Here is a 72,089-nt window from a genome sequence, read left to right as displayed (position 1 = left end):
AGTCCCTTGTTGATTACAAAAACATTCCCAGGAAAAATACCCAAAAAACAATTCGGAAGCTGGCTCCCAAGAAAAATCCACGATATACAAGGTCAAATCCAGATCCCAACCCTCCAGCTGTTTTTGAAAACCCTAACATAATCTCGAAAATCCTTAGGAAGCAAGAAAGACCGGAAAATTTTGCTGATTTGAGCCCTGAAACAGCTTACCCTAGCTGTATTCCGACTCTTGTCAAGGTTTTGTTCCGTTCAACCCCTATTTCCCCTAGTTCAACACCTACATCTCGTAGTACTTCTTCCACACCTTCATTCACTGCACATACTAACACTACTGTTGTTCCCAGCGTTCCACTTACTCCTGTGATCCCCGTTACTCCAGTTGTTCCATTTATCCCCATTGTTCCACTTATACCTGCCAATATGGCTAATAGATATGCACCCCTGCAATTACCTGCTAATGTTGGGGCTTTACCTCAAGAGTACCAATCTAAAATTACCTATTTTGATAGCACCGGTCCTTTCACAACCATTCAGCATACCAAAAAGATGCAAGATTATTTTGAAAACTACGAAATAGATGATGATAGCGTGAGAATGAGAATTTGTGTTCAGACTTTAACAGGTGATGTAAGAACTTGGTTCAGATCACTTGCTGCAAATTCCATAACCACCCCATATGAGCTTTACCAGTCCTTTACCAACAGATGGGAGAAAAAGAAAGACCCCTTGCACATACTAGTTGAATATGATACGATTAAACGAGGTCCTCAAGAGACTGTTTTGGAGTACTGTGCAAGATTCAATAATGTATATAACACAATACCACAGAACTTAAGGCCTCCACCTGACCTTGCCTTGTACAAATTTCCCGATGGATTCGACCCGGATATGGCATACCAGTTAAAGGAAAGAGCTCCTCAGACCCTTGCGGACATGCAAAATGTTGCTGTTAGCGTAGAAGCCAATTTAATTGCCAAAAGAAACAGAGCTAGAATGGAAAGAAGAACCACCTTTAAGGAAGAACCCTCAGCTTTTGATCAAAAGCTTGATGCTATCATCAGTGGCCTGCAAAGGCTGGGAGAAAGAGTAGAAAATGTTGAGAGAAAAGCATCATGGGAAGGATAGCAGTCCAATACCATAAGGAACCCAAATTTTAGGAAAACGCAGAACACAAATGCTGGTAGGTCTAACCAAGACCATGATATAAGACCCCCTTTCCAAGATAATTATGTTGAAGGATCTACTTCTAGTGAACCCATAGAGGACACTCACATGAACTTAATGGATCTAAAGGGTGAGCACCAAACTGTCCTGTCCCAAGAAGACCAAAATGAACTCGATTACAATCAGTTTCAAACTAAGTCTGGCGAGTCTTTTGATTTTAAACAAGGTTATGATACTGCTGTGTATGAAGTACACAAACAATATAAGCTGAGAACTAGGACCATTTACATTTCCGAACCTAGCAAAACAAAGGATGGCCAACAACCCAACAAGATTAAAAGCAAGGCTGTCATAACAGAACTAGCTGATATACCTGTTCCAAACCCGCATCAAGTGACTGTAGAAGACATAACAGAAATACAGCCTTCCAAAGATCAGCCTTTGCCACCTTCTTCCTCGAAAGAAAGCTCGAACAGGGTTCCAAAAATTTTCCTGAAGTTGAAAAACCGCAAGCAAAAACTTCCCATAGCAGTGATAAACAAGAGCGAAACGCAGATAATTCAAATGAAACAGAAAAAACTGCCAGTATCAACACCAAGACTCCAATGGAAAAGCCATTTAATTTAGAGACAAAAATAGCTAAGTTGAAAATATCCATTCCCCTCTCAGAACTTGCCAAACACGATGTATATAGGTAGCAAATTCAAAGATCACTTCAAATGCCAGAGGTCAAGGATGATGTAAATGTTTTAGATGACACCCCAGAGCTGCTGTTTGGCCCAGAAGTTAATGGAAAATCAACACATGGACCTGTCCCACCCTTTTATGTCAGTTTGCATATACATGACAAATTTTTGCACAATGTTATGTTTGACTCAGGGGCATCGCACAATCTTATGCCCAAAGCAGTTATGGAAAAACTGAATCTTGATGTTACAAGACCTTACAAAAATTTATATTCATTTGACTCAAGTCAAGTGAGATGTCTAGGCCTCATCAAAGACTTGTGTGTCTCCTTAGTCCAATATCCCAACAAGACCATCCTCATGGATGTAGTGGTTGCTGACATTCCACCAAAGTACGGTATGCTCCTGTCAAGATCATGGGGAGCAAAGCTCCAAGGATCCCTTCAATTAGACCTTTCCTATGCCACCATTTCCGTCTTTGGGCAACCAAAGAGACTGTATAGAGAAACGCTCATGAAATATGTGGTAAGTAGTGAGAGCAAGCCTGAAAATTTTCCCATTTACTCAATCCACTCTGATATGGATTCCTTTATTTTGTTTAATGATGATACAAATTCTCCAATTGGTAATGAGCCCTTTACTCTAGAGCAACAAGCACACATCAACGAAGAATCAGTTGCACACACTTATGAAACTGTCACAATAGCTAATGCAACCAGAATACCAAAAGAACTTTCCCAAACAGAAGTTTCGAATCTGCCCAATCCTAAGCTGACTGACACTTTCGGCATCAACCACAAGCAAGAAATCACATGGTATTTAGAGTTTGATGGCTCTGTCAACAAGTTAGGAGTAGGGGCAGGTGTCTGGATTCACAATACATATAACAACCATGCAGAAGGTCATGCCTACAAATTGAATTTTAAATGCACAAATAACATGGCAGAATATGAGGCTCTGTTGCTAGGCCTTAAACTCCTCAAAGCTCTAGGAGCTACAAAAGTGTCTATTTTAGGAGACTCTGATTTAATCATACAACAGATGAAAGGCAATTTTGTAACCAATGACAACAAAATGAGAGCCTATAGGACCGCTGCTACTAATATACTCCAGGCATTCACTGAATTCAAACTTGACAAGATTTCCAGAAATTACAACATTCATGCACACAGCCTAGCCACTTTCGCAAGTACATGTAAGCTTCCTTTTGACCCGAACCATCACTTCATGGCTGAAATAAAACATAGGCCCGCTGTCCCAAATAACATTAAAGATTGGCAAGTATTCGAAAATGATGCCGAGATTAATAATTTTCTCACCCTTGAGCATGAATTTTCAAATATTAACATCGACATGGATGCTATGAACGACTCCCAACACCAAACAACTGAAAATCAGCAAGATGTAACAGTTGCAACAACCAAGAAAATCCTGAAACCAACTATTTTTGACAAAGAAAACATAGAACAGTTGAAACAAATACACTTGGAAGAAGTAGCCAAAACAGAGGCAGACATCATTGACTTAAAGGATAACTTTCTGCCTGCTGGCCTAACCCCACTAGAAGACATGTTTGATGCTAATGACGTGCCCAGAAAGCCAAAACTGCAGCCCATAAACACTGAGATAGAGGAACACAACATTGGGACAGCAGAGAAGCCAAAAATGATCAAACTGTCCAAAAATTTACCACCTGATCAAAAGCCCAAGTACATTGACTTATTCAAAGAGTTCCAAGATGTATTTGCTTGGAGCTATGAGGATTTGAAATCCTATGACACCTCGGTGATCCAACACACCATTCCTTTAAAACCAAACCACAAACCCTTCAAGTAGAAACTTAGAAGAATTAACCCTATGCTTCTTCCCCCGATTGAGAAGGAAGTAAAGAGGATGTTTGAAGCAGGCATCATAGCACCTATCAGATTTTCTGAATGGGTGTCCAATCTTGTTCCTACAAGAAAAAAGACAGGAGAAATCAGACTTTGTGTAGATCTCATAAATTTAAACCAAGTCTCCCTAAAAGACCATTACCCTTTGCCCAAAATGGACCACATCCTACAAAGGGTAGTGGGATCATCTAGAATCTCTTTGCTAGATGGTTTTTCAGGTTTCAACCAAATACTTGTTTACCCGGACGACCAAGACAAAACTGCCTTTACTACACCCTGGGGAACATTTAAATATGTAAAGATGCCATTTGGTCTTAAAAACGCTGGTGCAACCTTTCAAAGAGCTATGGATATTGCTTTTGCCAAAGAAATACATGACTTCCTAGTTGTCTACCTTGATGACTTAACCCCATTTTCCAAATCTGATGAAGAACACCTCAAGCATCTCAGGCAAATTTTCATGACATGTAGGAAATATGGCATTTCCTTGAACCCCAAGAAGTCTCTGTTTGGCCTTGAAGAAGGAAAATTACTTGGCCACATCATATCAAAGGATGGGATCAGAATTGATCCCGAAAGAATACAAGCTATCCTCCAAATCCCATTTCCAAGAAACATTAAAGAGCTACAAGCATTCCTTGGGAAAATCAACTTCTTGAGAAGATTTATTCCAAATCTAGCTGAGCTGATAAGATTGTTAAGCAACATGTTAAAGAAGGATGCCAAGGTAAAATGGTTTCTTGAAACCAAGCAAGCATTTGAGAGTATCAAATCGGCCTTAACACAAACCCCTGTCCTAACTAGCCCACAGTTTGACAAAGATTTTATCATATTTTCGTTTGCATCTGATCACACTATAGCCGCTGTCCTGCTGCAAAAGGATGAACGGGGAGCTGAAAAACCAATCGCTTTTTTCAGCCGAGCCTTAAGAGACGCCCCTTTGAAGTACCTAATAATGGAAAAGCAGGCCTACGCACTTGTCAAGGCCATCAAGGATTTCAGAGTGTATATCTTATATTCACATGTGATTCCCTATGTCCCACATGCTGCTGTAAAGGACATATTGACTCAAGAGGGATTAGAAGGCAAAAGAGGCAAGTGGATTGCAAATATCCTCGAATATGACATAGAAATAAAACCAACCAAGCTGATAAAGGGACAAGGTTTAGCTAAACTGATGTCCGAAACAAACTTTCAAGCCTTAGACATAAACCAGCTGGACAATGAACCGGAGTTGGCGACTCCACAGATCAGTGAAATATTTTTACAATCCCCATGGTATGCTGATATATGCTTTGTATTGTTAAACCTGTGTGCTCCCCCAGGATTGTCCAGAACCAAGAAAAGATTTTTGAAAATGAAGGCTTTAAAGTTTTGTGTTATAGATGGTGCATTATTTTGGAGAAATCATGAAGGTATATTGCTTAATTGTTTAACCATGAATGAAACTAACAATGTCATGAAAGAATTCCATGCAGGTGACTGTGGAGGACATCTATACTGGAAGTCCACTGCTGATAAAATTTTAAGGGTTGGTTTCTATTGGCCCTCTCTTTTTGCAGATGTAAAGAAGTTTGCCATGTCATGTCACAAATGCCAAATTTTTGAGGGCAAGAGAAAGCTGTTACCCCTGCCCCTTAAACCCATCTCAACCGAACAACCTTTTCAACAATGGGTTCTTGACTTCATTGGAGAAATCCATCCCTCTTCCTCAGGCCAGCACAAATGGATCCTAACAGCCACTGACTATTTCACTAAGTGGGTTGAATCCATTCCCTGTAGACAAGCCAATGACACCATCATTATCCAATTCCTTGAGTACAATATCCTTTCCAGATTTGGCTGCCCTGAGAAAATCATCACTGACAATGCCGCTGCCTTTAAGTCCAAAAAAATGATCAATTTCTGCCATAGATTTCATATTACCTTGGGCCACTCCACAGCCTATTACCCTCAAGGTAATGGCTTGGCCGAATCATCTAACAAAAGCCTCATCAACATCATAAAGAAAGTGCTGGAAGAAAACAAGAAGAACTGGCACAAAAAGCTGGTAAATGCCCTATGGGCAGACAGACTTTCAAGCAAAAGATCAATTGGGATGAGCCCTTATGAGCTGGTATATGGCATGGAGGCTAGATTTCCTTCATCCCTGGGCATTCCTACTATCAAACTGTTACAAGAGATTCAGGCTGAACCAAATGACATCCAAAGAAGAATCAATCAGACCATCCATCTGCAACAAACCAGAGAACAAGTTTATGACAGAGCTCAAATTTTGCAAGAAAAGCTCAAAAAGATGTTTGATAAGAGAGCTAAGGCTGAGGATTTCAATGTTGGTGACAAAGTTCTAAGATGGGACTCAAGAAGAGAAGACAAGGGTAAACATGCCAAGTTTGATTTTTTATGGAGAGGTCCATTGGTTATTTCTGCTGTTCGGGGAAATAACACTTATTTTCTCAGATCTATAGAGGACGACACTGCCGAAGAAGGCCCTGTCAATGGCCGTATGCTGAAACATTACCATGACCCCTTTTAAGGGACACAATGCAGTTTTGTATATATCTTTGTACAGTCTTATTTGTATATATCAGCACTCTGTTTTTATTTTGTATAAGCAGGCCGATTGTTTAAGAAGTAGCAGTAAATTTGGGAAGGCACAACCAAAACAAGTGTTCCAGTTTTAAAGGCTCTGTCTCTGCACCAATTTCAGCGAAACAGCAAAAGGAAAACTGTCACATTACAAGCAATTCATGGTAGAAAAGAACTATTTGCAGTCATTGTGCATAATTATCAAGCACGCAGAAGAAAGCAGGTGATGCTGCACAGTTCACAGTAATTCAGTTGAGGAGGAGGTTGTTCATAGTTCAAAGTTTATATTTTTAGCAGCCAGAACAAATGTTTCCAGTCTACAGCAACAAACAGAAGATCAAGGCAATCTGACCTGCTGTTCTTGGCTTTTCACAAGGAAAAGCCATCCCCAAGTGGAGCCACTGTTAGCCTCCTGTTGCAACAGGGTTTCATCTTTCATGATTGACATTTTTACATGCCAAATATGTCATACTTTGCAGGCTGCAGTGTTCCATATTTCCACAAGATGCCATGAAATGTGCTAGTCCAAATGGCACTGCTGTATTCCAATTTTGATGAGTTGTTCCAGTTTTGAAGAGTTTTCATTTAAGGGAGGTCCAAACAGTCTAATCTTGGCCTTCCTAGGTTTCAATTTCCTGTTTTAGAATATAGAGAAATGTATCTGTCCAAACAGTTTAATCTTGGCAGATTTGTAGATAGGTAAAGAATCAAAGGGACCCAACTGTTTAATCTGGGCCCTGGCAGAAATAAGTGTAGAGCTAGATAGGAAACATTCAAAAGAAAAATTGTAAATCTGGGTCTACAAGTCTAAGTGCACCCAAACCAAAAAGAAGAAAAAATGTTAGGTGAGTAGGCCGGGTAGGTAGCTGTGAGGTTGCAGAATGATGATTTATGATCAATTTTGTGTTACAAAGTGCTTCATCTTTACAGATCACAGTGCAGGCAGTTTTCATTCAAAGGAGCTCAAAGGTGGACATCACTAACTCCCCCTTCTTCTAATTCCCTAAGTCACTTACTAATTTCCCAAAGAGGTCAAGATCTGCTTGATTCCTCTTAGTTTCATCATCATCCATATCAGTTGCCTTGGTGAAGATCTGCTTCACTCAAGGATTTTATTTCTTTTCAAATTATTTTCCCCAAAATTAGCCTAAGGTCCCTGACCTTAGCGCCTGTTTATCATCTCCATATTAACTACTCACTCTAGTATATAACTCCCTATTAGTTTTCCCCTTCCCCTACTAAAACTATGTATATAAAACTCCCCTATGTAAATATCACCTCCCTGGCAATATAGCCATATTTTTTCCAAGTCCGGGAAAAAATGGTCCACTTGGGACTGTTTTTAGCCCATCCGAGTCATAGCAGGAGTTAGATGACACCTGGTCATGCTAACAACCTCTCCCCTAGCCCTAAAAACCCTCAAAAACCCTCTTTTCCGCCCCCTTACCTTAAGTTTTGGGCATAAATCGTTAAACCCGCGCACATCAAACCCATGTTTTACCCCTTATCCCTAAGCCCCAACTGTAAATACATTAACCCGCCCATTTTAGACACCATAATCCACTTTCCCTAAGTCTAAAACCCCCGCCGCGCATTATTAAAATCGGAATATCCCTTGTATATTCCCCTCCCTAACTTCCCGCCGCCTCGCCCTTCCCGCCAACCGTCCGATCGTCCTGCGCCCAGATCAATGGTTGACGGGCCGTCCCATCTCCAAACCGCCCGAAGGTTAGCGTCCGGGAGATGGGCGGTATTCCCACCGTACCTCCCACCACGCGTCACCTCCTGGGCTGTGGCGGAGCCCCCTCTGACAAAACCACTCATGCCCAAAGGCGGTGCACCCCAAAACCGGAAACTGCCCCCTGCTCGGTGACGTCACCTGCTTGCGTCACCCCCTGCCCAGTCACCATGACACATCATCCGCCTGCGTGGCCTCCTACCACTGTACTGCCAAGTCACCTGCCACGTGTCCTGCCACATCATCAGAGCCGCTGTACTGCCACGTCACCTCTGTACGTGATGACGTCATCATGCTGAAGTCATCCCACCACGTCATCATGCTAACGTCATCCCACCACGTCATCATGTTGACGTCATCGCTGAAGTCACCCGCCGTACGAGGTCCCATCGCTGACGTCACGCTAATGTCATGCTGACGTCATCATCACTTTTTTGGCGCGAAGGGCGAAAATCGCACTCCGGAGCCCCAGAATCAGTTTCCAAGGCAGTTTTTGATGAGCGATTTGTGCCTCATCGCTGGATAAATTAGGCCTGAATGGGGAATCTTTAGGGAATATTTTCATTATGCAGCCCCCAGCAGGCCCGAAAGGCGCCAAATGACCCATTTTTCTTCGCGAAGCTTGCCGAGAGGAGCAGAAAACAGTTTTGAAGAAAACAGAGGCTAAACAGCGGCCATTAAATGTTGATTTAACACACAGCACGTCAGAGCAGCATCGGTTTATTGCCAAAGAGTATCAGAGGAAGAAGAAGAGCCAAAGAGTATCAGCCGAAGATTTTTTTAGGGGCTCGAAGCACCTGTACATTAATGAGTCCCTCAGAAAAGTAAAGTCAGGAGGCGTAAGCCCATCCTTGCCCTCAAATCACAATTAAGGCATTCAAGGCCACCAGACAGCAGAGATACAGAAACCTATACACATTTATTTCAGAAAACATTGCACCAAGCCACCGAGGACAACATCATTTACTCAGTTTTGATACGGCGGCCCTCAGTGCAGCCAAAGATATTTTCATGCATTTATTTCAGATAGGATTAGGTCAAATTAATCATTCTTTAGGACCTGTTTAGGTCAAGATGTAATAAAAGCAGCTGTAGAGCATTTTTTTTCCTATATATACCACCCTCTACATTGTTACAAGGGTTGGTCAATTGAGAATTTTCACTAGAGACTCGCATTGTATACCTGAGTGTTTCTATAATCAAAGATTGCTGAAAGCTTGGAGAGCAAATTGTCTGTTGTAAATGAATGTTTTGAAGATCTGAAGATGGAATTCTTGTGCTGCAGTCTGAAGCAATAAGTGCATCTTACCTCTGTTTATTGTTTACCACTATCTAAATAGCAGAAAGAAAGAATAGCTTAGAATTTGTTTAAATACACTCTATGCTCAATTTCTGCTATTTCTCTATGTTTTCCTCTAAATGAATAGGTTATGAATATGAATTCCTCCTGGCTCATATTTACCCCGATTCACCTGTGTTGGCCAATTATCTAGGGATTCTTCGCTACCCCTAGGTAGAGCTCTGTTACCTCCATCTGTTAAGCTGATTGAGAGATTCTTAACTACCTCTCATTACTTAGCATTCTTTCCATCATTAATACCTGAAACATTGTTTCATGTGCAGCTATCTTGCTCCATTTTCCTTATTGTGCCTGCAGAAGTGCACCAGCAGTTCCCCTCCTCGACTCCACGCCCAACGGTTTGAAACTTTCAGACTATGCCTTGCCTCTCTATCTGAAAACATCAATTTTCCCACCAAAAACAAAACAAAACCCTCTGAACTCAAAACCTAGCCTAAAATCCTTTTCAACAAAGCTAAATCTGAAAGAGAGAGCCCTCTCTGATTGCAGGTTGGCTAGAACCTGCAGTCCAAAGTTGGTATGTGGTTACCTCGGCCGTATCCTTTTCCAGAGCTTAAGGACAACCTGAGTGATAACAAGTTGGACCATTTCTGATGGCGACCGTTCTGCAACTTCCCTTGTGTTTGTATGAACTGTAGAGGCCAGTGGTCTGTGTGGATGATTGTTTCGTTCCCCAGAATGTTATGCTTCCATTAATGACATGCCTGCACAATGGAATACATTTCCTTGTCGTAAGTGGGGTACTCTCAGATTGTATCTGAAAGTATCTCACTGTGGTAAGCTAGTGGATGCCCATGTTGAGTAAGAATTGTCCCAATAGCATAGTCGGAGGCGTTGTTGCAGGTTTGGTAATGTGAGCACTGGTGTAGAATAGAGGTGATTCTTCAACTCAGAGAACACTCACTGATGGGTTTCTAACCAAAATAACTTTGCTTTCGCTCTGCCCTTGGTGACTTGACTTAAAGGCCAAGCAATATGAGAGAACCCCAACATGAACCTGCGGTAGAAATTGGAAAGACCCAAAAAGCTATGGAACTCTGTTAGAGTGGTTGGGGCTAGCCAATCTTGAATGAATTGTATCTTAGATGGGTCCACATGTACGCCCTCCTCATCAATGATGTATCCTAGATATTGAACGTGCGTGAGGCCAAAGGTGCATTTCTCCAAGTTAGCACACAACTTGTGTTGTCAAAGGGTTTGAAGGACTTGTCGAATATGGTGGAGGTGCTCTTCCCAACTTTGGCTGAAGATCAAGATGCCATCTAGATACACCACCATGAATGCATTGGTGAAGGGCCGCAAGATGTCATCCATCAGTATCATGAAGGTTGTAGGGGCATTCGTCAATCCGAACGACATGACCAACCATTCGAAAATGCCCTCCTTGTGTTTGAAGGCAATCTTCCACACATTACGGGGTTCGATAGGCACCTAGTGATAACCTGACTTCAAGTCAATCTTGCTGAAATATTTGGCCCCCTTGAGCTGGTCCAGAAGGTCATCAATCCACGGGATTAGGTACCTATTCCGGACAGTGATCTTGTTTAGTGCCCGATAGTCAATACAGAGCCTCTAGGTGCCATCCTTCTTCTGTACCCATAAAATTGAGCTCCCACAGGGTGATGAGCTTGGCCTGATGTGCCCTTTCTGCAATAGTTCTTGAATTTGCCTCTTGATCTCATCGTTCTCCAGAACAGAGCGTCGATAGATCAGTCCATTGGGCAGCGGCACGCCTGAGGTTAGATCGATGGAGTGCTTGACCTAACAGTGCAGAGGTACCCCTGTGGGTGAGGCGAAAATGTCCCTGTACTCCTCCACGACCTTGTCCATCTATTGTTGTTGTGCAGAGGAGCCCTGCCTGGAAGCCGTGGCCACAACCTTCTTCTTGCCTTGGGGGCGAATCATAAGGAAAACAAATTTCCTGGTTTGGGAAATGATCTTACTGCATTGATTTGTAGTGATCAAAGAGATGGTGGTAGGCGGGGCTACCTCTAGTATCATGTACAACTTATTAGCCAAAGTAATACTCACAAAGCAAGGTCTAGATTCATATACAACATGTCACTTCCACAAGTATGGTTGTCCTAACAATATATCAAAAACTTCAAGAGGAGCAACGTCACACAATACCTCATCCGCGAAGGGCTTGATGCTATAGGGAAGGCATCATTGTTGGCTGATGTGAAGATCTTGTCCTTGGTGAAGCCACCCAATGTGTACGACTGTGGATGTGTTGTAGTCTTTAGGCTCAAATGCTTCACGACTTCTACTGAAATGAGGTTCTTTTGGCTCCCGTTGTCGACAATGAATTGTAGTGGAGAACCCTTCACCCACATCTATGAGTGGAAGAGGCGCTCCCCCTCCTCTGGATCTTCAAGCTTAATTTTCTGGATCTTTGTGGTGGCCACAGTGGCACTGGGCTCTACACCAATGATCTGCTTCCCTTTATCAGTCCCCTTATCATGTTCTGATTCAGAGTCGGAACCTACGTCTGATTTGGAACCCTTCAGCTCAACCACCAGTGACTGCTTGGCCTGAAACTCACTTGTATTGTGAGTGGAGGTCTTATGGAATTCACACCATTTTCCCGTGTCCTTCTCGTCTTTGTGGTGTTGTTCTTTGCTTGCAGCTTCGGTAGGTTGTCATGGGTAGCCTACCTTGGCTTGGTTCCTTGTTCTATGGTTTGGGGGCGCCTTTTCCTTGCTTTGGATTCATAGCTCCAAAGTCTCGCTTCTTCTATTTAAACTTCTACTCAATCTTTACAGCGTACCGATACACCGTGCCAAGCTAGGAAATGTCCAAGAACTCCATCTCGTACTAGATTTACTTGTGTAGACAGCCGCGGTACTTGAGTACCAAATGCCACTCAGTATCCTTGGTAACCAGCTTCGTGCAAAGGTTATGGAAAGTTTTTGTGAACTCCAACACATCTTGGTCCCTTCCTTGCCGTAGCATGGTCCACTTTATGTATTTATCTTCATAGCTCCTGATAGGGTAATACTATTCCTTGATGGTGTCTTGGAAAGAATTCCAAGTGGGTGCAGCTAAAAACAATGAGGGTTCACTCTCATCCTTTTGTTTGCAGTAGGTTTCCCACCAGTCCTTGACGTGTGGGGCGGCTTTGAGAAGTGCAAATGTAATCTTTTCCTGATTGGAAAATTCATGAACTGAAAATATCCTTCCAATAGATTTAACCATTTATCTACGACGTTTGCATCTATCAGGCCTTCGAATATGGGAATATCGAAGTTAACTTGTACCTTAAAAGAAGTGGTGCCTCCAGAGTGGCTACCAGATGGAGATGCATCGCCTGTGGGTAGCCGTCGAAGGATCTGGGAAAAGTTATCCATCATCACGTCCCTCTGTCGCTCGAGAGCTTCTTTGAGCAACATTTTGAAAGGATCTCCTACCCCCTTATCTTTCTTTTCTTCCACCATGGGAGGTCGTCGAGTTTTGCGAGGCTGATCCTACAATGTTTCAACTAGGTCAAGCCCTAATCCCTTATACCCTGACCTCGTTGGGGACATGAAAAGAAAAAAAAAAAAGAGCAGACCACTCTGATACCACTGATCTGAACTTAAACAGGAATGGAACAACTTACAGATATAAACATAAACACAGAGATGCAGGAGAAAAACACTTCATTTCATTAATGGAAAAATATTGAACTATGCTTACAAACATAATGGAAATAAGATAGCTCGAGCAATGTTAGCTTATCATTGAGGAGAGATGTGGTAGCTACATGCCTCTGAACTGTGTTACAATGAGGCTCAAAGGCCTATTTATTATTGAGAAACAATGGAAAACCCTAAACATCCAAAAACCTAACCCTGGGAGATGAAGCACCAAAACTGTGGGCCCCGTTTGGGTAAATTGGTACATCAACTTTTCGGGGTCGTAACATTGGTATACGATCTTCGTTTGGCTATCATAATACCTCATTTTGAATATCTCAAAGAGAAGGCTGAAAGGAAATGGAGAGGTTTGTTTGTGTAGGTTTTAACCCCGTATAGAAATTACCTGCATACGAATTCTAAAACACATAAAATAAAAAATGCAAGAGCATAACACATAAAACACATATACATAGAGATGTTCCCCTGGATCCCAAAACCGGGACTACCAGCTTGATTTTTCATTATATCCCTTTCAATGTTACAATACATATTTATACATGCCGAAGCATCCAATACAATGGACCAAAAACCATCGCATCCAAAACCATGGACCAAAAACCATAGGTAGGTTCGCCCAACCTAATATAGGGTCCAAAAAAAAATTTCCCGGGGCACTGCCCTGGACACCGTAGAGGGGGGATACCTGCCTCCCTCAAACCCCTTAGACAGGGGGGGCTGCTGCCCCCCCGCTGCGCAATTGGTGCAACAGAGCCCCCCCTCTAACCCCCCGGCTCACTACATAGGTTAGTCGTGGAAAGAATATAACACAACCCAACATTCTCCCACTTGTTGTTTTCTTCCACAGGGGACCACAGGAGAGCTTAGTCATTTTTCCAACCTTGAAACTCCCATTGTTTCTCTACACCAGGAGAACTTCTCAGAGCTCACAAATTTTGTCAATGCATCTGCAGTATTCTTCAAAGTGTCCACCTTTACTAGCAACACCTTTTTGTCTTCTATCATATCCCTCACAAAGTGATACTGAACATCAATGTGCTTTGTCTTTGAATGATAAACATGGTTCTTTGCCAAGAACATTGCACTTTGGCTGTCACAGTCTATCCTTATAGCTCCCTGTACTAACCCCATACTTGAACACAATCTCTGCAACCAAACTGCTTCCTTGCTTGCATGATTGGCTGCCCATGTATTCTACCTCTGTAGTTGATAGTGCCACTATAGATTGTTTCTTACTCATCCAACTGACTGCACCTCCAAATAGGTTAAACACATACCCACTTGTAGATCTTCTCTGATCCAAATCTCCAGCCCAGTCTGCATCAACAAAGCTATGGATATCCAAAACTCTGTCCAATTCTGGTCTTCCTTGGTAGCACAAACCATAATCACTAGTGCCACGCAAATACCTGAAAACCTACTTCTCTGTTGTCCAATGCACCTTCCCTGGTTTTGACATAAACTTGCTCAATACTCCCACTGCATGTGCAATGTCTAGTCTAATACAGACCATTGCATACATCAGGCTACCGACTGCACTTGCATATGGAACACGGGACATATTCTCTTCCTCTTCTTGTGTCTTGGGACACTGTTCAGCAGATAACTTTACACCTACAGGAATAGGAACCTTGACTGGTGTACTATCCTACATATTAAACCTTTGCAGTATTGTCTCGACATACTTCCTCTGGTTTAACCAAATCTTCCTCTTTGCCTGATCTCTTTTAATTTCCATGCCCAAAATGTAGTTTGCAGCACCAAGATCTTTCATGTTGAATTTGGAGGACAATTGGGTCTTCAAATCCTGGATAATTTCTTTGTCATTTCCAACCATAAACATATCATCCAAATACAAGACCAGATAAATAACATGATCACCAATTAATTTAAAATACACACAGTGATCTTCTTTGCTTCTGGTGAAGCCAAGTCCCCGTATAAATGTATCAAATTTCTGATACCACATCCTTGGTGATTGTTTTAACCCATACAGAGACTTCTTTAACTTGCATACCAGTTCTTTCTTACCCTTCACCACAAAGCCTTTAGGTTGCTTCATGTAGATCTCCTCTTCTAGATCCCCATGAAGAAATGTTGTCTTCACATCCATCTGTTCCACCTCAAAATCAAAAGCAGCAACAACAGATAAAAGTAATCTAATAGAAGTTACTTTGGCAACAGGAGAAAAAATATCACCAAAATCAATTCCCGACACCTGGGAATAACCTTTTGCTACCAACCGAGCTTTGTATTTCTCCACCTTTCCTTCTGCATTTGTCTTCTTCTTGAACACCCCTTTTCTGCCAATGGGTTTCCTTCCAGCCGGCAACTCCACTAGATCCCAAGCCTAATTTTTGTGCAAAGATGCCATTTCATCAACCATGGCCTCTTTCTAGAGTTTTCCATCCTCTAAATATACTGCTTCCTTCACAGTTCTGGGATCATCATCAGTAATAGATAAAGCAAAATTTGAACAGAAAGTAGATGGACTATACCTTTCTGGTTGCCTTCTTTCTCGAACTGATCTTCTTACACCCGGAGTTTGTGGCTCTTCATCTTCTGATTCCTCCTCTGCTGTAGAGTCTGATTCTTCCTCCTTTAGCTCAAACTCTATCTTCTCAGGTTCCTTTGGTTGGACTTCATGTTTAATAACATCTTTCACCTCTCTGAACACCACATCTCGGTTGTACACCACCTTCCTTGTTGCTGGGTTCCAAAGCTTATAACCTTTTAACCCATCCTTTTACCCAATAAGATGCACTTTTTAGATTTACTATCCAGATTGGTTCATTTCTCCTTTGGAACATGTACATATGCATCACATCCAAATACCCTCAGATGTGAAAGAGAGGGTTTCTTACCAGTCCATACCTCTTGTGGAGTTTTATCCTCCAACGCTGATGAAGGTGATCTGTTGACTAGGTAACATGTTGTCTCCACCGCCTCTGCCCAGAATTCTTGTCCTAACCCGGCACCACTGAGCATGCTTCTTGCCCTTTCCATCAACGTCTTTTTCATTCTTTCTGCAACTCCATTTATATGGAGTAGTCTTCTACCATGTTATACCACACTTCTTACAAAATTCTTCATATTCCTTACTGCAAAACTCTCCACCATTATCTATCCTCAGCACCTTTATCTTCTTCTCTCTTTGGTTTTCCACGAGAGCCTTAAATTCCTTAAGGCTGCAACCCTCAACTCCTTGTGGACCACTTTTTAGAATGTTTCAAACTAGATCCACCCGTCAAACAATCATCAAACAACTTGTAAGCCACCTTTCATCATATTTTCAAACTGGACCCACATAAACAATAAACCAAAATGTCAAAAGAAAATATTGAATCTGAAATCACTGAAGCACTGCAAAACAACCGAATCTTTGAGCATCAAACCACTGAATGTAGAACCCAACCAAAACAAATAAACATCAGAATATGTACGTGACTATTCAAAATAAAACATATGTATATACATGCTTCCTTTGTATAAGACCTGCGTACAGATCTCAGATTACTAATCATTGAATCATGAATCACGATGACATTGAATCAACCATTGAACCATACATAGATCATTGAACCAATCATAAATCACTGAAACAATCACAAATCACCATACTGTAACATCATTACCAATAAATATTTCATTCCACACTCAACCCAATCAAGATTGTTAGACACAAATCTTCAAGATAGAGACATCATTGATAGACAACAACAAATAGAGCAGAACTCATCAAATGTCATCATCAAGCCACACTGCAAAATCCCTAGAACATATATGCGACATTCATGAAACGTACCAATGTATGTACGTGACTACCATGCATAACACCTGTGTACAGATATCAACATACTGAATAAATTCGTAGTATTTATACGCAACTATAAGAAACTGGATCCACATATGTATGCAACAAATCAGAAGCAAACATGAGTACAAATCTTGAAATTACTGAATCAAAACTTCACTGCTATTCAGAACATCTGTTAAACCCAGATCTCAAGACACATCACTATGTTTGGATCAAACCATCATCATAGCTATAGATTTAACATTACAAGCATAAAGAGATCAAGAATTTTCGTTAGTCTTCACCACACTATCAGATATGAACCACCTCCTTGCTTCCTGGTGGTCAGCTCTTCTAGATCAAATCACACATAGATAGAGCATTTACTTGCCCTCCTAACACCTTGATCTCCATCTCCTTATGTAGTTTTAGCATTAACCAATACCTTAGGTAAATCCCTTGGTAATGTTGTTAGTATTCTTTGATGAGATTAAATAATTGTTGTCACTCTAATTACTATGGGCCAATACCATGGTAAAAACCCCTAATATCCATATTACCACGGTTTGAATTCTCTACACGACTTTCACTTATAGGGCCCTCATATGTATGCGACCTTTCTTCATATGATTCGCATATACTTTCTCAAACTTCACCTTTAACATCCATATGTCTCTGAACTCCCATTTTTCTGCTCATAAATTTGCAGCTTCTGTACCAATCTAATTAATTCCACATTCATCAATGTTGACATCAATTCCATCTTTATTAAGTGGGTTTCCATCAAGGACAACACATGAGCCATAATGCTAACATGAAGAAACAACAATAAATGCCTTGATTTGTATGGTTGATTTTTTTTACTAGTTGTATTGTTTTGTGCTTCGAAATAAGTGCAAAAATTGCCTTGATTTATGTGCAAATTAACAAATACACGAGTTGCAATAAATGTTGAAACTTTTCTTGGTTTGTATGCCACCAAATTCCCTTGGGAAATGCATCCTCTTACCACACCTTCTCTCCTCTTTTTCCAACTCTTCTCTTCTCTCTCTCTTTAAAAATGAATTGAAGAATAATGGTGCCTTTCCCTAGAATCTCCTTTTATGTCTCATCATTATGATTTTTTGCTAAACCTAGATATAATGGCTCAGATTAAATTTTAAACCAAAAAGATCTATGGTTGTAATATGATCTCTCATTATCACAACTTAAATCACCTAGGTCACTTTATTCATTAATAATGCAAAAGAGTCACTTTAACTTTAAATCTTATAAATTTAATGTTTTAAGCAACACTTTTAGACATTCTCCCATGTGCTAGAAACCAAGCCAATGTTGAAGACACTTTTCCGGGCTAAAAAATTCATTAGTATGAGGCTCAAATAGGTCTAAATCTGATAAAAACACACTAAATTTGGTTAAGGGAGACCCTCTTACATTGAGAATATGGACAAGATATCGTTCTGGAGATGGGAAGAAGGAAAATAAAACTCTATATTGCATGATTGATGTGTAGTGTAGAAATATAACACTGGATAAGTGGTTGATGTAGCACAACAACAATTGGAGAAGGAAAAAAATTGAGGAAAAACACCAAATTTTAACTATGAACCTATAGCACTGCACTAAGGGCTATTGGTGCACTATAACACTCGAAAGAGGCTTATTGCCATGCTACACAAAGGCTAAAATCATCAAAATTTTCAATAGGGAATAAGTTAAGGCCTTTTTTAAGGGTTTCCTCGAGAAAACTAAGGGTTGGAGGGGATGTTCATTATGATGAATTATCTAGTGAACCCTAGTAAAAATAATAAGTTTTCCTCCAATTTATGAAGTCATTGTTGGCTTGATAATAGGATTCAAGTGCTAGATGGAATTGTTGGGGTGACCTTTGAACTTAGTGGAAAGGTGGGGCCCCTTAATTCCCTCCAAGCACAAGGAATTAAGAGGATTGAGGGGGGTTGTTGTTGGAGCCACAACAAATGATGAAACACTTGTAGGATCATTGAATCTATGTTTATGCCTAAGAATCTATTGGACTCACATGTAATTGATGTGCCTTTATAAGGACATATTGTTCCTGCCATGAGGGTACCATTGTTGAGAACTATGGAATGCTAAGTTACATAACTTCTCTTTTCTTGGTTTTTATTAGTGCTTGGAAAATATTTGAAGGGTGTAATTTATAGTGTGGGTCTACCTCTTCACTTGAACTCTGGTGCAACGAACAAGAATGCTTCAATTTATTGAATAACCAAGCATTAAATATGAGTTGCTGGCATCAACTTCGTTGCTAGTGACCATCCATACCCCGAATAAAATCACATTGGAGTCAAAAACATTGCTTCACTACCAACAAGTGTCCATAACCTCAACAAATTTACTTGAATGTCTCAACTTCTCATGGAACCACTATTACTCCTTTACATTTAATTCATCAGTGTTTCTTTTCATTTTTTATACTTTTGTTTTTTAGGCTCAATTTGCCACAAGGTGGATGAGTGGATCCTAAACAACAATCAAGGTGATCTTGTGACACCCCCTTTTCATTTCCCCAAAATTTGTGATGTCAGTAAATACTTGTAATGTTGGATTACCAAAATTTATATTATATACTAAACTTTATTATGTGATGTACTATTCTAGTTTATTATTCTATAACTAAACGAAGGGAGCAACCAATAGATCATGATGCCTTGGGGAGGGGGGAAATTTTAATTCCGTAGGAAAAGATACAAGGCAAGTGAGAGAAATCTTAGTCTTTCTTGAATAAATATTATTTTTCCTTGATGTGAAAATATGCTTTTTGATATACATTCTTAACCATTTGATGATTTTTAAAGCTTAAGAGGGACCGATTTATTCTATAGTAAATTACAAATTACAAGCTTATTTGATTTGGTTTAATTGTAACTCAACACTAAAAGAACAAGGGCTACATAGTAGCTAGTACCTGTCACTTAGATTAAATATAGTTTAATTAAACTAAAAAATAACAAAGTCAAAAAATTATTCACAAAAATAAAACGAGTAATCAAATATTGTATTGTTAATGTCATCACCAAAAATTAAGAAATATGATTAACCAATATTGTTTATATTAACATATATAATCAAAATCAAAAAGTTAAATAAAAAAAGAAATAAGACTAAAAACAATAAATTGGTAACGAGCATAAATGGAAGTTACTAAAGAGCCCATAATAAGATATCAACCAATCCTTTTACAAATAAATAAATTTAAATAATAACAAAAAATGAATTCTTAATGTTAAACTATAAACCAGCACCAAAAAAATTTGGTAAAAAACAAACTAATACACAAAATAAAACAAAACTAAATACATAATACCATATATGCACATAATAACACATTATAACAACCATCTTTTAATAAAAATAAATAAATAAATAAAATAATTGATAAAAAAAATTAGAAAAACTTCCACTATGACCTCTAACATTCAACAATGAGGTTTTAGAGGAATTTTAAATGGGTTTTCTTTATAACTAAAAAAATAGGGTAAGTGGAGATTATAGCGAAGATTTTTTACAGTTCACTTTTTTGTAACATATGGTGCGACTCCATAATGTCCACATGGGTGCATTTATACTTAAAACTAGATTCATCGATCTTAGTTCAAGTATTATGCATAAGATCCATCATTTAATAGGAAACTACACTTTGCAGTTAGCACAAATGTGCTGGTTAATTTACTGCATATGATACATATGTGCATCGACATATTTTGAAACGACGAATATAACCATACGTCGTATTTTAACATAATGATTGCATTATTATATTATTCATCTAATGGATTATGCTTTTATTGATTGTACTAATGTAATGAATCCTATATATTAAATGCAAACCCATATAATTATATATGAATATAAGTCTTATGGTCAAACAAAACGAGACATTATAAAGGTTTTTATGAATAAAAAAGTAATCAATATGTAATTACTACACTGGTTGGTAATATGTTGGCATTAAATTGAGACAATAGGTCCAATATAAGAAACAAATTGACAGTTTATGATTGTTACATTTAATGGTAACATCCTTTATGAACATACAGTTTTACATAATATTTAATTATATACCATCATAGACTGTCAATTGAAAATATTATCAATAATATCACTCGAGTTACATGTATGCTTCATTTATTCATTATTTGAAGTTAATATTATATTTAGGTTGTTTAATCTAGTGCTTTGTACTTGGATTATTTAACTTATTGCTTTTTATAATATTTTTTATTTTTTTTAGTTATTGTTTTTTGATATAATGATTCACTAACGAATTATACATTCAACAAATGATACTTTTTCATTGTAATATTGTAAATCATTCCATATATTAGACAATGAAATATAATTAGAAACTGATTTTATTATATATAATAAGAGATTCATTGTTAACCAAAATGACACTTGTAAAAGTCTACAATAATCAAAATGTAACCAATTTGTAATGTTACATTTATTGGTAACCTATCTACATAAAATTAGGACAATATGTTCAATACATTAAACAAATTGTGAATATGTGATTCTTACACGTATTGGTAACAAGTCCTTGTGCAATTCAGGGACAATTTGAAGAATGCAAATTTATCTTAAAGTTTAAAAATCTTAACGAATCTTACTAGTCCCTAATATACAAACTATTAAATTTTTGGTAATATTTTTTAAAAATATCTAAATTTTTATTAATTTTATATAGTCTCTATAAATGTGAGCTATTTTTAAAGTACAATAACTTTATCCTATTAAATTTGGGCGAATCATTTTTAGAACAAAAAAAAAAGTGAAATTGGCGAGTCTTTTTTTGGAAAAGGAATGGAATCTGAGCCCATTTGTGAATATTAGACCCTAAAATTTTTCCTAGTACAATTGATATAATATTTCGAGTATAGTAAACAAAATCCCTAATTTTCACAGACAAACCTTCTAAAACATACAATTTGCAATAAAATTAATTATATTGATCATCATTCATCACTTGAATTGTTGTCATTGCTCAAGTTGCATGCATGCCTCATTTCTACATCACTTGTAGGTGATCTTGTGGTTGGGTTGTTTAACCTAGTATTTTGTTGATCATCTTGTAATTGATATTTCATCTTTTCCTCTTTCATATAAAACATATAAATAAAGTGTAATAAATATATTTATATTTATATATTAGAGTATACGTGATTGCATAAATTTATAAGTGTAATAAAGCAAAAAATGCTTCATGAATAACACACATTCCTTTGAAGCCATACTTGATTCAGTCTCTCAAAATATCTTGTGATCACTCCACTCCATACTTTGTTTCATGCATGTTTAATACACCATGAAGAACCAGAGATACAATTAATATAAATGTTTCTTGCACGTTGTTCCATTAATTATAAAATGAGGAAAATTAAACAACATGGCTACTTACAAATTGTGTAATTAACCCTCGATACTTCATCATGTACTCACAAGATTCAATCAATTATTCAATTGTCTCTTATTTCTATGTTAGCACCTGTTAGAAGAACATCCATGGAACAAAGTTACCAACTTAACAACAATGTCAACTCAAATTGAGAACTCTAGCCCTAAAAACCCATATTTTATGCATAAAAAACACGAAAAAAAGCACCCCCCAATGCAAAAGCAGTGATGCAACATTACCCTTTTTTAAAGGTAAAAATTCAAAAAAAATAACCATAAATGACTTCAAATATCATGACTATGAAAAACTTCGAAACTCTAACATTGGTGCAACTAGTATCACCCTTTTTTTTCAAGGTTAAAATTCCAACATTTTTCAACTATGGCATCAAATACCAAATATCATGACTATGGACAACTTTAAAATCAATACTCAAATCAAAGTGTGGTTTTTTAAGAGAAACTTTTTTAAGGTTAAAATTATAGCTCATTTGAAATCTTAATCTAAGATAATTTGTATACAATTAAAACTAAGAAATCAACCTAAAATTGAAATGTGTTACCACTAGTAGCACCCATTTTCAGTGGGGCATTAAAATTGCAACATTTCCTAACTATGTTTAGAAAATCATCACTAATATAAATAAAATCATAAAAAACACCCTATTAAAAGAAAAGAAAAAAAACGCGACATAACACAAATTCTTTAAATTTTTTAATTTGAAAAAAAAAAAAACTAACTAACTAACTAATTAATTAATTAATTAAACATTTAAAAAACATATCTTCTCTAAAACAAGTTAAAAATAAATTTTAAAAATTAAAGCAATTAAAAAAACCAAAATAAATCAAATTTTCTAAAAAATTAAAAATAAATTAAAGCAATTAAAAAAAAAACTAAAATAAATCATTTTTTTAAATATAATAAAACAAACTTATATTATATTAAAAACAAATAAAAATTAAATAATCATAATAAATATGAAATTTCAAGAGTATTCAGAAATTTTGTGATCAATCATTTTCTTCCTTATCATCCTATCTTACTTATTGAATATGTTTCATTTTGTTTTCTTTTCCATGACAAAACTATTGTTAATTAGCATTTCATGCAATAATTAATTTTAATGTACATAAAAAGATATATCAATAGCTAATTGTCTTTAATGCATATCATTATCAGGATGACTACTCTTGTGATGTAATTATATTCATTTCTTTCACATCTAATACATTATTTTGGACTCGACATGTATTGTTGTTTTAGTTATTTGTCTTTTTACTTTGTATAACGATAATGAAAAGCAAAAAGCACATTTTGTTTTTTAAATTGACATGGAAATTAATTTTGGCAATTTTTTTTGTTTTAATTTAGTAATTTTTTTAGACATACTATAGAAAAGCATGTTTAGTAGTAATTATTTTTAAATGTTTCTTTTTTGTTATTGTAATTTTTTGCTATTGCAAGTGACACGGGTCGCATTGACCATTACTCTAACTAGCCCTAGATCCATCTTAACTTCTTATTTACCAAGTGCGGAGAGAGGGATCAAATTTCTTTTCACTCTAAAAGAGGTTTGCACCTCGGGATATTTGATCCCTCTCGACGCTTGATAGATCTAGAGTTAAGATGGATCTAGGTTGGTATATAAATATTATTTAAAATTAATAAAATTTGCTAGATATGAAATCTCCAGTCAACAATATTTCCACCTAAAATTTAAAATCGACCATAATACATTTTTGAGATCAACAATACTTCTACTTCTTAAAAGGTGCAAGACCTACTCTTCAACGAAGGACTCACTTAGAGAATTTATTTTATTCTTGTTTTTATTGTACTACACTTCACATAGGTGATAGACATGAAACTGAACTGGTAGCAAAGATAGATGAAAATAATAGAGAACCTTCCAATTTTCATTGGTAGCAAAGGGACTGTACTAGTAGCAAAGACAGTTGAAAAGAAGAGAGAACCTTCAAACTTTCAGAGGTAGTAGAGATCTCACTGCATCTAAATTTTAGAGATAAGCTTGTAAGTTTTCAAAACATAGGACTATGGGGTTTTGAGTATGATTGGGGCATCCTCGGGATGAAGGAAAAGGTGGTTGAAAGCCTTAGAATTATTTTTGAGGTGAGTATCTAGAAAAGCCACCATAATTCCACCGGAAATTGTTCACATGGGTTCCCACACTGCTTAGTTCTTGCGAAAGCAAGTGAGGGGTCCAATATCACCGTTTAAGAAATCCACATGTCTAAACTCTGATGCCACAAAATAATAAGATGGGATGGAGCATTTACTAAAGAATTCATGGTGGCTTAACCCCTTAGGGGTGTAGGGAGGGATTAAAATATTCCACTTAAGCCCCTGGCGTGGACTAATCACCAAGGTCGGGTTGTGAAGGTCAAAGGAGTGGGGTTAATGAGTGAGAATAAGAGACTTATTTTGGTCACCACGACTCGTGCAGTCTATTGGATCTATGCCCACCATGGTCAACAACTTTACTTTTGTTTTCTCGGAAGTTAGACGCAAGGCCAAAGTGAATGCTACTTTGCTACTATGGTTGTGCCCTATGATAACAACATTCTACAAGTCCAATCGAACCTTGTCACGAAGATAATAAGAAATCCCATCTAGTAGCTAGTTGAAAATTTCCTCCATGTCCCCTATTTCTGGCTTCACATTATCTTTGATTAAACAATACATTTGCACATAATAAACTAGCAATTGCCCCAAAAGGTGCAAAGAGACACCAATAGGTTTCTTAAATTGGAAAAGTTGTAAGAGTAATGATTTTGTAGACATTGATGCCATATGTTTTTATATTTCACATTTTGGGATTATAGTGTATCATATTAAGGGGTTTTTTCAACATCTCATTCCAGTATTTGGTTATGTCTAGAGTTTTGCCTTAGAACGTGTATTTGTCGGCATGATGTTAATGGAAAACTTGATGTTGATTGATTGCAAATGAAACTATGATTTACAAATAAATATAAATAACTTAAGAGCTTAAATACAAGTTTAACAACATAAAATGAGATATACATCATTTGTATCAATAAGTTGTTGATGTAATTACAAACATTCAAAACTTGAGTCATTAACTTGATGATAATAACTTGTGTGTAAAGAGATTTAATTGAAAGTAACAACATTAACAAGTATTTATACATAGCAATAAATTAATGGTTGTTGTCAATAGTAAGTATGTGTATTGTCAATGGAAGATGAGACATATACAGGGTTGATCATCATTAACACAAAAGCAGCAACAATATTATACATGCTATGCAATGGCTTTGTCTAAAATTATACAAAATGGCTTAGTAGTTCAATGGAATAGGACTTATATACATATAGATGTATTAGATGGTGAATAACTAAACATATGTACAATAAAAGTATGTGTTGTCATATAAATCTAATTGACAGTGAGTAACTAATCATATATACATGATGAGGCATGGCATCAACAACACCAATTGATGTTTATTGTGGTTCCAAGATGTGAAAGTCGTTCTTGCCATTCAACCCATATTTTCCATTGTGCATCTCTTTCATGGATATACATTGTTTTTTCAGTGTTTTCTTTATCTTTTGTAGCAAGATAATAGTTGGACGCAAACAATAAAGAGGCAGTGATTGTGGGGGCATGAACCTCATTTGTATGTCTTGCAAGGTAAGTTCTTACTATTAAATTTCATGGCAGTATTCATAGAGCATGTTTAAGTAATCTGTTGGAAATAATACTGAGAGGGGGGGGTGAATCAGTATTATTAATTTCTTTTCAATAAACCATCCAGATTTATGCTTTAAATTATTCTTCCGAAATTGATAATTAACTTGTATGTCAGCACCATAAAATGATGAACAAGAACAGTTAAAAACGGATTGTCACACAACGGAACACCAGATATAAGGTGGAAACCCAATGTGGGTGAAAACCACCTGCTGCAATATGTTTGTATCTTCTTTCAAATAGAATTTCTTTTACAATGAATTTGTATTGGTGCAGTCCTTTACCAGTACGCAGGCTGCAACCTGCAGAGAGCTACAACCCTCTCTCATTTTCCAGTCTCTCCTGGAAGGGAGCTACAACCCCCTACTTCGTTCAAGGACCACGTTTCATTAATTTTCAGACTGGATCCAAGAAGATCAAATGGTCATCAAGTATAAACAATTCTTCAGAATTACCCAAGCATCAGATCAATATATATTTTCTTTATACAGCAGATCTTCCAAAGTCACCCAAGCGCCAACCCAACCACTAGATCAAAATATAAATAAATGCTCGATCTGGTCACCCATTAAAAACAGAGGTTGTTTATGCCGAAATCAGAACTCAATGCAGAGGATATACATATAATAGTGCACCCGGAAGCTAGACACAAGATAGACCCAATATGCGCACCCAAAATCCTTTAGCGAACAACAGAGGAGGCTATACCAGAGTTAAATAATGACTGCTGCTTAAAAGAAACCTTGCGGTTGGCTGCTCTTATGCTACTTACTGAACTGCAATACACCTGAAGCAATGCAATTTCTCTCGATGAAATGTCTGAACTTCAAGCCTGCGATCCTTTGCTCTGTTCTACGCGCATTCTCCTTGATCAGTAATTGCTCCTTAACCAATCACAAGAATGCCAATCAATTCTCCCTTAAGATCTTCAATTCATAATCGATGCATTTCCAAAGGATCTCTTTTCTTCTTATATAGTCATGCTTTTGATAAAACCATGAGTCGAAACTAGAGGATCCGAAATCCTGAGGCTCGCTTGCTTTGACCGATGATAGCGGGAAAATGAAAAAACAAGTCCAAACAACAAAAGGCGGACTTTAAACATTATGCACCCATAACAATAATATATCGGGTCCGCTCCTTATCGTTGTATAACATCGTCTATTTGCCGATGGCCGATCCGATGGATCGGATGCGATATGCCCCATTAACCAGCCTATATATATATATATATATATCGGGTCCGCTCCTCATTGCTAACAACGCATGCCCGTGTCATGGCTTATTCCTGACTTCCGATCCGATGGATCGGATGCGACATGCCCATTAACCCTCCTTATATATATATATATATATATATATATATATATATATATATATATATATATATATATATATATATATATATATATATATATATATATATATATATATATATATCGGGTCCGCTCCTCATCGCTAACAACGCATGCCCGTGTCATGGCTTATTCCCGACTTCCGATCCGATGGATCGGATGCGACATGCCCATTAACCCTCCTTTTTATATATATCGGGTCCGCTCTTTTCATTGCTATCGGCGATGGATGCGATATATTATAAAGGCCCTTTAAAGTTCCCATCGGGTCCGCTACCTCTTATCGCAATCGGAGGATTGGGGTGGATGACCCTATATACATTGCGACATACTGTGGACGCGATATTGTTATAAATCGGCTTTAACTCCGCCATCAGGTTCGCGGAGTTATCACAATCGGAGGATTTGAGGTGGGCGACCCTATATACCTTGCGATATACAGCGGATGCGATATTATTATAAACCATATTTGAAATGCCATCGGGTCCAATGCAATCGGGTCGACAAGCCCCAATGCCGATATGCCGAAACACATGTATTAAAACTCATGTAACTGGGATATATCCGTCGAAAGGGGAAAAATGCATACATCCTATTGCTTATTGAATAAAGCTTATGTATATGGGTTTTACGCACCCAAACCACTCCCGATAATATTAATGCATGCATATATGAGTTTTAATAAGCCCGATACCTCCCGATAAGCATATATATGATAATGAGCCTCTATTGCTCTGATAAGCTCCCAATGGCTCAATGGTTTCGATAATTGCTTCTTTGTGATATAAACATATGTAAATGGCCCTCTTCCTCTTAGCTCCTCTTGGCTCTTTTTGTCCCCATGTATATAAGAGAGATGTCCGTCTGTGAGAGAGTTGCCATCAAGTTCAACACATGTCCATAATGCCATAATGCCAACAATCTCCCCCTTTGGACTTGATGGCAACAACACCGACCAAAAAGAACTCTCCCCCTTTGACATCAAGGGAAAAGGGTGGATATTTCTCCCCCTGAGAGCTTGCTCTTCCTGATTTCTCCCCCTGAGAACCTGTTCTGCCTGATTATGAACCGGATTCTGAAAGTGACATAAACTTCAGAGTTTTCTGGCAACCATTTCATTCCACAGCAGTTGGCAACACCATGTTCTTTATGACAGAAATTCGAGCTATTCTGGCTACGTATAATACAGAGACTGCCCTGTTTTTCCCTTCAGCTGCTGCCATTAAAGGAACTTACCAAGGCCCGCCGGCCGCCTTGTTTGCTCCTACTGAAATCAAATATGATGCACGCCTTGTTTACAGTTCATCTACCAACATATTACTCCTTCTGTAATACTATAATGCCAACAATGAATTATGCTCCCCCTGAACCTTGTACATGTATGCGTACAAGCACTAATCTAAGAATTAACAACAGGATGATGCGTCGACAACCCCCAGCTTTTGCCTGAGGTATTCAAAAGTCTCCCTGGGCAATGGTTTGGTAAATATATCAGCCACTTGTTCCTTAGAAGAAACATATTCCAACTTGATCTTTTGTTCAAGCACTTGTTCCCTGAGAAAATGATACTTGATCGGTATGTGCTTGGTTTTTGAATGCATGACTGGGTTCTTTGAAATGCTGATTGCACTTGTATTATCACATAAGATGGAGATAGGTGGAGTACAAGTGATTCGAAAATCCTGCAAGGTCTGCATCATCTAAAGAAGTTGAGTGCAACAAGATGCAGCAGCCACATATTCTGCTTCAGCTGTAGATAAGGCAATTGAACTCTGTTTCTTGCTAAACCATGATACTAGTCTGGAACCCATAAAGAAAGCACCACCACTTGTGCTCTTCCTGTCATCCACACTTCCGGCCCAATCTGCATCTGTGTAAGCATGGAGTGTGAGATCTGTGTTTCTAGGATACCATAAGCCATAGTTTTGAGTACCTTGAAGATATTTGAAGATTCTCTTAACTGCCTGAAGATGAGTTTCCTTAGGATTGGCCTGAAATCTTCCAATTATTCCTACTACATGCATGATGTCTGGTCGGGTACCTGTCAAATAAAGTAGACTTCTAATCATAGATCTGTAGGTTGGTTGATGAACTACTGCCGATTCATCATTCGCACTAAGACTGCATCCTGTAACCATGGGGGTACATACTGGTTTTGAATCTTCCATGCCATACTTCTTCAAAATCTGCTTGAGGTACTTTGTTTGAGACAAGAAGATACTGTCTTCATTTTGTTGGATTTGCAATCCAAGGAAGTATGTCAGTTCTCCTAGCAGGGACATTTCGAATTCTTTCTGCATTACCAAGGCAAATCTTTGACTCATAGCTTCTTCATTGCTGCCAAAGATAATATCATCTACATACACAACAAGTATTAGCAATTTGTCATTTTCAATTTTTATATAAAGATTTCTATCTGTTGATCCTTTTGAAAAACCTTGTTGATGAAGATATTTGTCCAAACGTTAGTACCAAGCCCTTGGAGCCTGTTTAAGACCATAGAGAGCCTTTTTCAATCTACATACAAGATTTGGATCATTCCCAAGAATGAAACCATCTGGCTGCTCAATGTATACTTCTTCTTCTAAGTCTTCATTTACAAAAGTTGATTTCACATCCATTTGAAAAAATTTGAACTTTTGAAACCTTGAGAGAGCAAGGAACATTCAGATGGCCTCAAGTCTTGCAACAGGAGCAAAAGTTTCTTCAAAATCTATTCCTTCTTGTTGGGCATACCCTTTTCATCAACCACTACATCAATGCTGTCAACAATTCTTCCAAGTCTCTTATTGTAACACTTATATGCTTTGCTGTGAGGAGAATAACCAAGGAGAATGCCTTCGTCTGCTCTAGGCTCAAGTTTGCCAAGCTGTTCATCAATATTCTTAATATAGCATTTGCTCCCAAAAATTTTGAAGTGCTTTACGGAAGGAGTCTCACCGTACCAGAGCTCATGCGGAGTTTGAGTGCTGTTCACTCGGACATTTGTTTTGTTGAGAATAACAACCGCAGCAAATGCAGCTTCACCCCAGAAGGTTGCGGGAGTTCCAGACTCATCAAGCATAGCACGAGCCATTTGTTGGACTGTTCTGTTCATCCTTTCCACTACTCCATTTTGTTGAGGAGTCCTAGCTGTAGAGAATTCCCTTCTTATTACATGTTCTTCATAGAAATCGAAAAATTCATTTGAGGTAAACTCCCCACCTCTGTCGGACCTGAAGCACTTAATTTTGTAATCTGATTCATTTTCAGCCAAGGCTTTGAAGGATTTGAATTTTTCGAATGCTTCTTCTTTGTGCTTCATAAGTCCTAACCAAACAAACCTGGAGAAGTCGTCAATGAATAATATCAAGTATTCTTCTCCTCGAGGTGTCCTTGTCCTAAATGGACCACATACATCTGCATGAACTAGCTCAAGAGGCTTGCTAGCTGATCCTTCCTTCTCAGGAAAGTTAGTTTTGGTTTGATTACCAAACTGACATGATTTGCATATGGTGTTGTCTGGAATTTTGATATCTGGAAGACCACGAACTGTCTGGTATTTGCATGCTTTCCTTATTTGTGAAAAGCTTAGATGCCCCAACCTCCGGTGCCATAACCAGTGTTCATCATCCTTGCTCAAATATCATTGTTGTTGTCCTTCTTCAAATATGTATAGATTATTTGGAGTTCTTCTGCCTTTGATCATTGTTTTTCCTGTATCAAGATCACAAACACTAAATTCATTTGATCGAAATATTACCTCGATTCCTTGATCGCACATCTGACTAAGACTCAATAGATTATGCTTCAGGCCATCAACATACAAAACATTTCCATCTTTGACCTTTTCTTTCAACTGAGCAGTGCCTTTTCCTTTTATGGCTGCAGGGGCATCGTTTCCAAAAGAAACCTTCTTTCCCTTTTCTAATGCATTATATGATTCAAGTTTTTCTTTATCCCCTGTCATATGCTTTGAACATCCGATGTCGATATACCATAGATTTTCCTGTCCTTCTGCATAAAAAGCTATCCCACATCTTTCTGGTTGTGGTTCCTTCATTCTCCATGTTCTGGCATTTGCGGTTTGTTCCTTCTGAGTGGTCTTCCAAAACCTGCTCCTGCATTCAGAATCTTCATGACCGAATTTATTACAAATAGAACATTCAACTTCATTTTCAAGGGCCGAAAAATTGTTATAAGTCCTTTTCGTGATTCCAGTCATATTCCTTTGTTTTTGAGCTTCTCTAGTCATGATTTTCTTATAGGCAACACATTGAGCTGCTTTGTGCCCAAAGTTATGGCAAGAGAAACATTGGCCATTGAAGAAACTCCTGCGATTATCAAATCTATCATCCATCCGATTGTAGTTTCTACTGACATTCATTCTTGAGGAAAACTGGGAAGATTTTACCTGTGGCTGATTGTAGCTTCTATTTGTCCTTGAGGTAGCTTGCCCCCGATTTTCTTGATAATATTTGTTCGTTCTTGATGTAAATTGTCCCTAATTTACCTGATGATTTCTATTAGGCCTTTGCTTGCTCCTCCTTGCTGCATCAAGATAACTTTTGGAGGTGGATGCTTGAGATGTTTCTCCATTATATCCTAGACCTGTCTTGATTAGTGGAGAACGCTGCACATTGATAATCTCATCCAGAGTTTCAGATCCTTTAACAAATTTAAGATTAATAGATTTTGTTTTCTCAATCTCCTTTCTAAGACCAACAATCTCACATTCCAATTTTTCAAGATGTTTTTCCCTTTCAGCCAGTTGACATTGCAGAGAATCAATAATCGCATTTCTCTCTTCTAAGAAAATTTTGAGATTAGACATCTCTTCATGAAAACCTTCTACATCTATAGCATCCATGTAGTCATCATCTTCAAAAGCCATTAAAAGTTTATACACATTACCTCATTCATCTTCGTCACTATTTGAAAGTCCATCACTATCTTCATGAGTGTATTAGCTTTTCTTATTTGCATTATGTTTCTTGTTCCATCTAACAGGTTCCTTCCCTTTGTCAATCTTATCCTTGTGAGGACATTTGGCAGCATAGTGACCGACTCTTCCACAAGCAAAGCATTTGAAAGGTAACTTACCTCGGAACCGTCCAGTACCCCGTTGAAGATTTCTGACAAAATTTGATTCTTCTTCTTCTTCTGACACGTGTCTTGACTCGTAGTACTCGCCTTTGCCTGAAGCCTTGAAGACAACTTCTCTCCTGTCTGATGGACCTCCTTTCCTCATTTCATAAGCAGTTAGAATTCCGTGCAGCTGTGACATTTTAAGGCTTTGTAGATTCTCTTTTTCTTCTATTGCAGAAACTTTAGATTCAAACCTAGGGGACAAAGATCTTAGAACTTTTTCAACCACAACAGCCTCTTTATTTCTTCACCCAAATTTTTCATACAATTAACAATCTCATCTACATGAAGAAAATAGTTAGCCACACTTTCATCATTATACATCCTGAGATTTTCATACTGAATCCTGAGGGTTTGAAGTTTTGCTTGTTTTACCTGATCATCTCCTTCATAGCTTAGGACAATCTTGTCCCATATTTCTTTTGCTGATTTTAACTGCATAACTTTCACGAATTCTGATTGAGATAGACATCCTAGAAGAGTATTGACCACCTTTGCATTTGTTTCATATTTCTTTTTCTCAGTTGGATCTGTAGGAGTAGCTGATGGAAAGGTATACCCTGTTTCTATGATGTCCCAGACTTCTGTACCCAGAGATTGAAGATAGGCAGTAACTCTTACCTTCCAATATATGAAGTTTGTTCCATCAAAAATTGGTGGCCTGATTGATGCTTCCCTCTCGTAGTTGCTCATGATGAACGATCTCCTTCAAGCGATCAAGCTTCTTCAGAAGGACCTGCTCTGATACCAATTGTTGGAAATAATACTGAGAGGGGGGGTGAATCAGTATTATTAATTTCTTTTCAATAAACCATCCAGATTTATGCTTTAAATTATTCTTCTGAAATTGATAATTAACTTGTATGTCAGTACCATAAAATGATGAACAAGAACAGTTAAAAACAGATTGTCACACAACGGAACACCAGATATAAGGTGGAAACCCAATGTGGGTGAAAACCACCTGCTGCAATATGTCTCTATCTTCTTTCAAATAGAATTTCTTTTACAATGAATTTGTACTGGTGCAGTCCTTTACCAGTACGCAGGCTGCAACCTGCAGAGAGCTACAACCCTCTCTTGTTTTCCAGTCTCTCCTGGAAGGGAGCTACAACCCCCTACTTCGTTCAAGGACCACGTTTCATTAATTTTTAGACTAGATCCAAGAAGATCAAATGGTCATCAAGTATAAACAATTCTTCAGAATTACCCAAGCATCATATCAATATATATTTTCTTTATACAGCAGATCTTCCAAAGTCACCCAAGCGCCAACCCAAGCACTAGATCAAAATATAAATAAATGCTCGATCTGGTCACCCATTAAAAACAGAGGTTGTTTATGTCGAAATCAGAACTCAATGCAGAGGATATACATATAACAGTGCACCCGGAAGCTAGACACAAGACAGACCCAATATGCGCACCCAGAATCCTTTAGCGAACAGCAGAGGAGGCTTTACCAGAGTTAAAGAATGACTGCTGCTTAAAAGAAACCTTGCGGTTGGATGCTCTTATGCTACTTACTGAACTGCAATACACACGAAGCAATGCAATTTCTCTCGATGAAATGTCTGAACTTCAAGCCTGCGATCCTTTGCTCTGTCCTATGCACATTCTCCTTGATCAGTAATTGCTCCTTAACCAATCACAAGAATTCCAATCAATTCTCCCTTAAGATCTTCAATTCATAATCGGTGCATTGCCAAAGGATCTCTTTTCTTCTTATATAGTCATGCTTTTGATAAAACCATGAGTTGAAACCAGAGGATCCGAAATCCTGAGTCTCGCTTGCTTTGACCGATGATAGCGGGAAAACAAAAAAACAAGTCCAAACAACAAAAGGCGGACTTTAAACATTATGCACCCATAACAATAATATATCAAGTCTGCTCCTTATCGCTGTATAACATCGTCTATTTTCCGATGGCCGATCCGATGGATCGGATGCGATATGCCCCATTAACCAACCTATATATATATATATATATATATATATATATATATATATATATATATATATATATATATATATATATATATATATATATATATATATATATATATATATATATATATATATATATCGGGTCCGCTCTTTTCATTGCTATCGGCGATGGATGCGATATATTATAAAGGCCCTTTAAAGTTCCCATCGGGTCTACTACCTCTTATCGCAATCGGAGGATTGGGGTGGACGACCCTATATACATTGCGACATATTGTGGATGCGATATTGTTATAAACCAGTTTTAACTCCGCCATCGGGTCCATGGAGTTATCGCAATCAGAGGATTTGAGGTGGGAGACCCTATATACCTTGCAATATGCAGCGGATGCGATATTATTATAAACCATATTTGAAATGCGATCGGGTCCAATGCAATCGAATCGACAAGCCCTGATGCCGATATGCCGAAACACATGTATTAAAACTCATGTAACTGGGATATATCCGCCGAAAGGGGAAAAATGCATACATCCTATTGCTTATTGAATAAAGCTTATGTATATGGGTTTTACGCACCCAAACCGCTCCCGATAACATTAATGCATGCATATATGGGTTTTAATAAGCCCCATACCTCCCGATAAGCATATATATGATAATGAGCCTCTATTGCTCCGATAAGCTCCCAATGGCTCAATGGTTCCGATAACTACTTCTTTGTGATATAACTACTTCAGAGATGTCCATCTGTGATAGAGTTGCCATCAAGTTCAACACATGTCCATAATGCCATAATGCCAACATAATCTGTATCCATATCTATTGGTCATGAAAAAAGAGAAGTAGTAATTGTTAGTGGAAGTGTATGGTGAAAGCATTATATTTATAAATAAAAATTAAAGTCAAAGTAAACATGAACATTTTTTATAAATAAGAGTAAAACAACATGAGGTTAAATGTAATAGCAAGCAATCGTATGTGAAATTTGGATAAGTGGCAAGTGATGTTTACCATTGATAAATTTGGAAGAAAGAGTGTATGGTTGACTAGAGTGTATTCTTCTGCGTAAATTTTGATGCAAGCAATGATTCCTCTTGTTGTCTATGTTTTAGATATGGATTATCTTCCATGCGTGAGATGTGTGAGAATGGGAATGCTAAATTGATTCTAAGTTCTGACAATGACCTTACTCTTGAAATGGCGATGAATGTTAGACCTTGGAGTTCTTTGGGGCTAATGTCTATTGTTGCTTTGTCTATTGTCATTCCTTGTGACTTATGTATTGTTAAAGCCCATGTCATTTGAAGTGGTAACTATCGGCTTGCACCCCTTGTGATAGGGGAAATGGGTACATAGGTTGGGTGTGAGATGTCCCATGGTGTTCCTTTATATTGGTTGAAGTTGACTACCACGAAGGATGGAAATTCTAGGGGCTTCGAGTTAGGTGCATAAAAGATTGAAATGACTTTGCCAAGTGCGTCATTAACAAGGCCTGCATGTACTCACAAGTTGTTTGTTAGGTTGTGTTATATTATTTCCATAACTACCCCAAGTGGGGGGGGTCACAGGGGGGGCGGTTAGCCCCCGCTATACGTTGTGCGTGGCACTGCTGGGGGGGGGCGAATGCCCCCCCTGTCAAGGGCTATGCAAGGGGGCCGTAGTCCCCCTACATGGTGTCCAACACAGTGCCCCAGGAAAAAAAAATTGGATCTTATTTTAGGTGGGTGGACCTACCTATGGTTTTGGGCATGATGGTTTTCTGTCCATGGTATTTTGTAGATCCGGTCAAGGGAACTACGCTTATGTTCTAATCCAATGTTAATGGATTGGGGTTTATGGATGCTTTGGCATGTATATATATGTATTGAAACATTGAAAGGAACATAATGAAAAAATCAATCTGGTAGTCCCAGTTTTGGGATCCATGGGAAAATCTTGTGTATATTTGTTTTATGTTTTATACTCTCGCAATTGTTTATTTTCTCTTTTACAATTTGTATTCATGTAATTTCTGTACACGGTTAAATCCTACATGGTTGGTGATTATAACTTTTTGTTCATTTCATAAGAGTACCTTTGCATCTAGATGTTCATCTTTTGTTGTACAAGAAGTTTACTACCTTTGTTTCTCTGCAAAGCAAGGCGCTACTAGCATGTTCAATTTTTTTATCATTTTTTTATTATGCAAAGCAACTAAGATGTTCATTGCATATAGGTGCATGGAGTCTTGAAATGTTTGTTTCTATTCATGTGTAAGAGAGGAATCTATCCTTGACATTAGGAGTTTCCAATCTTCAAGTGTAATTGTTCCATTTCTGAGGTTTGTGAGGATCTGGTAGAAAGCAACTTGGGAAGGGTTAGCACCTTGTTGGCGAAAAATAGTTGAAAGTGTTATGAATGTATCGAAACTAAGCCAAAGTGCAGTGCTACTTGATGTGCCAGTGTATAGAGGAATGTCCTTCACAGGTGATAGTTGGCCTAAACATTCGACAAGAATAATGGAGTGATTTCCAAATGGTGCATTTCGATGAAGGGGGAATGCCTCTCTTAGGTGATCATTTATGTGGGAAAGCATTTTTGGGTCAATGAAGCTCATCTCATAAATGAGGATGTACTCTGTATGGCAGAGATTCTCTTGCAAGTGTAGGAGCAATTGTCCTTCAACAGGATGCATTGATTGGATAGGGATGCAAAGGGCATAATGGATTGTAACGGAATTTGTGTTGAAATATACAATGCCAGTGGGTGCAAGTAACAAAAACGGGTTTGTGCTTGTTGTGGGTTCTCCATAAATGCACGTTGCAAACATTTAATTAAATAAGATTTTCTTGTCCCAACTGTCCCTTGTATGATGATTCTAAGTGGGGGTTATGGTGAAGGATTTTTGAAGTGAGAAAGAACAATGGTAAAGTTGTTTGTTGGGTGGGAGAGAAGGTGTGATATTGGGAGGGTTGAAAAAGGATGATGTTGGTTTTGAGTATTTGAGCGGTTGAATTCAATGAAATTTATGGTAGTTGCTTGCAAGTGGAGAGCGATAGAATTATGCGACCAATTGTGGTTATCATCAAAGTCGCGATGGATAATCATTTCAAGGTCATCAATTTCAATGTTGTAATCTGGGTGGAGGTGAGAGAGGGATTTTACATTCATTCATTTGCATGGGGTTAAGTCGAGAGGGGTAGACATAGGAGTTGATTGATCTTCAGGTTGTGGGGTTTGTGGGTTTTCGATTTCTCGATGAACATGCCATGGTGTATGTGTCCCTTTATTTTGTTCCCAGTGTGAAATTATTTCTTCACTGGTGGATCCAATGTCATTGGGAAGTGTGTGGAAGGGAAATAAAATAGTATTTCACTCCAAAAAAAAGTGACATAACAAGGATCGAGGATCATTAGGGGAAGGGATGGCGATGTATCATGACAAGACATGTACAATCATTGGAGGGAATATGTGTTTCCATTGGTTTTTTTTCGATGATTATAAAATGACCAAGAGCGGGAAACTTTAAGGAGGGGCAACAATTCCAATGAAGCAAGTCTATTCATGTATGAAAGAATGAAGGTTGGTGGTGAAAGGGGATTTCATAATCATGAGAAACACATCTAAAAATAGTTCTATTAACATTCAAAGAAATAAATTTGCAACTGTAGAGTGAGAGGGGTAGTTTTTGTAACATATAGCATATTTCTTGTGCACCAATGTCTCTATCTTCAATGGTTTCTGTGAGGAGTTTCCGGATGACAGTAACAATTGGTGCTTCTAGAGTGGCATTGTGCGAGAGATGTGATAACATTTTGCAGTAGTTCTCTGATCTTTTTTCTGCTTTTGTTGCATACTTTGAAATACAACTTAACACAACATGGTGTGATAAAACTAGTTTACAATCAATATTTTCTCTCCTAATAGAAAGTAGATCGACATTGTGGATATTTAATCCATCAACATTGTGAGCAGGGACGTAGGTTTTTTTACCTTTATCGTCAAAAAATAGTGAATATGTGGAGTTTAAATCCCACGATACTCCATATCAACAACTAAGAACATTGTATTTTTTGCGAAGGCAAGAAGATTCATGACACTTTGTGTGATGTTGAATGCAATTAACAAGTTCTTCATAGTCTTCATACTAGGTCGACGCGAAGATTGATGTCGTGTCAAGAGGACATGGGTTATGAATTTTTGATTGGTGAAGCACAAGATTGCGATGTTGGGGGTATCATGGATTCCAGCCAATTACATAGTGATCAAAATATTTCTGAGCATCGACAACTTCTATTTCATTGTTCCAATCGAGAGTGTCCATATTTAGTGCATTTTGTAACCAAAGGAATCCATGTATATGTGCGGATCCTCTATGTTTCCATTCATACCTGAATATAATATGAAATTCAAAGTTGTTCCAGACATATTTTCAATGTATATGCAGAGAGAAATGGTTATAAAAAAATACCTGCACTAATAATCAACCTTGTGGAGGCCTTTTTTGTAGGAATTCTTTGAGGAAAATTATAAATCTGCAATGCATATATTGGGATGTTAGATGTGGGTTTTTAATTATGTTTTGAATTCTCCATTGGTAGTGGTTGCTCAAACTGGAGGGAACAATAGTAGGCATGATCATGTGCAAGTCATGCCATTTGGTATCAGCTGCATTGAGAGTGAAGAAGAATGTCGGGCTTCCAATTTGTCTGATCATGTTAGTTAGTTCACACTATCACTTGTTCTAGAAAGATTGCGTTCCTTGTAGGCCTGACCCAAAGCGCATGACTTGTTCAAGAAATTTTGAATCTGGGAAGTCACGAAGACATTGTCATAGATTTGAAATAGTTGTTGGCAAATTGTTTTCAATGTATTTCACACAAAAATAGTAGTAGTTGCTTAGATACAATGGTGCATTAGAATGTTATAGAGGTAGTAGTGAAATCTTGGATGTTGGCCGAATCGGTTATCATGGTAGTACAACAAGTGCAAAACATATTCATGCATCTCAACTTTTGTAATTCTTGGTTGTGTGATCATGGAAATGGCTGTAGGAAAGAGTGTGGGGAATGCCATAGCAAAGAGGCCATCGGTGGTGTATTCATTCATAGCTGATAGAGATATTTTTGGCCAGTCAACCAAGCTTGTTGAATTTGGATGGGTCGAGTGAAAGTAAGAACAAATGTGCTCAAGTTCTGTACATGAATTTGGGAAAATTGGAACGAAAGAAGAAGGTTGGATATCTAATGGTGTTAACATGACATCAAGATTGAAAGTAGAATCAACCACAGTTTGATGAGGTTCAAAAGAGGAGGTGGTTACACTATGAAGTAGAGAAGAAATATATATAGGTTGATCTGGCAGAGCATAAATTGGAGATGGGCTAAGTTGGACATCCTTGTAGTATGGATCGTTAATTAGTTTGTATTCAGGTGCTGCAAGTACACATGACTTGCAAACAAAGAATTCATAAGCCTTTTCATAAGGATTGTGCCTTTTCACAATGAGGATGTCTAATTTAGAAAACATTCGAGGTAAGTATTTGGAAATAGTAGTGATGTATTGAGGGAATTTGATTGTATGGCCACCATATTTGTATTAACAACCATGGGCATGAGTGACTTGTAGAATGGGGTTCACATGTGCAATGACTATTTCCTCAACCTATGTTAAATTTTGAAGGACATATGGTTGTTCACCAGGGTCCATGTTGTTTAGATGAGAAAAATGATTGGTAGATTTAGATGATGCACAATGAAATAAAGAAAGGCTACCATGTAAAATCCTTGTTTTCATACCTAGGTATGATTCTTTGCATATTGTGCAAACATGCATGGTAGAAAGTTTACCTATCCTTTGTTGAAAGCGACGATGTTCATCATTAAGGGGGGGGAGGGGTTATATTGGTTTTGATGAAGGTGAGGTGAGATGGTTTTCACAATTGGGAGATCACTTGAGGTGGGAAGGGATGTAGTGGAAGTTGTATATTTATTGTGGTTTTTATAAAGAAATCGTCAACGCGCATTTATTGTATCTTTGTGTTGTGCATAAATAAGACACCTTCATTCATTTTTATCCACATTTTGACTGTTGCATCGCATATCTAAGCAAGTACTAATTTATCGTTAGTGTGGAGACATAAGCAACTTAGAGTGAATCATAAATGAGTTATGTATGCATAGAATATGTGTTACAAGTTTTGCAATTCCAAATTTTTATTTGAACATCATTGAACGATAGCAGGAATAGGTAAACGGAAAAACATTCAATTTATAGACACATAAACAGTGGAGTAAGAATGAATTGGCTTTACTACAGATGTTGATATATAGGTTATGTAAATTTTGAAAGGGTAAGCATACGTATGTTGGAATTATTGAACAAGAGTATTGCCAAAATATACGCTATTGTAGCATCAAACATTGATAGGAAAAGAGAAAGATAAGAAAATTTTCAGTTTTTTTTTTTTTTAATTTAAACGTCATTGAACGATAAGATGAATAGATAAACAAGGAAAAAAAATTACAAACATATAAATGGTGAAGGAAAAATAATGAATTGAAGTTTCTGCAAATGTTGATATGTATATTATATAAATTGTGAAGGGGTAAACATACATATTTTTGAATTATTGAAAAAGAGTCTTGTCAAAGGAAGTGTGTAGCACAACAACATGGACGTATTTTATAGTATTATGGAACAATGAGCTATATATGAAATGATACTTCATGTACAAAACAACAGTGTTCCTTGCAACCATGAAGAAAATTCAAAGGCGGTGAATAACAGGTCATTATGCAATGGACATTGCTTCAATGTCCTGGAAGACCTCCTTGCATGCAGAGTAATATTGAATTTATTATGAATTAACCATTATTGGTTGAAAGCGCTCGAAACCATTGAAGAAGTATGTTTTGATGGAAAATATCAGTAAGAAGTGACAGCCTGAAATTCGGCCACAAATTTCTTGGAGATCAGCCGATTCGACAGAAAGAACGAACAACTCTTTTGTTGTGATGCCCATAAGCTCATTTCCCATTTAAAGTTGTGATGTTTTCTAGGTGCTCGGTATGGTCATGTAAATCAATTTTAAGTTTGTAATAATAGTCATATTATGGGAAGTCGTCATTACACTTTTTACAATGCCAAAAATTGTTAGAATGGTGCATCACTTTTTTCATGCATTGCTTTCCACTGAAATCTAATGGACATGCAAGAAAATAGAAGTTGTCCATTTGAAGAGCAGTCACATTTGCACGAAACGAAACCCATATTGCTTTCTCGGAGGCTTACATGCAAGTAATTTCATGTATCATATTTTTTGTGAGGGCACGTTTGGAAGAAACATTGTAGTTTCTACTCAAAGATGGAGAGGAAGAGCTATATCATGTTTCACGAAACCATGTATGGAGTTGTTGAGTTTCTTAAATTTTTGGATTTATGACGAGAGTGCTAGTTGAGACTGTCGGATTCAATTAAATTTAGATACATGACCTCTGTTGATTGCAAGGATTGGTGGGTTGTCAAAAGAGCATAATTCAGCAAGGTTTTATCTTATAGAGTCACAATGATCTCCCCATAGTGTTACATCAATGATAAAACCTGATTTGTCCTTTAATGTGAGTGTTTTCCTTAGTGTTTCACTCCCATCTCTTCGTCAAATTATCGATGCAGGTGAGGTGGTGCTAACAACACCAATAACATCTACATTGGTATTTTGGCTTGCAAACTTGATTTCAGCGATAGTTTTGAAATGAAATATTTAATAAGGAAAGGTTGGATCATCTACCAAACATGTATTGAAATTGGATGCAACAAACAAGTAAATTTCTCATTTGTTCTTTAGGTGGTTGTAGTTTGGGTTTTCTTCTTTAACTATCCCATCTGAAACAATGTATAGTTTCCCAACTTGGATTAGAGTATAAAGAGATTCAACCAATTCAGCAAATGCAGAAAGGTGGATCTCATCTCTATCACGATCAATAAAGTCAAATCCAAAGACTTTTCCTTAGCCACGCGCGTTGTTGTAAGTCTTCAATGTTGTCTTTCCATATGCTCTACCTTGGATTGACCAATAATTTCAGTATGGATTGAGTGCCTTAAATGAGATAGTTGTAGTTATGGACATAATCGTTGGAGTCACTATGGCAAGCTCTCTTGTGCTAATAAAGAGCTAGAATGGGATGTGCATACCTTTTGCATGTAGTAGTGTTGATGAGTCCTTAGTCAATGATGCTTTATGCTTCACAACCTCAAATTCAAAAACTTGGATGGACCTCATGTAAACGAACGAAAAATAAATTAATATAGAATCCTTTTTTTTTTGTAATGCAAGAAGGGTGTAAAAGATAAAAAATAGAGAGGTTAAATTCAAATGTTGGGCCTTACGAAGATTTTTGAAGCACCGTGCAAGATACTTTTTTAAGCAAAATTATTCAGTTGACTTCGGTGTCTTCAAATGAAACTTGTATATTATATGAAGATGGTAGCAGAGTCTTGTATTGATGCGTTCCATCAGAGAGACTAATATGGAAGTGTGAGGATGTAGTTCTTGATGAGGTAACAGATCCAATGTTAATTATTTGGAGTAGTGGTTGAATCTCAGTGGAACCATTCAACAACAAAGGAATGGAATTCTTATTCAAGGTTGGCTCCATGATATTAGCACAGGACAATATTTTTTTGTTGATAAATGGCAACAAGAAATTCCAGTTTAATTTGTCCTTGAATTAAAATCGAATTATATTCTCATAGCAACTTGTAAATAGTTAATTAAGTTTAATTAGCTTAATTAGCTTAGGAATTTCGAGTTGGAAGTCTTTCTATAGTCATGTATATGTTCTCCCTAAGTTTTAGGGGTCCAGTATGAGTTTAAATTGAGTTGGAAATTAGATCACTTAGTTTACTAAGTTAAGTTTAGTTGAATTGGTTCTAAATTGTTTTTGGAACTAATAAAGGACTAACAGTCAGTTGGTGCACTAATGCATCCACTAGTGCTACTCCAGTTAACTAAAGATTCCCTCATGAGAAACTCATGCATGTCAGTTCAGAGAAAGACCCAGTTGAGACTAGAGTGCAAGGATAGTGTACTATCAGTGGTATTATTTACTGGAGTGTAAATATCATGCATAAATTAGAGATTGATCCTATGTTTGGATTGTGATGTTTTGGAAGCATGAATTCCCTTTAAATATGGGCTATTCATCCTAGGAATTAAACAAGATATTAGGAGCTTGGAGAGCTACAGAATTGGCTAAGTGTTGGCCCAGAGCTTGCTTGTGAGCTGAGAGAGTTGAGCTTACTTGTGCGAGATTGTTCTAGTGAGAACAAGATTTGTATCTTCACTCATATTTCTGATATATGCAATACATATAGTGGGGTTTTGAGGAGTGGCTTTCCCCACATACATCTTGTGTTATGTGCCACAGATTTATCTTATTCTTGTTCATATTGTTTTCATCGATCTTTTGGCTTCCGCTAGTTGAAAGTAGAAGTAGATTCTTGTCTTTTGCTTTGGTACATTGCATGAGCTTGTGAATCTACAAGATTTTTTACATTTTTCGTGATGGTAATACCTGTAACCCATTTTAATGCTTTCGGAGAGATATTAAAACATAAAATGATAACATATGTAAGGGAAGCATGAATTAGAATTGAAAATTTAATTTTCTAGAATGACTTGCTCAATATGTTATGCAAGCAAGACCCTCACTCTATAAACAAGTGGACCAACAATGTAGTTTCTAACACCCTTCATCATGCATATGGATTTTGAAACATGGACACATTAGTCTTGACTTTCGTATACACTTGAAGTTGGGTTAAAAACGACAACTCATGCTTTGCACTAAAAAAGAGTTTTGCATCTTGACAGATTTGATCCCTCTCAATTGGTAGAGTCAAAGTTAGATGGATCTATGTTGGTTTAATAATGGGATGTTGTTATTAGGATTATGCTACACTCACTTGAGTGTGAATACCCCTTGATATAATGTAACCTCCACTATATATAAGTTGTGTTGGGGTTATGGCCAATTTTAATTTTACAGGAAGAATGTGTTATTTAATAATGGGAGGTTGTTATTAGGATTCTGTTAGACTCACTTAAGTGTGAACACCCTTTGAGATAATGTAACCTCCACATTTGACTCTCACCCTCAATTCCTTTCCCTAAAACTTAGATTTAAAATTTAATAAAAACTAAACCCCACACAAATCCATTAATCTACACCTCGTAAGACATAAAATTACTTAATTATGCATACAAATTACTTAATTACCAATACAAGTAAAATGGATTATGTAGGTGGGTAGAAAAAGAAATGTTAGTTGGATAAACACATGGCTACAAATTTTCCATGTTGAATAACATTACTATTTATCTATTTGGAGTTTGAGAAACCATGTACATTCTATTATTTTCATTTCCTTTCTGTGAATGGATTGGACATTCTATTATTTTCATTGCCTTCAAAACATAGGCATGCATGTCTATGACTACGATGAATTTGGAAGTTTAGGAACTCATTGCCTTTATGTGAAAGGATTGGAAATTCTATTATTTGCATTTCCTTGATGTAAAGGGATTTGACATGTCAATTACAAAACACAGGCATGCATGTCTATGACTATGAAGTAGTTGAACGTGACTATCTATTGGGATTCGTCATTATATTCTCTCTCTTTTTCATCATCATTTCTTCACACTAACAAGTGGTTTTATTAATGGTTGGGATTTCTAGTCAAAGGAGAAGGTGCTTTTATTAATGGTTGGGCTATTAATGGTTGGGCTTTCTAGGCAAAGGAGTGGGTGGTTTTAATAATGGTTGGGCTTTCTAGTCAAAGGATTTTTTTTTAAGAGTTTATAAGGCACAACTCCAATTTGAGTTCAAATTAACCCCGTCGAAGATTAGAATAGGTAGAGGATTAGATGATGTTGATGACACACATCGAATTGGATGAAATATGCAGGAGGCATACGTCGTCTTGCGGAACTGAATCATTAAATTTTGAACAAATGTGATTCATCAATGAAATTTGTTTTGAGTTTATAATAATGTATTGCTATAGGTGAATCCCCAAAATGTGAATTCATTGAACTATGTTATATCATCTGAGTTTCTGTGTAGCATTAAAAAATTAATATTGATGCCAAAAGTCAGTTTCAAAAGTTAGCATATATATTCTTGAATCAGAATGCAAAAAAACATCTAAGATTCTGAATGAGCAGGTTTTCACAATTGAAAATCATGTTGTAAACAAAATTGTTCGGAAATAATTTGTCAACAACATGATGTCCAACTGTGAAAACCTGCTCATTCAAAGTCATATAGCTTTTTATTCTATATTTTGACTATGCAAGAATATGTATGTTGAACTTTGAAACTCCAAAGGCCTGATATCTCTACTATATGAATTTTATTTGAAATTATAGACAACATTAGTCATAGGATATAGTCAATACTTTGTGGGAAGAAAATAATAAGGTTTAAAGCAATGCCATATGCAGTCTAGTTATTTGTACAAACTCCACTACACAAGAGGAAATAGGGGAGCAGGAGCATGTGAACAAAAATGTTTCAACCATTGGGTGATGATCTATTTCCATCAGTACTTGAGATTCTAAGCTGTGAAAAATAGTGTTGAAATACATTGGATCTTGTTGAAATACATTTAGTAAAGCTTACATTGAGGCTTCAAAAGCTTATATGGATAGTCTCAGGAAATGTGGCACATTGTGCAACAAGGGAGAGCTTGATCTCGATATCTAAATAACAATACATATAAGAACAAGTTTATTTATTTTCTCCTTTGTAACCTACCTATTAGGCCATCACAAATAGTGGGTTTAGCATAAATTTCAAAATAACATAAACCCAAAAAAAATCAGGAGGCCAAAGGTCCAACAAAACTCAGCAAGCCTCAGAAATTATCACTATCAAAATAAATTTTCCAATTCATGATATACAAAATGGCTATGAAGCTTCAAAAAAAATCTGAGAATCATGAAAAGGTTTTCAATTTAACTCCTGCATATGTGTTTTAAACATTTCCCAAAATTTAAAACACTACAAAAATGTTTTGTTACTAATTTCTACACTAATAATCTTTGAATTGGACAAATAAGAGATCAAGCCTTGATAACCTTCAGTTTGGTTGAAAAGAATCTATCTTAAGGATTTTTTTAGTTTGAGTTGGTGAGACCAACATTCAAACACACACCCCAAAGTTTTTAGTTGCCAACACTCTAGCAAACCTCCTTGGATATGCACAGGCCACTTTGACCTCAATTTTTTTCTCAAGAAGTTCCCATAATTGGAGTGATTCTCCAAATCACATAGACACTTCTCGATGTGCCTCTATGAACACCTTTTCAATAGAAATAACCTACTATAGTCTGTCTAAATTTTTCATGCTCTAAGAGAACGCAGACCCTATCTATAAAGGCATACAATTATTGTATGCACTATTATACCAAGACTATATAGTTTAATGATATTATATATGCCATAACGTCAAAAGAGACAAGATTTCAAAGCCAAGGTAGACATACTGGAACAAGAGGTGTTTAAGAATTGATAACCAAATTTATCAAACACTATAAAAGGTAGTGAAAAAATTTAATGTGTTTCCAACTCACCAAAGAAATGGTTATTCTTAAAAGAAACATCATGAAGTTTGGAGAAAGTTCAAATCCAAAATGTCCTCTTTCTCAAGGCCATTTATCTAATCCCCTTTTTCCATCAATTAGAGGATATTACATTTATAGAGTAATACATATTCAAATATCTTTGTTTTAGAAATGCCATCCTCAACATAAAACTAGAGCTAAATGGTCCCTCAGTTTTGGTAAGCACAAAATCAAGCCACTTGAGCATAAAAATGGATTTTCGTTAAGCCAGATAAGGGGGACATTGACCCTTGAGAAAAAGTAACCTATTTTTCATGTTTTTCAATCAGCATAAGCAAGTTGTAGCCTTCCATTCACTGCAAGAAACAAGAGTTGAAAAAAACCTGGCAAACAACAATCAAAAGTCTGCTTGAATGAAAAGGAAAATTGTATAAACTCAAGATATTTATGATGATAGAGATGATGTCCCTATGTAAATTTTAAGTATTCTAAGCTTGCTATCAACAAGAAATATGATTTCATAGGGATCAAATACTTGAGACTTACGTCACAATTAATGCTTCTTAATCACAAGACCAAGGAACAACAATAAATTTGGCCTGCAATCCACATTTTTAGTATCATTCTAAATTTCCCTCTGGTACATTATTTAAGGAAATAAACTCACCATAGTTAGTATAATGTAACCTTAATGAACATCTTGTTAGAAAATTCAGTGCAAGGAGTCATGGCTACATTCTATTTATTTCATGTATATCATTTCAAGGAAAAATTGATTTTCAGGGTTAAGTTGGATTTATGCAAACTGTATGTGCACTTCTTGAAATATAATATATTTTGATATTTGTACTTTTGTTTCAGTTGTTGTTACATGGTCAACAAGGGAGCCTCTGAATATTGAAGAACTACAGGTGGCCCCCTCACAGGCAATGGAAGTCAAAATCAAAATTCATTATACTGCCTTGTGTCATACATATGTTTATCTTTGGGAAGAAAAGGTATGATTTGAATAATTATTAGAACTAAATTTATTAAACATCAACAAAAAATTAAATTTTGGATATGTGACATACCCCTTGCACTGTATGATACATTAGCTTCTCTTTACATAATTAAGTCACTATAAATATTGATTATTACATATTCTTAACAATGAAATTAAATGATTGATATTGATATTGCTTTGGTTGCAGGACCAAACCCTTCTCTTTCCCCACATTTTGGGAAATGAAGCAGTTGGGTATGCACTCTATTTTATTCAAAAAAATAATTAGTCATACTAGTAGGAATGTAGAATTTCAATAGGGGGAAAAGGGACAAAAATTTTGTGATTTATTGCTCACTAACTATAGGTTGGTTGACACAGAGTTGTTGAGAGTGTTGAAGAAAGGGTGACTAAACTCAAGGAGGGTGACATTGTGCTTCCTATATTTACTAGAGAATATGGAGAATGCAGACACTACAAGTCAAAGGATAGCAACATGTGTGATCGTCTAAGAATTAGCACTGATAGAGGGGTTGTGATAAATCATGGGGAAAAAGGTTTTAAAAGATGGGAAATCGATATATCACTACCTTGGTACATCAACTTTCAGTGAGTACACTGTTTCTCATGTCGGTTGTGTTGCCAAAATTAATCCAAAGGCTCCTCTTGACAAAGTTTGTTTTTTGAGTTATGGTGCCTCAATAGGTAAACTACTTCCTGCAAACTTCTAAATGTAATTTTTTGATGATTGTGAAACCCATGATTGTTTCCTAGATTATAAATATCATTCAAAATTCATTTTGTTGAGGATTTAGGGATGGGTGCAGCTTTGAATGTAGCCAAACCCAAGAAGGGTTCAACAGTAGCAGTATTTGGCCTTGGGGATGTTGGTCTTGGTGTAAGTACTAATGAAAAATGTTCTCTTTATGTTCACGTCAATACACTTAATTTTACAATAATCAATGGATTATAATGATTGTATAACAGTTCAGCACCGTTCCTCAATATTTTGGGATCAATATCATGAGTTTACTTTTTATTTTTTGTTACACATCTTATTTGGGTTAATTTATGCAGCTTTTTGAAGGGGAATGAATTGCAGGAGCTTCTCAAATAATTGGAATCGATTTCAACAGTGACAAAATTGTAAAAGGTTGAAAATTACTCATTTCCACTATTTTTTAATCAATGTATATATGTTAAATTTCCCATTTCCATCATTTGTGAATCAATGTGTATATGATTGACTAAAGAAATTCCTTTCCTTTCTATTTTTGTTGATCCTTTTACAACAAAACTCTTTGGTGTAATGGAATTTATGAACCTAATGGACTATGACAAGCCCATTCAAGAGGTCACTTAGTTTATATTAATTAGCTTTTTAAAGTTGAATACAATTTTACCTTGCCTTGCAAGAATTGTTGATTAAATTATTTTACAAGTTATTGCTGAGAAAACTAATGGAGGGGTGGACTACAATATCGAGTGTACAGGGAATGTTAAGACCATGATTCAAGCCTTCGAATCTTGTCATGACGTATTTCTCCTAACTTCCCTTCCCTTCCCTTTCTTCTAAAATTGTTAATATACACTCAGTTTTAGCAAAATGCATATGCTAATCTAATGGGTGTGTGTTTCTTCAGGGTTGGGGTGTAGCTGTTTTAGTGGGGGTCCCTCATTCAGACACAGTCTTTCAAACAAATCCCTTGAATTTTTTGACTGAAATGACATTGAAAGCAACTTTCTATGGGAACTATAAGCCTCATTCTTATTTGTCAAGTCTTGTAGAATTGTATTTGGATAAGTTAAGGCTTCTATTCTCTATTTATGAAAATTATAAGATAGAAAGTAAAACCACTGGTGATTAATTTATTTTCTTAGACGTTCTGATAGAAATGGTAAGGCTTCTATTTTTCACACCTCTATAATGGAGTTCCACCAGTAACACCAATATTTTAAAGTTACTATTAAATTCCACCGATGGCAATAAGACTATAAAAACTACAAACATGAGTAAGAATTGGAAGTACTCAAGCATGTCCACAAGAACTATAAAAGAAATAAAACAGGACAAGGAGAGTGCCAAAACATATACCATCAAACCTTAGAGAGCCCATAGAAAAATGGAGAGTTCAAAGGGAAACAAGGAAGTAACACAGAGAGTTCTCGAGTTATCGTAACTACTCTATAATTTTAAGAATGTAGTTGTGCCTTATCTCCATTAAATATGTAAATAATTTCAAAATCACAAATGCATAAACAAACTTTACCGAAAACCCCCCAAAAACACAGACTCATAGATCTGCAAAGCTCAATTGAATGACCAACCTGCAATTCGAGAAAGGACTCCTTTGCCTCTCAAAATCTCCAAATCTGGAGGATTTACAACTCCTCAAAGCAGGAGCAAGAGGGAAACAACTTGAATCCAACTGAATTTTGCTTTATGATGAAGGTGGCTCGTAGTGCACGTCAAAAAAAGGCAATGATGATTCAAACTGGAACAAAAACTCGGTAAGAGGGATAATACACAACAAAGAGAACTTGGTAAGAAGGATAATACATAGCAGGGAACTTCGTAAGAGGGATAATACACAACGCAGAGAACTGAGAAAGAGGGAGCAATAGCACGTAAATAAGATTGCTAATGAACTTTGACCTTACACGAAATCAAGTATGAGTAACAGGCGTCATGGAAGAAAATTGAAGCAAATAGTTGTTGGGCGTGCACCAAAAATATCGTCACAATATGGAGGCATATCACCCATTTTGCAGAGACCCTGAGCCAGTGCACAAAGGAACCAGATGTGAAGCGAAGAGAGAAGGGTAGGCCTAAAAAAATGTGTTCCAGATGTCAAACGAAGAACAAAAGTGTAGAAAAAATGGAAGTGAACAGATTAAAAGAAAGGCCTATCAACCTAAACATTAAGGGATAGGATCCTAATGAATATATGCCTATGTAATGAATAGAGTTTTTTTTCTAAAACAAAAAAATGCTTTCAGATTAATAGTAATGAGAAATTACAATAAAACAAGGGATTAGAATCTTGTTGGTTTGTTTTCTGTGTTTGAAGCAAAACTATTCCTATACTTGATGAAACAATGCTCTAAAAACCAGTTCTTATGCTTGATTAACATTTCTCTAAAAATTGAAAGCAGAGTTGGATCAGTCATATTACACATTCCTATGGCAGTTTCTTAGTTCATTATCAAGTGTAATCAATTAAATCATAATGTGTCCCAATGGTTGAAAAGAACTAGAGGAAAAATATTTGAAGAAGATCTTGTCAGGATCTTAGATGCAACCTTCTTTTGAAGGGTGATCTGATTTGTCATTTTATCTCTGATATATATGAGTGATGGATAGAGTTGAAAGCCTAGATCAGGACTCTGATTCAGCATTTCCATGTATCTAGGTTTGATAAGTTCAAGGAGCCTCAATTGTTTTTCCAATCAATGATGTATTTGGAGTCCCCAAATATAGTGAGAGTTGAGATTTCAAGCCAAGGTGCACATAAAAGGACCCCTAGAGAGCAAGGAGTTATGCTCGGTAATTAGTTCTAGTACCACATTTCCAATGGAACCTGTAGAGTCTCTCAGGGCTTAGATTGAGAACCATGCCACATCCACAGGAATCAAAGGAAGAGGTTCCATCAAAAAAACCTACTGGGTAGGAAGATCAGATGTTACGAGGAGGAGAAGGGCTTTGAGGAGTTGATTGTTTGACAAGAGAGCATTCTATATAGAATGAGAAAATGTTGTAGCTATTTTGCCAGATGTTGGGAGGGATATTCTCAAAAGTGAGGGCATTTCTGGTTCTCCAAATTCCCCATATGATGAAGAAAGCCCACGTCCAATGTTGTGGATGGTCCACAGGCCAAAAACCAAGGCAGGAAAGGATGTCACAGTGGTCCCAGATTACAGTGGGAATTGTCACTCAAATCAAATTTTTCCAGACATAGGAGGTGAAAGGACATAGGATGAAGAGATGATTGATTTCCTCTCCTGTAGATTTACAGAGGCAACATCTTCCTGGCCCCTGGAAGCCCCTCTTATTGAGTATGTCCTAAGTCAAAATCTTGTTATATTCCATTTCCAACTTTGGACCAACTAAGGAAGGAGAAGATTGCTTCGGCAAGGTTGGTGGATTATCTCACATGCATCAAATGTTGTGACCCGATCTTGTTGTGATCCACCACACCAAGTAAATCTATCTTCTTTGGTGGAGAGTATAATCCATGATAGTCTTATATTAGTGATATATGAATTCCATTCCCGAATCAGATCAAGAATTTCTAGCTCTTCCCCATCTTTCCAGTGTGTATATGTGGAGTATGAGAGATTTTTGTTTGCAATATCCTATATCACAGATAAACCATTGTTATGCAAAAAAAATATAAGTTGAAGGGATTATATGTGTGGACTTGTTAGTTTGGAGAGGGGATCCAGGCCGATTTTTGCAATGGAACTCATTCCATCATCCATTTTAGATTGTTGAAGAACCAGTGCTTGATGTGGAGAAAGTTGCACCATGAGAACGAGTAGTAATGTGGATCTAGTGCACCAGCTCGAATCCAATCAATGAAATCTCTATTCTGTAGATATTTGGTCTTTATAATCTAGTTCCAAAGTACCCTGTCTGAGACAACTGTCAATTTTTTTTTAATAAGAGTGCCGAGTTGAAGGAATGAGTCTCCAATAGTCCCCATCCACCCTATTTTACCAAGCAGTTTATGATTTCCAAGCTGACCATGTGGAATTTGCGAGTTTATTGAGTGCCAACCCATATGAAACTGATGATTATTACATTAAGCTTACGCAATACTCCTTGAGGTAGCTTGGATATGCGCATTCAGTATATATTGATGCTATGCTTAATAGACCTAACAAGAATAATATGCCCCCCTAGGGAGACCCACCGATGTGACCACATATAGAGTCATTTTCTGATTTTTTCCAAAAACTAGTCCCAATCTTTGTTTTTGTATCCATTAGGCTTTAGAAAGAAACCCAAGTAAGTGAATCCATCATCCAATTGTGAGGATTTTATGCCAAATATGTTTGCAATCTCCATTATCTTTGTGGCTTCGGGATCACTTGAGATAAATATAGACTTTGACTAGTTCACAAGAAGGCCTGATGTGTTTCCAAAATTTGATATTATATTGAAGATCACCAACTATTCAGAAGAGTCATAGTTTCCTATTGTGAGAAGGTCGTCCACAAACATAAAATATGAAAGGGATACCCTATTTCCAATTCTGCATCTAGTAATTTGACCTCGGTCACGAGCATTTGTTAGTTTTTTGGACAACCCATTGATTATGATGAGAAACAGAAGATGAGACAAAGTGCAACCTTGTCTAAGTCCTCTGGATATTTGGAAGAATTCAGTAGGAGATTTGATTATTAGGATAGATAGGGAGGAAATCTTAATGCAAGCTTTTATCAATTTATCAATAAGGACCACATGTCCATTTTGTGCATAACCATCCATAATAGTTCCCAATCTATGCAGTCAAAATCCCTAGAGAGGTCAATTTTCATGAGGCAAACATCTAGGTTGCAAGTTTTGGTTGAATGTATGCTTTCTCGTGTAGATGCAACAATGTCATGGATCTGTCAATTCTCCAAGAAGCCAAACCATTCAACTGAAATGTGTTTGGACAAAAAAGGTTTTATCATGTTTGCAATTGTTTTGGAGGTCAGTTTGTATATGGTGTTACATAGAGAATAATGAATATAGTATACCTAAGGGGCAACTGTGGTGTATCCATGGGAATTCATATGCTGGAGAAGTTGGGTACATAAGATATTGGGGACCATAAATCCATACAAAAGGAGAATGGGGTACTCTCCACTCAAGGTGGGGAAAGCTAAGAAAAGTGACTTCAATGGTGGTGTTTTGGTGGATCCAAGCTTCTTGGTGTCACATATTTTAACTATGAATCATTCTGGTTTGAAAATTATTTCCCATGGCTTCTCCCCCTCCTATGACATAATTAATTATATTGTAAAAGTCAAGTTCAATAAAACTCTCCAACTATATATGGAACTGGCAACCTTCATCACAACAAAAGCATGCACAAAAGATTACATCCTACTAAAATAAAACTAGTGTAAACTATCACTACCAATCATGTCACAACAAACAAAAAAGGAGTCGAGCAAACATAATATAAGCCAATTGTAAATTTAACCTCTAGCAGAATCGAAGCATGTATGGAAGATTACATCATATGAAAATGAAACATGTAAACTAACACCACCATATGTAAACGTAATAATAACATTGGAAAAACAATAGGTTATCAAAACCTGGAGCCCAAAAACCACCAACAGTAAATTGAATATTCTACCTCAATTTTATTTTATTTTATTTTTATTTTTATGTACTTTGACTTAGTCAAAGAGTTTAGATAACAAGGCATTACAACATCTATTCATACTAGGCTAGAGAGCGACTCTTGATGCTTCCTAAAGTTTATATATAACCTAGTTCCTAGAGTTATTGGGTTTATTTTTGTATTGTAAGTGGAAACTACATCTATATTCTCTTTCCACTATATCTCTCATAACTTTGTAAGATCTTTCCCGCCTCTCATTAACTTCTAGCACCACTCTCGATGAATAGAGGACCAACTCATCACCGCTTACATTTTTTTATCTTCTTAGGATAGCATTGCATTCTCTTACTGTCATTCCTTGCACAATATTAAAAAAGAAAAATGAATTTTAGCATTTAAAACATGTTGGTGGTTAATTTTAAGTAATTCATTTTTACTAAAAGGTACAAAAACTTCAAGTTAATTACCTTTTGATTCTCTTAGTAATTCCCCTCTTGCAATAGATCCATCTTTTATGCTCCTTTGCACTCAAATTGCAAACAATCTTGTTGAGTTACTTCAATATTTTTCTCTACATGCACATATTAACCAATACATACCATTAATTTGAATCTATAGATAATTCCGATATACTAAATTATTAATAAAACTTAAAGAACTTGCCTTGTTCTCTTGTTGGGATGAGCTACTATTATGTTTGTTGCAATGAATTATTTTCTTTGAACTTCTATTAGCCATCTTCTACCAAAATAAAATTATTGGATATAAAAATTATGAATTATTTTTTTACATAATAAGATTATGATGTGCCTAATAAACCCATAAGCACATGTTTGTTATACATATATATAAGCACTAGTATAGGAAGTCATGTTGTTGCAAATTACAAAACATTTTGTTTGAACATTGTTGTATTTAATTGGTGCGTTGCAAATTTAAAAACATTTTGTTTGAACATTGTTATATTTAATTGGTGCTCTATAAAGTGATAGGTGCTCTGGTACCTCATTACTTTTTTAATGCATCGATGAACCCTTGTGTTATCACTCAGATTTTCCTAGAAGATGTAAGAAGAGGAAAGGTGTCTGAGGTAACCACAAACCAACTTTTGGGTATAGAATCTAGCCAAGCTGTACCTAGAGAGGGCTCTCTCTTTAAGGTTTAGCTTTGTTTTATAAGGTTTTAGGCTAGTTATTAAAGCTTGGGGGGTTTTAATTTTGTTTGGTGAGATTCAGTAGCAGAGGGGCAGAACTGAATAGTTTAGGCCATTGGGCTAATGGATTCAATAGAATAAAGCTCAACTGGATTTGGTTTCTCAACAAAGGATGGTTTCACAGGGCAAGACAGCTAAACAGAGATCAAATAGAGACTTGAAGAGATGGGATGGACTTAAAAGGGATGAAGGGAAATTAAGAATCCTTCAACATGTTTTAAGAGAAAAGAACTTTACTGATCACCAATAAAGAGCAATTAAGAATTCTTTACTAAATGATCAAAATGAATAAACTAGGAAACAGGAGCAATTAAGAATTCATTGTTTATACTAGTTTAGAAGAAACATAGAGAATAAAAATGATTGAAGACAGATTGCACTTAAGCACTTTCTGAATTATTCTTTTTCATTTTAATATTCAGATATGAAACATAATTGATATAATAAACAAGAAAACAATATCACATGAAATATAAGATACTTATTTGTCCGGTGTTTGACACAAGAATCCTGTGAAAAGTCCTTTGCATTAATTCTTCGTCCAGCCAGCCATGCAAAATTTGTCCAACAACACTTTATTCCAAAATAATCAGTTTTACAGCAATGTCTAAGAATCCACCCTCAATACTCTAAATGAGGGAGTATTTATACAAAAATTTTACAATAAAATATCTCATAACAAAGTGAGATATATTCTAGGATGACTAACCATATGTTACATGAAAATAGAGACAGATGGTCTCGTAGATAACAGATAGAGGCAAATGGATGGTTTGTTGTCCCTATTCTTGAGAGTGTGCTGGAGTTAGGCCCTATGATTTGGCATCTTGTTGTCTTTGATGTAATTTTGTGTTGGCTGCTCTGTTTTTATCTTCTTACTGATACACTTTAACCTGCTCTGATACTCTTTACCTGTTTGATCTTTGCTTATCCTCTTTACCATCATTGACTGTAGTAAAAACCAAAATTTACTTTTTACCAAGGACTAGTTACAAAATTTCTAACATTTCTTCCCACCATTTTGGCTGTGGTATTCTGGTTTTTTGAAGTTTTCTAAGGGTTTCATCAGTTTTAGTGTACCTGAAAAAAGTAGGCTGGACTGGAAACAAATGCTTTAGCTCATGCTCAACATAGAAGAGGTTCTCTAGACTATCATAGAGAACTCTGCGTGTAGGCAGTGCCTTTGGTGCTGATGTGCTAGTTGATGAACTTGCTTGGTTATTAGCATATTGATCCAGTTTGTCAACATAATCTATGTGTCTCATCAATTTATCATTTATAACTAAAGGACTGGGTAGTCCTTTGTTCTGAAAAATACCAAATTTCTCCATAAAAGCATTAATTTCTTCCTGCATATCCTGGCATCTTCTTTCTAAATTTTGCATCAGAGACCTTTTAGTTAATACCCTTTTGACTTCCAGAATAGTCCCTGTTCTATCTTCAATGCCCAGTTCTTCAAGCTGGTACTTATTCTTGTTATTCAAAAAATTTATGAGCCTGGTGGCTTCCTCAGGCATCTTTCCTAATTCTGCTCTTGTCCTTTGAATTTCTTCTCGGGCTGCCTTTACCAAATCAATTTGCTCAAAAATTATCTGTATTGATGGCCAAACATCATTTATTGATTGAGTGATATTGGTCCATAGAATCTTCTTAATGTATGTCAGAGTCTTGTCAAATGTGAGATCTTTTTCTAATTATTTCACCTTTTGTTCTAATCCTTTGATTTCCCTCACCTTTTCTGAAAAATTTATCTTAGAAAGATCATATCTATGTTCTAAGTTAACATATTGTTCTTTTACCTTTTTCAGCTCTGAAACTTGGAGTTTCATCTCTTCCATTGATTTTATTAGTTCCTCTGTACTTAGATTTGAAATCCCTGCTGATGTTGTTCCTCTACCTGTACCTGCTTCTGTGATTGTACCTGTGACTACCTCAGTTGTGGCTGCTATAATGTTTGGTGCCAGAGTTGTTCCAAGAGTTGAAGGTACTGTAGTTGAGACTACTAGTATCACATTGGGGGGCTGAGAGGTCAACTCTCCCTGCTTGTCCTTCAATGATTTTTCTAGTTCTTGCTCTGTCTCATTCAGTCGTTCATTAAGTTTTAAGACTAAGTCCATCAGCTCTTCTTCAGACCTTTGCTTTATGATCTCAACAGTCTGTGGATGTCTTGAAGGAGGCAACTTTAGCTGCTTTCTTAAGGTAGCTATGTCTTCATCTTTCTTTTTGATTAAGGCTTCTGTAGCCTTCACATCTTGAGGATCATGACCCAACCCAATGATCAATTCTTCTAAAGATTTTATTCTGTTGTCTTTAGCCTGTGAAGAGGCTTTCTCCAGTTGTAATTGGGCCATTGTATTATTCAAAGAATTTTCCAGTCTTTGGGCCATCATGGCCTTACTAGTTAATGTAGAATAGATCATCTCCCCTGTCTGTTTGTGCAATTCAATTTGGTCCAAAGGATGAATGTCCTTTGCCATGACCTCAAAATTGGTTCTAAGATAGTCTGCTGCTGATTGAGGCTATTGCACTTTAGGTTTGAAATAACTCATTATCATTTTTCCTTCTTTGATGTCATAGGCTGACATCAATATGTTTTGATTAGTGGGAGCCATTTTCAGATATTGATTGTAAACTTGGAGCCTCAATGGATCATTTCTAGCTTTTATTTCTATAAACTTCTTCTTGATATCTGAAGTATCCTTTCCTGGTGGCCTGAAAGATGATACCTCTGCACTTTGTTGTCTCTCTAGCTCTTGTCTCTGTGAGCTAGTAGATGTACCACCTACTGGGAAAGTTTGATGACTATCTACCCCTTCTTTCCTTTGACTATCAGTAGTCTCTTCAAAAAATTCCTCCTCTGAAAGAGGATTTAACCTATGCCTTTTAGCACCAGGTTGTTCTGAGGGTCCACTGGCAGGGGTAGCTACTTCCCTGTCTCTCTTTTTATTCCTTTCCTCATTTAGAGGAGTCTGCAGGATTGGGGGTTCTCCCACATTGCCTTGAGTTGGAGGAGTTTGCATTTGAGCCTGTTCCTTAGAAGTTTCAGGCTGCTTAGACATTATAGATTGTTCTGTGGCTTGAGTGCTGGTCTCTGGTCCCTTTCCCTTGGATGTTCCTGTAACTGGTGTGTTGGTATCCTGTGAGTGTTGCTGAGAGGTTTCAGCTGTAGAGGCACTAATCCCTGACCTTTGAGAAGACTCAAATCGTACCTGCCCAAAAGAATCCAGGTCAAGTGTTTTCTCAAGATCCCTCATAACATTTTCTATATTGACCTGTTCACTATCAATTTCTACTAAGGTCCCTTCCCTCCATTCATCCATATTGGCAAATTGTTCAATCTCTGGGATTCTATGGTGTATATATGGTGACAGCCTATTCTTCATTCTTCTATCACATATGAAGCTATGAGGGTCATATGGCATCCACCCAAAACTTTTGTGTAACTTAAGGTGATCTTCTAAAATTCTTTCTGCTTCTCTCCATGCTTCCCTAGTGTTGCAGACAAAAGGGCCTAGCTAATTTTTGATTCTGAGTTGAGCTTTATTTTTGGCTTTATGAAAATGGACCAAGTCTAAATTTATCATTTGTCTGAAATATTCCAATGCAAACAGTCTCATTGGAACGTATTTTGGTAACTTGAAAGGGCAGAGCTCACACCCATATATCCTGATTTCTGTATGGTTCTTGTATAAATACCAATCACCTATTCTGTACTGCTTGGAGAGCTGTAGGATTCTCTTAATGTCACCACTGATCCTGGGAGGGGAAATCCCTGTCAATAAGGTAGTTGCTGGATGAACAAACTGATCAATGAACTCATTATAGGAGTAAGGGGAATCAGGGGAATCATGGAAGATGGAACTCCAAAAAATAACAGACCTTGGATTACCTTTGGTATCAAGTTTCATGACAGGAAAAGGGAAGTTTTCTGACTGATAATACAGCATGAGATGATATATGAAGGTGGTATACTTGAAAACTCCTTCATTTTCCAGTCTCAAGAACTGGTCATGAATCTTATTAGCAATAAATGAGGCATAATCATATTTAACAGTAGGGGGCTGTCCAGGAGTGAATATTGACAATAACACTAGGGTTAATTCATCCACATACTCACTAGTGTTGAATCCCATAACTAAATATATATGTGAAGAAAGTTTGCAGATAAGGAGGTGGGCCCATAGTCTAATGTTTAGGAAATATAAAAGTCTGACAGAGGCGATTGAGCTCTGATTGGGATAATTTGGTTGATTTCTAAAGTAAATCTCCAATGGAAAGGGGAGTGAGAGCTTGACCAGGGTAAAATTGCAACATTTCATTGATGGATTCAACAATTATTGGGAAAAGGATTGTTTGGCTGGGAGACATAACTGCTCTACGGTTAGGATCATAATTGGCATGGCATTGATGAATTATATCAGGGAAAACATGGACTGAGGGGAGAAAGTACATAGGAAGATTGGATTCCCACAATCCCAGAACATCAGAGCCATTCAGATAATTATCTCTACTTTGGCAAAAGACTTTAAGGTGGTTTTTATTAGTGGCAAGGTCTTTTATTTGGAAGTCCTGGTCTGCCAAAGGTAGGTAGTCCAAATCTTTATGAGGGGCATTTATAGGTGCAACATTCAAAGCCACCGGGGTTTCCATTTCTGGTTCTTGTGGATTCAGAAAGGGAATTTAGGTTTTCTTTGAAAAATGGGCAAAACAGAGGGTCTGGGAACTTATATGATGAAAACAAAGACTGAATTGTAATGAATTTGGGTCCTTTTCTGTCAAATTACAGTGGAAAACAAGAACTTGCAGGGTTTTGTCGGGAATTTGGATAAATACCTGTGTTCGGGGGATGAACAGTGAAATTCAGGTACTGGTTGTGGCTAAAAGGCTCTGGGCTACGTCGGCTGCAATTTTTGAGCAGGTTGGCAGCTAAAAACTTCGAACTAGTTGACCTCAACGTTCTTTTGCATGGGAGCACAGGTTTACAGTACGAAGCAGCGAAAATGACTTATTTGTTTTATTTACAAAGTCAAGGGTTGGTGGGGGTTTCTGGATTTCGGCGGATGATGTCAGCAGTAAGTGATGTGACATTTTTGTCGTATATGCGAAGGTGGTAAGCGGTTCCATATCGCACCGCTTTTGGGGAAGGGCGGTAATAGACCTCGAGCCAGCGCTTGGTGATCGCACGCTAACGCGTGGTCACAAAGGGTCGCGCGATATTCATAATAGCCGTCAGATCTTGAGGACCTGATCGGACGGTTGACGGGAGGCGCGATATGATGGGGTTTAACAAAGGCGGGCCCGACTTAATTAAGGGTTAATTTAATTATATCAGGAGTGGCGTGATAGGTCGGGGAGGTTATTAATTAACCATGAGGGTTAATTAATCCCATATTGATGCGGCAGGAGGTTTAAGGGCTGTTAATTAGTTGCAGATCAACTAATTAATCCTGATTAAGGATGATTTATGATTATAGTTAACCAGGGGCGGGATATATAAAATTTCGGGGTTTTTTATATATTTAAATAATACAGGAGGGGGTAAACGTTATGCGGGAATTATGTAATATAAGTTAAAATTTAATATGATAATGAAATGAAAAAGTGCCAAGTATAAAAAACATTTAATATGTGTTATTTAACTTAGGCTTATGAGAAAAAAGGGTTTTTATGAGAAATATATGAAATTTTCCTAAGTAAAATAGGATTTTACTTTAGGAAAAGACTTGTGAAGGTGAGTGAATGATTTATGAATGATTTTAAATACTTAGGCTTTACAAATTATTGGGCCGAGGGTCTGGTCCCTCTAGAAGTCAGAGAAATGCTCTGAGCCCCTCTAATTTAGCAAATACCTTAGTATTTAGGGGAAATTAGTGAAATTTTTAGGGAAAATAAGAAGGGGAGTTAATTATTTGACTTTGCTTTGCTTGAGATGTTTTCAATGTATTGTATGCCTTGGCCTTGTGATGAAAGTAAAATATTAACACATTTAGAGTCATCATTCATCATATATCATTCTGCAACATCATCTACCTACCCTACCTACTTTAACCTAGCATTTTCACTTCTTTATTTGGGTGCACTTAGACTGGCAAACCCTTATCAAATTTTCCTTTCTTTACATGGCAAAGCCTATCTAAGTCTACACTTATTACATCCAAGGGCTCAGATTAAACTGTTGAGCTCCTTTTTTACTCTACCTATTTACTTATTTGCCCAAATTACACTGTTTGGTCAGATATTTATCCTCTATTTCTACAACATGAAATTGAAATATGAACTAGCCAAGTTTAAATTGTTTGACTATTCATGAATTGTGGCATAGGTGAAAAATTGCACACAATTGTTTATTCTACAACAGTAAAAAGTAGTGGCATTTAGACTTGCACACTTTCCTGGTCTTTCTTTTGTTGGGGTTCATTTTCTTTCATTCTTTGACCATCTTTTATTCTTTTTACCCTTTGATTTTTCTTTTAGGGTATACCCTCTTTACATTATTTTTTAATATTTTTTTTTTTTTTCAAAAATATGGAAAACCTTTGCAACAAGAAAAGGTATGAACATATTACATAGCTCATCAAGTCAATCATGACATATGACACCTATTGATATAGGGGCCTAACACCTTGAATAAATTTAAAACCATAACATCTTTTACACTAAAAAATGTTGTGGTTATCGATGCTACTGGTAGTACAAAACACATAGGTGCACAAGTATTTTACTATGCACATTGATAATTAAGAAAACACTTTTTAATCAAAACTGGCAATGACAAAGTTTGGGATCCAATGCAATGAGTGGTCCCATTGCAATGGGTAACAAACACCCTATATATAAGTAAAAAAAAGTTAAAACAAGTGAAATTAGAAACAAATCTTCTTATACCTTCCTATTAATGTAATAATTCTATCTAATTTAAACCAGAAGGGTTCTCAATACACGCATGATTTGATAAACAACCACATTCTCCAAGAAAAATTGTCTTCTAGAAATTTTGTATAATCATGGCTTAATTTAGATATGCCAAATGTAGAAAATATGACTTCCTATATGATATGACTTTGAGAAAGTGAATCCTCTTGTTAAGGCATATCTAATTTTCCATATCAATTTTTTGACAAATAGAAGAAATTTTCCTACATTAGAACTATGGGTGGTTACATAAAGGATTTAAATGATGTTTACAGTTAGTAGAGCCAAATCTTATTCCCATGATAAGATTTACAGTATCAAAGGAAATACATTAAAGTTCATGGCAATACTCATTTTGGAAAAGTTATAGAAATAATTAGAGTTTTATTATGATATAAATTTTTAAAGTAAATATTTGTTTTTGAATTTTGATTATGATTTAAAATTGTACAAGCTTATCCAATTTTAGGTAAATCAATTAAAGTTTTAAAAAATATCACTTCTTATTTTCCTTAGGAAAAAGTTTAAGTTACTTAAAACTCGCACTCATAAGCTATATGGAACATTTTGAATGTTGTAGATTTGAACATGTTTTTCTTTATTTCAATTTGATTTTTGCTTTAACAAAAAAAAACAATATGTATGGTCTTTTCCTAGCAAAATGAATTTAAACCCAACTTCATATTCCAAATTATTCTAACCAACCTAGATCCATCTTAACTCATGTTCTACCAAGCACTAAGCGGGGTCAAATCTCTTTTCACTCTAAAAGAGGCTTACTCCCCAAGAAATTTGATCCCTCTCAGAAAGAGGTTTTCACCTCAAGAAATTTGATCCCTCTCAGAAAGAGGTTTGTACCTCAAGAAATTTGATCCCTCTTGGAGCTTGGTAGATCCAGAGTTAAGATGGATCGAAGCTAGTTTAAATATTAATTAATTATAATTATAATTTTTTATTTTTTATTTTTGTTTAATTTCACTCACTAAAAAAGTTTAATTAATAATTATAATTACTATTTTATTATTTTATTTTATTTTAATTTTATTTTTTGTGTAATTTGACCCAGTCAAAATGTTTAAATAGCATAACATGACAAGACATGACAACATTGTATGGTGTATATGGTTGCATATGAGTCCCAAAATCACCTTCTTTGCAACTAGTTGCTTCCAAAAAAGAGTATACAAATAAATGATATATGTTAGTGAATGAAGATAAACCAACAAAGAATTGAAACTAATGGAGACAATGCATCAACAAAACAAAACTAAAACTAAACTAATCAACACAAAACAAGCTTGTGAAGCAAAACAAATCAACAAAGGTATAGGAAAATGATCCTCTTTATTGATTGCTAGTGGTGGAAGAGTTACAATAAAAGTATCGAAGACACTTGAAGATATTTGTTTGAGAAATGGTGCTCAAAATTTCTCAACAAGTAATTCCCCTTTTCAATCTCTTTTGCAAGCTCTTTCTCTCTCAAAGAAGCATAGAAAACTCTCTACAATAGTGGAATTCTCCTTACAATGGCATGCTAGATTGTTGTGGAGAAATTTTAGCATCATAACAATGCATAACTTCTTCTTGTTTTTAACTCTCCGTGAACTTGTATTTATATAGTTTTTTAACACTCATTCCCTCCTTTGGCTCATCAATGTGGTTGTTTGCCTCATAAATGAAATGAGAGCTACCATCTTCTTGCAATTAAAGCTTCTTGGGGCTCAAGGCTTGAATAGTCACCCCATCATGTCAAGATTTGAATTGTTTCTCAAGCAATTTCGAGTCTGGAGGAGTTGACTTGGCTTTTCATGACCCCCATGGCTATCGAAGAAAAAGCTGCAAGGTAGTTAATTTCCAGTTGTGGTGCACCCCCAAGGCTTTATTTTTTAACACAACCTTTGAAAATATTTTGATTTTTGGGCTTTATGATGTTTCTATTCGGAAATGAAACCTTTGAATGTGATGAGCATTGACTCTAAATATCTTTTGTTGCATACAGATGAGTGTATAATTTTGTCATGATAATAGTTGCCCCTTGATGCGTGAGGTTAGGAGAAAGAATATATCTGAAATACATCATGTTTTTCTGGTCTAATAGAGAGTCATGCTAACTTCTTGAGAGATAGAGAAACCCTTTGCGAAGATAATTAGGGAAAGATCCTTGACTAAGAACTAAAAAAAAACCATGATCTGAAGAAATATTGATACAAAAGTTTCTCTATGAGGCAGGCATATCTCATGCTCATTATGATGATTGTGACTAAGTATTACAATCATACAAGAAAGGTCCTTTCAATCCTTCACTAATGTGGCTGATATGATGATGGTTGAAGAAGATAATTGCTTTCACCCTCAAGGACGTCTCTGACAAATAATTTGAACGGGGTGTCCCCTTGCATTAAATATGAAGCATTGTTAAATGTGGTGTTATGGGATACATGGGTCTTCGACTAAATGAGAGAATTGCAATGGTCATAAAGTATAATATTACTCTTACAAGAAAAAATATGAGTGTGACTAAGTATTACAATCATACAGGAAAGGTCCTTTCAAGCCAACATTGATGTGGTTGACATGTCGATGGCTGAAGAAGATAATTGCTTTTTCCCTCAAGGACGTCTCTAACAAATAATTTAAACTGGATGCCCCCATGCATCAAATATGGAGCACTATTGAATGAGGTTCTATGGGATGCATGTGTCTTCGATTAAATGAGAAAATTGTAATGGTTATAAAGTATAATATTACTCTGACATGAAAACTTATGCTAGTGTCGAATGTCAGGGAGGTCGATGACATCAATAGGTGATAATTATTCCCATTGTGCCACCTGAGATTGTCCCAAAAAAAGGGGGGAATGAACAATGGTACTACTTCAATCCTGTCAGATGAGTGTTTATGTCGATAGGAAAGAAGCGCAAACTACCCGAAAGATGATTCAAGCAATTTTCCTGAAAATAAGGCAAATGTCTGTAATATGATGGGTCAAAAAGCATGATAGTGATAGGTTATAGTATGGGAGGATACAAAAAACTACCCAAGGTTGGAGCTATAATGTGAGGGGCGGAAGTCAAAACAATATTGTTGGGGGGATATGCCCCTAGGGTAGGTAGGACATCCAAGGGAGGTGTTGTCCCTTAAGAAACCAATTTCTTGGCTGTGTAGAAATTGTGCTTAAGACATTAATGTTTATTATTCTTGTCACTTATTTGTATGATATATCCTCAAGTGAAGGACCTGAAGGGTCTGACTTTTAACCCTTAATATTTATCTGATATCAAAGTCTCAGAATGCCATGTGATTGTTGAATATAAATGTTGAGTGAAGAATTCTTTGAGAGTTAGAGACAATATGTTGTTTTTCACAGAAAATATTATTTGTAACTTAGAAGAAATGTAGAAGTAGGAACTTTAAATATAGGAGCGCTCTTTAAGGAATTTTAACTTCATTCACATAAGTAAACAAATACCTACAACTTCATTACCATACTTAAAGAAAGGAAGACACACGATGACACATAACAGAGAAACTACAAAATCATACCCAACAATGTGTGGAAAACTCCTAATCATTTCATTAATCATCAATTTATCAAGAATACAATAGGATAGCCTCTAGGCTCTTCAAAATTCGCACCCTTTTTCTATAATTTTGCCTTTTTATACATCATCGTACAGTTGGTAACCACCAAAACTGTCAAAATTCTTAACTATCTAAAGTAAAATTCTTTACAGAATATTACATTGGAGGGTAAAAGACACCTCATTCTTCTCAGGAAAACAAGATAACAAGAAGTAACAGAAATTAGAATATGATTGGTGATTGCTGCTTGTTGTTCGAATATGTGGCTTGAGTAGGTGGGCTGACGACAACTAAACTGTTTTAACGCAGCAAAGTTGCCTCTTTACACAATTATGTGTGTGGACCTATGGGTTATGGGCCCATGCATATATCGGAAGTGTTCTAATTGGTAGAATCACAAAGAAACCCGACCAATCACCGTCGGTCCTTCCTTAAACGTTTATGGTCGGAACCAAAGGAATTAAGACTCTGGTTCATAATCTTATCGCATCTGCCTTTTCCACAAACCTTTACCTTCCCCATGGAACCAAAAGGAAACAAAACTATAGTTCATAGACTTCTCGGGTCCGAAATTTATAATAAAACCCGTGCACTTTTTGACGCGATATCCGTTGGATCTCGTCCCTTCTTGATGAGCGGTTGTGATCAATCCATACTTCAACGGATTAAATCACATTCCATAAACCATCGCGATTACCGTCAGATCTGAATCCTTCAAGCGGACGGCCCTGATTAACTGAGTTTTTCTCGCATCCGATTTTGGAGTTATCCTCCGTGCTTGTTAACACACAATTACCGTTAGATCTTTTTCCTATCGATCGGACGGCTCAGATCTTCTCCTGTATTTCTCATGTTCGAAAGCCATCAATAATATAAAACAAATAACTTCTTTCGAACTTCTGCATTCTCTTTTAATTTCGTTAGAACATAATATTTTATTTTTTTTTATTTTTTGCGATAAAATTGAAAATGAAATTTAAATGACAATGGATGCTACATCATCTCGCTCCACCTGGGGATAGTTCTTTTGCCACAAAAGTACTAAGAACTGCATATCAGCGCCTTCACTTCAGGCATGGAGTCACATATTGCTTAGCCAATTTAAATTCTATGGAATTTGTACAATGAATTCACTCTGGTATCTACAATGACAGGATGCTTGTGCTTTAGAATTGAAAATAATGTTTGAGGTACTGCCCATTGACAGGCAGCTGTAAAGTTTCACCATCAAGATTCTCCGGGAAGAATGTATTATTTGCCTTTGCTTCTATAATTCTGAATGGGCCATACCAGAGAGGATCAAACTTCCCATGTTTTCCCTTATCTTCTCTTCTAGTATCCCACCTTAATACTAGGTCTCCAACTTTAAAATCAATTTCCTTGCCCTTTCTGTCAAAAATACCCTTCATCTTTGATTTATACATAATCAAATTATCTCTTACCTTATCCCTACTTTCGCTCAACTCCACTACCTTATGCATCCTTCTCATCAAAGCAATGGGTTATTCTTTTGCTTCCTAAATCATTGCAATCACAGGCTTCACAAGCTGACTTGGGAACACAGCTTGAGTTCCATACACTAAGTCAAAAAGTGATTTGCATGTAGACCTTTTTGTAGTCACTTGAACATCCCATAGAGAAAAATTTAATTTTGAATCCCAGTCTTTCTAATTCTCTGCAATAGTTTTCTTAAGAATTTTCATCAATGTTTTGTTAATGGATTCAACCAATCCATTTCCTTGTAGATGATAAGTTTTTGAATGAGATAAAATAACATTATACTTTTGACAAAAAGCAACAAACTTACTTGAACTGAACACTTGAGCATTGTCTATTATGATTTTGACGGGGCATCCAAATTTGCTCAAAATGTTTTCCTCTAAAAACTTCATCACCACCTAGTCATTTTCCCTTTTAGTAGGTATAGCTTCTACCCACTTGGTGAAATAATCAGTAGATGTAAGAACCCACTTGTGCTATCCACTTGAAGATGGGTTAATTTCTCCAACAAAATCTAGTCCTGTTGTCTGAATGGTTCTTCTATGAAGACTGGGATCAAAGGCAAGGGAGCTAACCTCTTCTTCTTAGCAAAAAGCTGACAGATTCTGACAAAATTATATATATCACCAAATAGGGTGGGCCAATAAAACCCTGCCGAGAGGATTTTATGTGCAGTAGATTTCCAACTATAATGTCCACCACATAACTTCTCATGATAATCTTTAATGGTATCTGTAGATTCATCCTCTGTTAAACATAACAATAAAATTCCCACAGGATCCTTCCAATACAGTCTACCCTCTACAATCACATATGGATGTGCTTTGATTTTTAATGCTCTATATCTTGTTCTATCCAAGATTGAGGACAAGAGAGAAAACATAAACAATGGACTATTTTCTTGTACCATTCTGAACATAAAAATTTATATCGGATCTTCATACCTAGGTTTGATTTTTCTTCACCTTCTTCAATTATTTCCTCATTTACAGGTGTTAGTAAGTTGATTCCCAATGCCTGAAAATTCGACTCTGTCAACATCTTTTCCAATCCCTGCCCTTTCACCAGCTTTGTGGGCTTTATGTCCAAGTCATATTCTTGAATCTTGGCTATCCATTTTCCTCTTTTTCCTTCCACATCACTCTGGACTAAGACATCCTTTACTGTAGCATTTAACCAATGATTTGTGACTGCAGCACATAAGTCCTGAAGGCCTTTAGGGCTTTTACCAAAGCATATACATTTTTTTCAAGAATATTGTACTTTAGTTCAGCATCTCTTATAATTTTGCTAAAGAAAGCAACTGGCTGCTCTTTTTCTTCATTATTTTTCTGCAACAAAACAATAGCTATTGAATTAAGTGATGCAAATTAAAAAAATTGAAAAGGCTTTTGATAATCAGGGCTAATTAAAAATGGATTTGCTTGTAATGCTTCTTTAATCATGGAGAATGACTCTCTAGCTTCCTTGGTCCAATGCACCTCATTTTCCTTCTTCAACATATTGGTAATTTCTTTTACAATTTCAACATAATTGGACACAAACCTCCTTAAAAAAATTATTTTTCCCCAGAAATTTTTGAATGTCTTTCTTACTCCTGGGTAGGGGTATTTTCTGCACAGCTTGCACCCTTGTTGGATCTATCTTCACTCCATCTCTAGAAACAATGTGCCCCAGCAATTTGCCTTCTTCTAGAGCAAAAATAGACTTCTTAGGATTCAAAGAAAGCCCAAATTTTCTACATTTCTCAAAAGTCTTTTTAAGATGGTCCAGATGCTCCTCATCATACTTAGAGAAAACAGTGATATCATCTAAGTATATCACTACAAACTTATCACCTACAAATGCAATGTCCATAGCCCTCTGAAATGTTGCACTTGCATTCATCAACCCAAAAGGCATTCAAGCATACATGAAGGTTCCCCAAGGAGTTGTGAATGCAGTCTTTTTCTGATCTTCTTTATCAACAGCCACCTGGTTATACCCAGAGAACCCATCCAGCATTGACATTCTGAATGATCTTGTCACTTTCTGTAGCACATGATCCATTTTAGGTAATGGATAGTTATCTTTTAAGGAAGCCCTATTTAGATTTCTAAAATCCACACATAACCTTATTTCTCCATTTTTCTTTCTCACGGGTACTAAATTGGCGACCCAGTCAGAGTACCAGAGTGGAACTATTATTTTGGCATCAAGCAGCTTTTTGACTTCTTTCTCAATTAATGGTAAAAGCAAAGGGTTTATCTGCCTAAGTTTCTTCTTAAATGTTTTAATCCCTTCTTTCAAGGGAATCTCGTACTGAATAATGCTTACATCATATGTTTTGAGACCCTCATAGGACCAAGCAAAAAGATCAGTATACTTCCTGAAAAGCTCAATATATCTCTCCTTATAATTAAGTGGAACTCCATTAAATAATTTGACTAACTTGGGCTCGTTCTGGGTTCCAATTGTTGGGTATATGAGCTTGCTCTTATGAGATTTGGGTCTGAAAATGGTGGAACAATATTACGCAGAAGAACCTCAAGGAGAATGTGCGAAAGATAGTGCTAGTCAAGGATCACAGTGCATTTGTGATATTTACTAGTGCTGGAATCTACGAGGGCTCGCAGTTGGAGCGGTTTGATAGAAGTTTTTGAGCACATCAAATTGAGAGAGGATGGATCAGAATCGTAGCAGCAATAAACCAAAAAAAAAAAATTAATGAAGTCAAAATTATTGCATGTAAATGGGCATACTACTGTAAGACCTGGTAAGGGGGGGTAAGAGCTAGAGTGAGCGGGATTGTCTCACTTAGCAGGTTTGGCTAGAGTTAGTCAAGGAACCCCAAGTCAAGTTTAAGGGGGGAATTGTTAGGTAAACTTGACTCAGGATAGAGTCAAAGTTGACCAGGTTAAACAGTGATGGTTTTGGGGCACATGGTATTGTGCACCCATAGTATTCTGCCCGTGGTATTATATGTAATGGAGCTTATAAAAGGCTGGAAGGACTTCATTGTAATGCAAGACCTGGAGGTGAGCGGTGAAGGCTCACTTGGTCAGATTGGCCAGGGTTTTGGCCAATGCTAATAAGATCTTATCAGGTTGGGTTTTTCCCCGGATTTGGGGTTTTCCCAGATAAACATTTGTGTTTATGTGTTTATGGTTGTTGCTAGCTATTTTTATATTTATTCCTCTCAGTAATTATTTATGTTATGCAGTAAATTTCTTAACAACTGGTATCAGAGCCATGCCCTGAAGTTAGCCAAGTGGATGAATCCTCGGAATGCCGAACGAAGGTGGTGGGCCCCGGTAATATCACGATGGGATCCATGGATGAGCTCGATTAGACAGGCGGTGTGCTCCGGATTCTTCATGGACGTGTCTTGGTCCCAACACGGTGAAGAGGAGTTGACCTGGGATAGAGCAAGCTCTCGAGGCAAGTGGTGCTTCCATGTAAGGCGTGTGCTTCCAACGCATTGGAGCGGAGAATCCTGGTTGGTAGAGAGTGGACAGATGGATAATCGTTTGAGGGGAGGCTCGATGGTCCTTTGTTCGAGGGGAGGATTATTGGGTATACGACCAAAGTCCCACATTGACTAGAAGTGGGGAGGATCATGGGTATATAAGGATGGACAAATATCTCCATTGGTATGAGGCCTTTTGTGGTAAAGCCCAAAAACAAATCCATGAGGGCTTAGGCCCAAAGTGGACAATATCATACCATTGTGGAGATATGTGGTGTCCAGAGTCCTCACACCAATATTGTGATCTTGAATCTCCTCATCCTGTGGAATTTTCTTTGAACTAACAGCTACATCATTGGAGTTAAAAAGTCTTTCAAGAGGGACAAGCCCCCTTGGCAGAATATTATCTTTCAATTGAATATTTTTTTGATTAACTATGGAATTTTTAAAACCACTTACTTCTGCACCTTCCGTTGTTTCATCTCCATCTTGATTAATCTCAATGCCCTAAAAATCTTCAATCATAGTCAATAATTCTTTAATCTGTTGATCATCTTCAAAAACATGTCAGTGTTTTATATTATCCGGAACGGAAGGCCTATGCCTCATTTCAACCTCATATCTTAGCTTTGGATCTATAGGAGGCCTAAAAGTACTGGCATCCATAGCCAAAGAGTCTGCTAATCTGTTTCCATCTCTTGGAATGAACTGTATGTTGAAAGCCTCAAAGAAGTTCTCAACTAAATCCCACACTTCATTTCTGTATGCCCTAAGCCTAGGGTGTTTTGTTTGACAGTGGTTCTTAATTTGCTTTATAATCAGCTCCGAGTCTCCAAAAACAGAAATTGACTTGACTCCCATTTGTTTTGCTATTTGCAGAGCAATGATCAAGGATTCATATTCTGCCACTTATTAGTCGCTTTGAAATCCAATTTAAAAGAAAAAGGGATCATGTTACCTCCAGGTGTAATTAAAAGGAAAACAGTACCTGTTCCTTCTTTAGAATAGGCTCCAT

At 36.8% G+C, this 72,089-nt stretch overlaps 1 pseudogene; it reads right to left on the bottom strand.

The window, feature by feature from the left end:
- Positions 1-24,318: 24,318 nt before the first annotated feature.
- LOC149175947 (chlorophyllase-2-like) lies at positions 24,319-54,072 on the bottom strand (annotated as a pseudogene).
- Between the last annotated feature and the right edge of the window lie 18,017 nt (positions 54,073-72,089).

The sequence above is a fragment of the Pinus tabuliformis genome, chromosome 4_1 (assembly GCF_031772625.1).
Source record: "Pinus tabuliformis cultivar Carrire ecotype Pingquan chromosome 4_1, CPIR1, whole genome shotgun sequence".
NCBI lineage: Eukaryota > Viridiplantae > Streptophyta > Pinopsida > Pinales > Pinaceae > Pinus > Pinus tabuliformis.
The sequence above is the reverse complement of the archived record's forward strand: the minus strand, read 5'-3'. Positions and strand labels throughout refer to the sequence as shown.